The sequence below is a fragment of the Rhineura floridana genome, chromosome 7 (assembly GCF_030035675.1).
Source record: "Rhineura floridana isolate rRhiFlo1 chromosome 7, rRhiFlo1.hap2, whole genome shotgun sequence".
Lineage (NCBI taxonomy): Eukaryota > Metazoa > Chordata > Lepidosauria > Squamata > Rhineuridae > Rhineura > Rhineura floridana.
Window position 1 is genome coordinate 97,565,508 of NC_084486.1, and position 72,089 is coordinate 97,637,596.

The 72,089-nt window shown below is 41.9% G+C and overlaps 2 protein-coding genes across 2 annotated transcripts; both read right to left on the reverse strand.

Moving 5' to 3' along the window:
- Positions 1 to 1,718: 1,718 nt before the first annotated feature.
- Positions 1,719 to 13,476, reverse strand: SRPRB (SRP receptor subunit beta). The gene is made up of 7 exons (XM_061636603.1): positions 13,258 to 13,476; positions 9,656 to 9,750; positions 9,085 to 9,162; positions 8,166 to 8,248; positions 6,290 to 6,426; positions 3,678 to 3,732; positions 1,719 to 2,258 (listed from the first exon to the last, which is right to left on the reverse strand). Exons 1-7 carry the CDS (start codon positions 13,388 to 13,390, stop codon positions 2,042 to 2,044), a joined length of 798 nt encoding a protein of 265 aa, XP_061492587.1. The 5' UTR covers positions 13,391 to 13,476; the 3' UTR covers positions 1,719 to 2,041.
- Positions 13,477 to 17,563: 4,087 nt separating this feature from the next.
- LOC133389269 (ovotransferrin-like) lies at positions 17,564 to 48,146 on the reverse strand. Its single transcript, XM_061636598.1, has 17 exons — positions 48,018 to 48,146; positions 45,420 to 45,586; positions 44,651 to 44,762; positions 43,233 to 43,427; positions 41,787 to 41,922; positions 39,619 to 39,674; positions 35,153 to 35,325; positions 33,531 to 33,684; positions 31,180 to 31,331; positions 28,914 to 29,004; positions 28,456 to 28,497; positions 26,955 to 27,119; positions 25,671 to 25,827; positions 23,512 to 23,576; positions 20,897 to 21,081; positions 20,362 to 20,545; positions 17,564 to 17,803 (listed from the first exon to the last, which is right to left on the reverse strand). Exons 1-17 carry the CDS (start codon positions 48,058 to 48,060, stop codon positions 17,763 to 17,765), a joined length of 2,118 nt encoding a protein of 705 aa, XP_061492582.1. The 5' UTR covers positions 48,061 to 48,146; the 3' UTR covers positions 17,564 to 17,762.
- Positions 48,147 to 72,089: the final 23,943 nt, after the last annotated feature.

The following is a 72,089-nucleotide window of genomic DNA, read 5'->3' on the forward strand; positions in this document are numbered from 1 at the left end:
TCTGCCTCTGCACCAAAGCTTTTAGAAACTCACCAACAGAACTCCAGTTTTGGAAATCAGAAACTTCAGCCAAGATGTTTGCTTGAACAGTTTCAGTTGAAAATAAAGACAAAGCTGGCTTGATACTTTCCTTTGGCACATGGATGATATTTAACACTTTAGACAGTGAGTCTAAACAGGTGGCAGCATGCAGAACGGTGTAAATGCATTGCTTCTTCACCTTGTTTTGAAGAAAATATTGACAACAACAAGGAATATCAGAGGTGCGTTACAGAAGTGGCAGTCAAAGGTTAGTCAAATACCTTTATTTATAGGTATCAGTAAACAATAATTTAAAAGATATGGATTCATGTATCTTTGCAGCTCTTGAATCTAATACATACAAGACAGCATCTTTAGCCATGGGCATCATGACAAGCACCGTATACATGGTCTGTATCTCTCACTACTACTGTGTGGACCTGGCAAGAAGGTTGTGCAGTTTAAGGCAGAACTAACACCATTCTAGAGCAAAGCCAATGCACTACCAACCTAAAATTTTGAGCACATCATGTCTGTGCTGAGCTTAACATACACATGGATTTTGCTAAAATGTTAGGGCTCTTTTATACAATATGAACAATGTATTTTAAAGCAGTTTCACTGCAGGAATAGCCATGTGTCTAAGGGAACATAACAAACAAACATGCAGGAACGGTAAATGGATGAGATTTTTGCAAGCATGTATGTACCACATAGTTGCAGACATACATATCCCATTGAAACTAGTGTTCACTGCTGGGATAGACAATTCATATGCTGTAAACATCTTTCAAACTTTATGGAGGCTACCCAAGACTAGTCTGTGACATGTTAAAGCAATCCTAAACAACATCTTTCTTTTACAAAAGTTATGTTACATAGCCAAGTACATTGTTTAATATGCCTCTGGCTCAGCAGCCAATGCAAATATGCAGTTATGAAAATTGATCTGTCTAATCACAGGATAATTCAAATTCTTTTGACAGACGTACCTTCCAACACTTGAGGCACTGACAGGTCTTCTTCAGCTGGCACTGAGGGAAGACTTGTCCACCAATAGGTAAAATACCCAGAATGGCAAAAAGCTACACACTCAACATTTCCTTGGTGTGAAGTTTATGCAAAATGTTATTTTAGTGACTGCCAAATCTAAGAAGGGAAAGAAACCTGGCCATAGATGTATCAGCTAGATAGCCAAAGAACAGGGAAGAAAGAGTCTATCAGAAGTACATTTCAAATACCAATCAAACAAAATGTAGTACATAACACCATTTCAGTCCTCTCTGACTACAAAAAAGTGCCTGGAAGCAGAATCCCAAACTTTTTCCTCAACTACTTGAGTTCCCAGGCTCTCTGCAACAATTATTCAGAAATAGTTTGCAGAAGCAACACAAGTTACAAACCTATGACAAGAATAGCAATTCCAGGCATTGCACACAATGTCATCCCCTGCTGAGGCATCTAAATAAGTAGCAACATGTCACTTTCACAAGGGGTCACACTACTATATTTAGAAGGACAGGTTCCATTCACTTCCCAGTATTCTAATGCTTCCTAGGCAATGAAAGGGACAAGAAAATAGGGGGTGATGAATGGGCAAGTAGTTATTGACAAGCATCTCAGATGAGAATATCAATAGAAGGCAAGCAGAAATGGAAAAATTCTAGTCCTGGAATAGTAAACTCCTCTTTAGCTTGCAACTTTCATCCAAAGATAGAATCCCATTTGAAGGCTTTCTGATTAAGACATAGTAAGAAAAACTGCAGAGGGGAGTGAGAATGGAAAGAACAAAAATGACTGCACTTTGCTGGGATGACAGGAATCCTTCAACAGAGCATTCTGTAGCAAGCAGAGGCACCTCAAAACAGAACAGAATACAGAATTAACTTGCCCTTGTTGCAGTTCCAAGTGCTTCCCTCATCCCATCCAGGCTGTACCTAGGAACTCAAGCCCTTCCCTTATTAGATTTCATTCCAATTCAAATCATTTTCCCAGTAGCTGATTTTGCTACCTCCCACGCTCAGGCAATTTTTGCTAGCCATTTTTCCAGGTCTTCAATATCAGAGCTACCCTCTTCTCCCTTGCTTCCTCTGGCACTGCATTCAACAAATTCCACTTTCATGGGCAGTTGGGAGAAGTCAAACTCCTTGCCCTTCTTCCCAAGCTGAGAGGCAGATCCAGAGCTTGTGCTATCCAGTGTGCTTGGGGCAGCTGAGAGGGTCACTCGTAAGGTATTGCTGTTGGAGAAGAAGTAATACCTTTAGCAAAATAAAACAAGACTCTAAAACCAGAGACTAACATTGTGTGCAACCCACTTCATAGAGATACCCAAACTAGCAATAAAAGCATTGTGACTTCAGAGGATGCCCTACCTTATCACAGACATCTGTGGCCCAATCTATCAACAGCCAACCATAATTTAAATATGGAATAGTTTAAGATACTGGTTATTCAGCAGCCTTGGTTCATCAACAGAGCTGCTGCATTTTACACTGAGGGAAAGGGATAAGGAAAGAATGAGAAAAGTACAATACAAATGTTTTCCCACAGCATCATGTTTGTAATATGGTGGCAAGTTTGCTGATTAACGCAGGACTAAAACGAAGTGGGCTCAGCTTTATCCTCTGCCTGTTCACTATAGCAGCTAAACAAATAAGCACAGAAGTCCAAAGACAAGCAACTATTTTGTAATATTATACACAACAGTGTTGGGAAATCCAATATGTAGGCATAACACACTTTATAGCACTCCCTTCTTGTTTAGAAAATGGAGAGGAAGGTACTCCAAATGAAACACACTTGTGGGTAAGAAAACTAGAGATCTGTTCTATTGTTCACTGCTGTGTTGTTTTTTTAATAAGAGGTATACAAGTTTGTATAAATAAAATGAATATTTTATTTTCATTCAAATTGAATAATGTCATAATATAGCCATTATTTTTTCATACCATTCAAATTCTAAAATGTAAACCATTTGCAGTGAATTGGCATTCACTGGGATTGGGAAAAACTGGCCTGTGGGACCGGGAGAGCTCTCATTTCTTAACTTTTTGATGCCTCCACGTTCTTTTAAGCTTCTTTCATCATTGGTCAGATTTAGAAGCCTTCTATGTTAAAGATGAAAATGTATTTCCAGGAATGCATTTAAAACTACCAAATTGGCACTAGGCATCTAAGGTATGAGATTCACTGTAGCTATGGTTAAGAGCAGATTTCTACATGATCAATTCAAGTTATATTACTGCCACCTACTGGACACAAGAGAGAAACCGGTAGCAGCTAATCTGTTGCCCAACTATAAAATATTCTTGAAATCTCTGAAAAGACCTTACATGGTAAACTGAATTATGGCAATATTTTAAAAATATGTGATACCCATGAACTGATTTTATTAAACTGATTTCTATGTTGACATTCAGCAATCTTCTCCCCCTCAATTCATGCCTCAGAACAATTTGGAAACTCTTTAGATAGTATGAGCTTCTTTCCTCATGGCAAAATAATGGCTCAGTGTTAATTCCCCTTTTGCCACCCCTTTCCAATCAACTGTGAAACGTATGGAGGTAATAAGGAAAAGACATCAGGTGCACGCAAGAATTCTGGACAATACAACAGGCAAATTAATGGGTTTTGACAATCCAACTGTTTTGACTTACAGTTCTCTCTCCAGCTGCTGCTGTATGAGTTTGGAAGATTTTGCCATTGTAACATCTAAGAAAGGAAGGAAAGTATTTTTACACTGCAATAGATATTGTGTTTAATAGTTGAGAACACAACCTTGAATTATTTGGCACCAAATATTTCACACAGAAAAGGAGCCTGCAATTTTGGTACATACTTTTTTTTCCACTGGGCACTCCTAATTGTATTGCACAAATAGTTCATTAGCAGTTACATAAAGAGGAACTGACAAAGGTGAGAGACAACTGAAGGCTCCAAGGAAAAGAATGGAACTACTTCAAAAAGTCACTGAAAAGGAAGTGGTTAGACATGGGAACACATGACAGCAAAAACCAACTGCCATACACTCTCACAATCCATTATTTTTCCTTGATTAAATGGCCACATCCAACATTCATTGCATTACAGTTAGATACTGTAGTTCAGTGCTTCATTCCTGGAACACACAGGACTTAAGGATCACTGCACCCAGCTTTAGCACTAGAAGTCAGATCCAAGTGCTGAAAGAGCAGCTGCCACTGACACATCTGTGCTAGCACTTACATTTTATCACCCTATTTATTTAATCTATATGCAGAACATATCATACAGAAAGCAGGATTGGACCAAGATGAAGGAGGTGTGAAAATTGGAGGGAGAAATATCAATAATTTAAGATATGCAGACGATACCATACTACTAACAAAAACCAGTAATGATTTGAAATGAATGCTGATGAAAGTTAAAGAGGAAAGCACAAAAGCAGGACTACAGGTGATGTCAAAAAGACTAAAGTAATGACAACAGAAGATTTATGCAACTTTACAGTTGACAATGAGGACACTGAACTTGTCAAAGATTATCAATACCTTGGCATAGTCATTAACCAAAATGGAGACAATAGTCAAGAAATCAGAAGAAGTCTAGGACTGGAGAGGGCAGCTGTGAGAGAACTAGAAAAGGTCTTCAAATGCAAAGATGTATCACTGAACACTAAAGTCAGGATCATCCAGACCATGGTATTTCCGATCTCTATGTATGGATGTGAAACTTGGACAGTGAAAAAAGCGGATAAGAGAAAAATCAACTCATTTGAAATGTGGTGTTGGAGGAGAGCTTTGCGGATACCACAGACTGCGAAAAAGACAAATAATTGGATGTTAAGAACAAATTAAACCAGAACTATCATTAGAAGATAAAATGATGAAACTGAGGTTATCATACTTTGGGCACATAATGAGAAGACATGATTCACTAGAAAAGACCATAATGCTGGGAAAAACAGAAGGGAGTAGAAAAAGAGGAAGGCCAAACAAAAGATGGATTGATTCCATAAAGGAAGCCACAGACCTGAACTTACAAGATCTGAGCAGGGTGGTTCATGACAGATGCTCTTGGAGGTCACTGATTCATAGGGTCACCATAAGTTGTAATCGACTTGGAGGCACATAACAACAACAAAGGTTAGGCTGCCAAATTCTTCTATCCCCTGAAGCCTCCAGGCTTTTTATATATTATATTTATTTCAACTATACATATACTGCCTGTCAGACAGGTATCTCCTGGCAGTGTAGAAAAACAATATATAAAATACCATATAATACACAATAAAATTAAAATCCAAATAAATTAAAACTCATGACAACCAGCACTCCTCCGAGTGCCATCACACCGAGAAGCTCGGAGGGCGGTGACTAGATCCAGGGCCTTTTTGGTGGTGGCCCCCGAATTGTGGAATAGTCTCCCCGATGAGGTACGCCTGGCGCCGACGCTGCTATCTTTTCGGCGCAAGGTGAAAACCTTTTTATACTCCCAGGCATTTAAATTTTTTTTTTAAATATTCTATTTTTAAAAAAATTGTTTTATAGTGTATTTTACAACAGTATTTCATTACTGGTATATTCTGGTGTTGTTTGGTTTTTGTTCTTTGTTGTTTTGCTTTTTGATTTTCTTATATTTGTTCTATTCATATATTTTCTTGTTTATCCTCTATGTACACCGCCCAGAGAGCCTTTTTGGCTTAGGGCGGTATATAAATAAAATAAATAAAATAAATCAACAACCAGCAAAAGGCCAAGGAAAATAAAAAGGTATTCAACATGCCCTGCTATAGCAACACTGACCCATGACTTATTTGTGGGAGCAGGCCAGTCCAGAGTATGGGCACCACCACAAAGAAGGCTCTCTTCCTGGTTGTTGCCAGATGGACATCCGCAGAGTGTGGCACAGGCAGGTGGGCCTCCGAAGATGAGGCCGATATGATGGTAAGACTATTTCACAGATAGACAATGAAACGGTCACCTCCTGTCAGTTACAATAAACTTAACAAAGCTATGTTATTACAACGGGCTGAGAAGAGTAAGTGAAAGGATGCCTCTGCTAGATGATTATGAGCTGCAGTTTTCTGCAGCCTCCTGTGTTGTGGCAGCCTGGATATTCACTCAGTGTGATAAACCATGGGTTCATTTGGATGGTACATAATTGAAACATATGCAGATACTCCACGTGTTAGGCAAAAAAGAAGACATGGGAAAATGCCAATCTCTACAAAAATCTGAAAAATATATGCAAATATTCATCATTTTGTTTCCAAATAGATATGCAGTACCTTGCTTGTTGCATGCTATTAGCAGAGGTGGTGCATTTTTCAGCACTACATTGTCAATCAGGAGCTGGTACAGGAATTCTGCTACATCTTTCATCTCCCGCTGGAATGCTACACTATCGACAACAAACACTATCGCCCTGCAAAAAGAGAGTACACTATGCATTATCTTAAATGGCATAGTCCTTCAGCTGGTGTCTGATGACACTGTGAATACAAAGCCTCCATGGAACATTTAACTGCATTCAAGGAATGTTGAGATTTTACTTTAAGCACAAGATTTGATACTGTATGTAGCAGAGGAGTGTGACGCCCTTCCCTGGCTCTCCCTGTCAGGTTCCTACCTGCTCGTGGTTACTGCCTGTCACTAGGCACCACCAGGGACTCCACCAGTCCGGACTGTCCTTTTTTATGGTTTCTCTCCCCGCTCTAGCATAGACCTCACCAGATCCCCCTGCTAGGCAGCACCACCAGTCACGTCCTATAACCCGTATTCCCAGAGACTCTGCCTGAGTCTCTCTATCAGGTTACCTCTGTGACTGCGTGCTTAAGCTGTCCCAATCCCTTTGTATCAATGCAGATAATCCTGGTTTGCTCTGAATACTTGTGGTGTTATTCTCTTCACCGCTGCCACCATTTGTTACCCTTCAGCCTTGGTATTTACCTTACCCCCCTTCTGGTCTGTGGAACCCCAGCCAAGGATCAGGCCTTTGGTAAACCAAATATATTTATTAAATAACAGAGATAACAAGATTACTTTATAAAGGCACTTAAGCATATGGTTTCATCTATTCCTGAGGTACTGGTCTTAGTATTAATCCAAACTCCACACTCTCCTCACATCCACCAACTCTCCACCCAATCTCCTCTCAAAAACCCACCAAAACAACCCACTCACGATCACCGTCCACCCAGATTTAACTGTCATCCTTCCATTTATACCCTCAGCCATTCTAAACACTCAGCCAATCATCCAGCATTCTACTGCCCATTCACTCCCCCCTCCTCTTTCATTCCACTTACCATGTATCTCCTATACAAACAGCACTTACCATATATACACTAATACATGAACATCACAAGGAGCATAGCTCAAAAGCACTTGATAAAGATTACTTTTACATTATTGCTAACTCAGAAGGGCCACATCAGCACATTATCCACGGGAAAGCATTTGTGTTACAATTTCTATTCAGTGTATTGTTTAACATTCCCTGAAAGACCCCTTTTCTCTGCACCTTGCAGAAAGGAGTGTGTGCCTTCTGCACCGTTGCAGGTCTCCCTGAACACCTTTCTGTTAATTCTTTTCCATTCTCTCTGTTCCCATAGCATGTGCTCTTATTTATTTCCATTTGTGAACTGCTTCCTGTAAAATATCTCAAAGGAATTTCACAGTATCTCTTCATTCACTGCACCACAAGACTGTTGTCCAATTTCTTTCCTACCTCCTTATTTTACCTTCTGTGCCCCAGAACAGTCTCTACTCTCTGCACCCCTCTCAGTTCATCTCCTTTCTTCCTAAAGTTAGCTTCTATTTTTGCTGTTTGTCCCCCACCCAATCCTATTTCTACATATTCTTGCCATATTCAGCAGGAAGAAGATACAAGGATTTCACTCTCCTAGCAGTTCACACAAGTTAAGCAGCCTCCAACACATACAGGTTGTATGACTAGTGGCTAAAGGTTTGAAAAACTGACACCAACTCCACTCTGTACCACTGAATCCAGGTTGTGGAGGAGCAATGTAGATGTGATACATTCTCCCCCAACCCACAGGCGCCTATTATAGGTTTAGGTACAGAAACTGTATATAATCATCTTCAGCAGAGCTCTTTTTGGCTACAGCCTGAATGCACAAAAATCCATTCCTCCATACCTACCTAGCTGCATCCTTGAACCTGTCCAGAAACTGAAGACGTAAGCTCTCATGGCCTGGAAGGTCAATCAATGTCACATTTGTCCTCTGTAGGAGAAGCAGTAAACAGTTTGAGCAATATTTAATGATTGTTTTAGGCTGAAGGTCACAATCAGCCTGCTGTATTTTGCTTAGATCCATATGATCTTCTTACTTTTAAATCATTATCAACCTCACTTTGTTCCAAATATTGAATGTGTCATTTTCACATAAAATTTTATAGCCTTTCACATACATATTATAGCTACTATTAACTGACATATTTAATTTTGTATCCCATCTACCAAACCTCTAGAGAAGGGGTAGCTAATGCGGCATCTTCAAGTTGTTGTTGAATTAAAACTCCTATTAGCCCCGGACAGCAAAGCCAATGACTGGGGATGTTGAAACTTATAGTCCAACAACATATGGAGGGTGCCGTGTCGGTCCCCTGCTTTAGAGTGAGTGGAAAACCTCAGGCCTCAGAGCTGAATGTGGCTCTCCAAGCCTCTCTACTGCTCCTCAGGCCCCTCCCCACATTACATCCCCTCCCCACATTACATCCCCTCCCACAGGCCACACCTCTCATCAGCCCTACTCCATGCTCTCCTTCAGTGTTTCTGACTGGCTGGAATACGTCCTTCAACTGTAATAATGCCTTTTCCTTTCTTTAGTTTATAGCACCTACCACCACCACCACCGAGGCAAATGTCTGCTTTCAATTTTTTCAGAGAACATATTACATCAAGCTTATAAAAAAGCATCTTACATAAACAGAGACTAGCACCTCTGTTGAGCCAGTTACAAAGTATCCGGCAAACCTTTTAATCATTTCTTACAATTATACATACAAACATACATACAAAGTCATACATTATAGAACACAAAACATGATGTTTTCTTACCTTATCATTATTTACTCTGTACAAGGCAGAGATATCAGCTATGGAAGTCTGTGTATTTCGGAAACTGCCAGTTAACAACTATGAAAAGCAAGTGAAATATTCAAAAACTAGTTAAAACCATTTGTCAACAAACTAAAACCACAGCATAAAGTTAGAAAGAGCCATTTTTATTTCAAATAACTGTCCCTTGAATTTAGCCATTTAACAAAACTGATCTGCAACAGAATATATCAGCAGGCATCTCAATAATTAGAACACTTTTGACAAAACACTTTTACAAATATAATATTTGCATCTTGTATATATTGCCTACTTCTGAGGTACCTTAAAAACAAAATTAACTGTATAACTTAGTACTCCATGCTTCTGCTTTTAACTTGCAAAATGAGGTGCCAAAGTACTCAATTAGGAAGCATAAAGTTTTTTCATACCTTACATCCCAGGCAGCTTTAAAAACAAGAGGGGACAACATAAAGAGTTTTCTCTTCTAAAAAAGAAAAAATGGGAAAACAACAACAATGTATATTTCTGGGGAACTGACCAAAAGAAACTGAAAAAGAAATCCACATACCCTAACAAACAGAAGAGTTTTTCCCGAGTCGCAGAGACCCACCAGCAGCACTGCTCGCCGACTGCTCTTTCTGGTCCGGAAAAGTATCCAAATCACTAGAGGGAGTGATAAAACCTAGAAGTGAATTTAGGCTTACATCCAAGACAACTCATAATTCTGCCATTGATGAAAACAAGCTATCTTACGCATGCAAGTCCAAAAAGCTCCTTCAAGGTTTATTAAAAAAAGAAAGAAAAAGGTTAGGGTTTTTTGGTCATGATGATGTATGCATTTCTCCTATCTTGGACATAGGAAGTTAATTTCTCATAACATGCAGACAAATGGATTTATGCATTAACACAACCAACATTAGACTTCCTAAGTTTACATCTTTCCATCTTCTTGGTAGCTGCCATCGCTCTCTTATCAGCCTTGCCTGTCTCCTTTATAGTTAAACTGCATGCTCCAGGTTGGGGGATAAGTGCAGCCCAATTTTATACAGGCTTACTCAGAAGCAAGCCCCACCATGTTCAATGGGGCTTACTCTCTGGTAACTGTATTCAGACTACAGTCTTAATAATATGTAGCAAATATGTGTCTGATTTGTCACTATGGTAAGTCTGGGCAAATTCAGTATTATCTGATTTACAAGTAAGGTGATATCAGGGATATGACATCAAATATGAGCATGGCACATATGACCTGGTTAGGAGCAGCTGAAGCAGGGGTAGGGGAAGCAGGCTGAAGCTTTTTGCTGTACTGCAGAGCAGGATTGGGGAACTTGGTTCCATCAGAATTCTCCATTTAGTCCATGAGGCTATTTTGGGGAAGCCACACCCACCCACCCAACACATAATGTCATACCTGATGGGCAGGTATTGACAGAATTTCTAAGAAACAATGAGGAGCTTAAAGTGGGATCGCAATGCTCCCACCCACCCACCTACCGGCTGATAAGGACAGAGGGCTGTTTGAAAGCCCTTTGCACTTTCAAACAGCCCCATGTTGCACTCTGAAGTCCCAACAACTGGGGCTTTAAAGCGCATCATCCCCTGACATCACTATGACATCAAGTGACTGATATGGCTGCCCACCTCTCAAATTTAGCCTGCCAGGGATCAGGAAGATAACAATTTGGTCATTGGTAAGGTTCTCTACCCTTGGTGTAGAGCATAGTGGCTAAGGCTCTAATCTAAATCCTCTTTGCATCAGGCTGCTGGGGAGAAGTGGGTTGTTGGATGGGGGGGGCATTCCTCTGCCAAGCCCTGCTAGCCTCCATCTGGGCCAGCTGCCACCTGACATCAGTGTCACTCTGCCAGTGTGATACCCCAGTTCCACCTACAGTAAGGTGCCCAGGATCCACTGAATCCTGTACTGGCCCCACTGATGTCACTTGATTGCTGTGCCAGCTCCAGGCTGATGCAGCAGTATGCTTGGCGAGTATGAGCAATGGGGCTGCAGATGTGGCAGTGACTCTGCCACTACATCACACCCCACCACTCCCTACCAGGAGTTTGGATTGTCCTGTTAAACTTATTGTAAACATTTATAGTAATCTTTCAACAGTACACGCCCTGAGTCCACCCCACAACTATTCCTCTTTCCTCTCAATGGCAAGAGCTCCAAAAAGACCTCTCCAAACTGAGTGAATGGGCAGAAAAATGGCAAATGTAATTCAATATAAACAAGTGTAAAATTATGCATATTGGAGCAAAAAATCTGAATTTCACATATACGCTCATGGGGTCTGAACTGGCAGTGACAGACCAGGAGAGAGACCTCGGGGTTGTAGTGGACAGCACGATGAAAATGTCGACCCAGTGTGAGGCAGCTGTGAAAAAGGCAAATGCCATGCTAGGGATAATTCGGAAAAGTATTGAAAATAAAACAGCCGATATCATAATGCCGTTGTATAAATCTATGGTGCGGCCACATTTGGAATACTGTGTACAGTTCTGGTCGCCTCATCTCAAAAAGGATATTATAGAGTTGGAAAAGGTTCAGAAGAGGGCAACCAGAATGATCAAGGGGATGGAGCGACTCCCTTACGAGGAAAGGTTGCAGCATTTGGGGCTTTTTAGTTTAGAGAAAAGGCGGGTCAGAGGAGACATGATAGAAGTGTATAAAATTATGCATGGCATTGAGAAAGTGGATAGAGAAAAGTTTTTCTCCCTCTCTCATAATACTAGAACTCGTGGGCATTCAAAGAAGCTGAATGTTGGAAGATCCAAGACAGACAAAAGGAAGTACTTCTTTACTCAGCGCATAGTTAAACTATGGAATTTGCTCCCACAAGACGCAGTAATGGCCACCAGCTTGGACGGCTTTAAAAGAAGATTAGACAAATTCATGGAGGACAGGGCTATCAATGGCTACTAGCCGTGATGGCTGTGCTCTGCCACCCTAGTCAGAGGCAGCATGTTTCTGAAAACCAGTTGCCGGAAGCCTCAGGAGGGGAGAGTGTTCTTCCACTGGGGTCCTGCTTGCGGGCTTCCCCCAAGCACCTGGTTGGCCACTGTGAGAACATGATGCTGGACTAGATGGGCCACTGGCCTGATCCAGCAGGATCTTCTTATGTTCTTATGTTCTTAAGACAGGAGAGAACATGCTAACAATCCCCAGTTCGAATATTGCCTTTGCTATGAACCCACTCTATTGTCTGATGCAAGTCACTTCCCACTTATCTCACACACCCTCAGCCCCACTTTAAAAATATACAGATAATAGTATTAACCTCCTTTACGATGTTGTTGTAAGTAAACCTTAGAGGCAGGCAAACATGTAGAATTCTTTAAGCATTCTAAAGCAATATTCAAATACTAGCTAATAATAACAATAACGTTGAATGTTAAAAATCTAGAGCTATACGTTTTGGCTCTGTAACAGGCAAATGAGCTGCAGCTGTTAGAAATAAGAACTGACATAATGAGAAGACATGATACACTAGAAATGACAATAATGCTGGGGAAAACATAAGGGAGTAGAAAAAGAGGAGGGCCAACCAAGAGATAGATTGAGTCCATAAAGGAAGCCACAGACCTGAACTCACAAGATCTGAACAGGGTGGTTCATGACATATGTTACTGGAGGACGCTGATTCATAGGGTCACCCTAAATCGAAATCGACTTGAAGGCACATAACAACAACATGGAACAGCCATGCCATAGAGCAGGTGTGGGGGACCCTCCACATGTTGCTCAACTAAAATTCCCATCATTCTTGGCCATCGGCCACACTTGGTGATGGGAGTTTTGTTCAGCAACATCTGGCAGGCAAAAGGTTCCCCACACCTGCTATAGAGCAAGTGCAAGTCCTACAAAGTAATAGCAATTACCACCTCGAAGGGCTAACAGCCCCCTGCGTTCAATAAGAACTGCACGGCAGGCACCTCCTGAACAGCTGCGCCTCTTCCCAGCAGCAATGCGAAAAGCTACACCTGCTAAACATCTGCCTGCCTGCCTGCCATGCAGCTCTTAAAGGCATGGAGTCTACTGAGGGCTCAGCGACCAGAAAGTGTCTGCCCCCCGCCCTCAGGAAGCTGCAGTCGCGTTTCCTGCCCCACTGCCCACCCGAGGGAGACCGCCTTGCGGGGCTTGGTGTGAGGAGGAGAGCCGAAACTCACCCAGAACCACGCAGAGCACGGCCACGGCCACCGAGAGGAGGAGCTGGACCCGCGCCACGTCCTGGGCCGGCTGCGGAGCATCCTGAGGAAAAGACGAGTATTTGCGCGCGGCTGTCATTTCCACAGCGTTCATCTCAAGCCGCGGGCTTTGCAATGGACTATGGGTGACGCGACGACGTGTCCTTCCCGGAACGCGTCACCTTCCGGTCTCCACGTGCAGTGGCTGCTGGGACGCACACGCGTGTCGCAGGTGCTTTATGGGAGTTGTAGTTCGCTTCCATGATAGCTCTATAACGAAGGAAGAGGGAGAGACGTTGGATAGATTGTTCTTTTGAGCGGTTCAAATTCGAGAGGAGCAGTTAAACCAAAAAGAACCTTGCAGTACTGTCCTTATTGTAACAAGCTTTCGAGGACTAGAGCCCATTTCATGAGACACATGACCTGTTGTCCTTCGCTGGTAGATGTAAGCGTGAAATGGGAGAATAATTTAGGAGGTCTTTGCTGTTGACCTGAAACTAAGTGAAGTTTATTCAACTTAAAACCAAAGGAGCGTAAACTTTCCAGCGTGAAATTGCTGGGCTTCAGTTTGTTAGTAAGTTCTGGATAATTGCTCATAATACTAGAACTCGTGGACATTCAAAGTAGCTGAATGTTGGAAGATTCGGGACAGACAAAAGGAAGTACTTCTTTACTCAGCGCATAGTTAAACTATGGAATTTGCTCCCACAAGACGCAGTAATGACCACCAGCTTGGATGGCTTTAAAAGAAGATTAGACGAATTCATGGAGGACAGGGCTATCAGTGGCTACTAGCCATGATGGCTGTGCTCTGCCACCCTAGTCAGCGGCAGTATGTTTCTGAAAACTAGTCGCCGGAAGCCTCAGGAGGGGAGAGTGTTCTTGCACTCAGGTCCTGCTTGCGGGCTTCCTCCAGGCACCTGGTTGGCCACTGTGAGAACAGGATGCTAGATGGGCCACTGGCCTGATCCAGCAGGCTCTTCTTATGTTCTTATGCTTTAGGGCTCAATCGAAGCAATGCTTATCTCTTTCCTGCTGCAGGTATCAAAATTAGCTTAGCAAATCCAAGGTAACTGTGTTATTGCCATTTACTGAAGTTATGAACGGTCACCGTGCTTTTCTTGTATACTTGTGAACTTTGCCAGAGACGGAGCCTGGAGTTTAATGAATGGCAGAGACTGCAGTAGATGGACAGTAACTATTGTTCAAAAGTGACAATGCAATAGTCCTAACAAACTCACCTATGTGCAGACCTTCCTTGTGCTTCAGTTATGGTTCCACTTTCCACACCATACTATATAAGGCATTGTCTGTGCACTCAGGATCTCATTTCACCGCCCCTGGGGACCTTCTGGGTGCTAAGCTTCTTGTCGTTGATACTGCAGTGGCGGTGGCACATAACTCCTGCACAACCTGGAAAGAAGGCTGCATAAGTCACCCCAGGGCAGTCAGAGTCAGGGATAGGGTTCAGGGGCACATGTGTCGATGTATGAATGAATGACAGAGTGAGTAAGGGAAAGTGGGGTGTACATGAGTCTGGATGAGACAAGGTGGGAAGCTGGGGGATATGTATCATGTAGAAGAGAGCTGGCACACTTCCAAGTAATTGGGTTTTGTGTTCTCTGCTATGGATTCATGGGTGGGCTTATAAACTTAGTGCTTCCCATCTGTAAAACGGACAGTGTTTTCTAGAACGTCTTCTGAATGCTCAATTCCTTAATAACAATAATTATTCATTTGGAATGTTTACATCCTACCAACCTACTAATCAAAGTTCTTGAGAAAACGCACATCTTTAAAATACAATAAAATAGACAACCAGGACGTAAGAGTCCCTCAAGCAGAGCTTCCTCCACAGAGGTGCTGCTGTCCCTCAAAACCTCTGTCTCCTGGCAGCAGATGTAAGAAGCACTAACAGGGCAAAGGTGGGGTACAAAAGGGGTGGAGAGCCACTCCCAGTCAGAGTTGGCAATACTGGGCTAGATTGAATAGTCTGGTTTGGATAAGGCAGCTTCCTATGTTCGTACAAGACTTCTCCACCACTCTTCTTCAGATGTTTAATCTCTGATAACATGCGTTTCAATGCTTAGGAGATTTTAAAAATATTGTTGCATGCAGTAACTGAGTAGTGTGAGACTTCCAGGGATTTCTGCGCTTGCCCAGGGTTTGGTTTCTTTGAAGTGAAGGTCCATGGAGACTGCAGTGTATTTTAGAATATATGGTTTATTTACAGATGTATATACAACCTGAGTGTCAATTAGAGGGGTTCATAGCATTAACAGTCCCACAGATCTTGGTTCTCCATCTGATTTCCAGGGAGGCAAGCAAGCCTCTCTGTCTCTTTTCCAGCTTCCAGTTTTTCCTCAGACTCAAAAAACACACAGGTTACTTCGTAGCTCTAACCAGGGGAGAGGGGCCATCATTACTATGGCAACAGATCTTCTCTTAGCCACCTCTGTGCACGTTATTGGAGCCATTTGACTGACTCATTAGCAAACTAACTTGGCCAGTACTATTCGGTTAGGAAACTCTTCTGACCAGCAGAGCATGTTTCTTCCACTGCAGATCCCAACTCCCAAATACAGGATTCCAAATCAGAGACTGGAAAGGGGACTCAAAGACACCATCCATACTAACCCCACAATTCTATATTCTATAGCACTAATTATGTGGCACTATTAAGCAGTTTATAAATGTTTTTAAATAAAAATTAAATGTACGTGACTTAGCTTGCTGTGCAGGATGGGATCACCTCCCTGAGCCACACGCTTTTCGTTCTTGCTTAGTGCTTATGACACATTGTGCATTGTGTAAGGATGATCTACTGTCCTGTATGGGTATATTGCTTCGTAGCAGGGGATTTGTAAACTCATGGAACAAGAACATAAGCGCCTGCTGGATCAGGCTAATGGCCCATCTAGTCCAGCATCCTGTTCTCACATAGTGGGCAACAAGTTACCCATGGGAAGTCCGCGAGCAGGACCTGAGTGCAAAAGCATTCTCCCTTCCTGCGGTTTTTAGCAACTGGTATTCATAAGCGTACCAGTATTCATAAGCCTCTAACTATGGAGGCAGAACACAGCCATCCAAGTTAGTGGCCGTCACTCCTACAGGAGTAAATTCCATAGTTTAACTATGTGCTGTGTGAAGACATACTTTCGTTTGTCCTGAATCTTACAACATTCAGGTTCATTGGATGGCCACAGGTTCTAGTGTTATGAGAGGAGAAAACCTTTTCTCTATCCAGTTGCTCCGTGTCTTGCATAATTGTATACACTTCTATCATATCATCTCTTACTCGCCTTTTCTCTAAACTAAAAAGCTCCAAATACTGCAACCTTTCCTCACAGCGGAGTTACGCCATCTCTTTTACCATTTTGGTTGCCATTTTCTAATCTTTTCCAACTCTACAATATCTTTTTTGAAGTGAGGCAACCAGAACTGTACACAATATTCCAAATTCAGAATACCTGTATTCTGTGGGCTCTACTCTAGAAGCATGTACCTCCACCCGTGGACATACAGGCATCACCCTCTTGGCTCTGTAAGGCCCAGCTTCCACGATCTCACTCGTGTACATGAATTGTTTTCTTTCAGAAGTTGGCAGACTTAGTTCTGAAATAGGTAGGTACCTGAAGACGCCATGGGTTGAACCTGGGACCTTCTGCATGCAGCGCAGATGCTCTACCACTAAGCTATGGCCCCTCCCCATCATCATCTGATTTTTGCAGACCTACAAGGTCTATACATGTGATAGTACTGTATGTGTGTTTGATGCTTTCAAATGAACTCTATGAGGCACATTAAATGTGGGAATAAAGTGATGCTAAGGGATTGTTACATTACCTTGAATTCAAACAACCATGCAGCTAATGTCACACACCCAAGGAAGTTTCAGGCATGTATTTCTTGAATGATAGCCATCTCTCCCAAGAATACATGACAAATCTGCTTGTAAACTGAGAGGAATTTCAAAAGCAGGTTGTGTTATGAAGAAAGGGGTCCAAAGCTATACAAGACACATCTAAGCAATCCCTGCAATAGGTCTTTGGATCCTAGCAATTATTGTCATTTTTGGTAGAATGTGAAAGTGCTCATCTGAAAAATGCTGTCAGGGATGGGGAACGTATGACACTCCATATGCAGTAGGCCTCCGACTCCCATCAGCCCCAGCCAGCATGGGCAGTAGATAGGGTGGATGGAAGATGTAGTCCAGCAATGACTTGCAGGCAATAGGTTCCCTACCCCTGCACTAAAGAATGCAGTAATCATAGCAAACAGGATGAAATAGCTTGTGAGTATTAATTTTATTTATTTATTTGCACAAGTGACACCAAGGAGTTATAAAGCCATACAAGGAGAAGCTTGAACACTTTGTTGTGATGTTAAGGAGAAAAGAGAAAGTCAGACAGATCCCCAGGTTCAGACAAGAAAGAATGATGTTTCCAGGTCATCTGTTTTATTGCAAGGAGCTGCCGCTCATCAGATTAGTCATCATGATGGTGGAAGGTGCAGGCCTTAAGGAGTTCTGTAACAGAAAGAAAGAAAATTAAGGATCAGCAGACCACAACAAATAAACTATCAATGTTTTGTAAAAGGAGAAAATGCCCTAGAATTCATTTTACCCTCATCAAAATTTGCATAAAACCCTTGGCATTATGGGCTAGCTTCAGGTAATATCACTTGAAGTTGAATACAGGTATGGAGTCTCTCTAAGGGCTGTTTGTGCAAAGCAATGAAGGAAAGTGAGCCTGAACAGTTAAGTGACTAGCTGTGATACCATTTTATTTAATTCAGATTTCCTCTCCAAAATATTGGGAAAATGAGGATTACATAGCTCCAAGAGTTATAGGGCTGAAAAAATGGCCACAATCCCTTATCTATGCTAGGTCAGAAAAGCCACTATTGCCATTAGGCGGCTCTATAGGAGTCAGTGCAAAATAGGCCTGTGGTTTCTGTGTAGCTCCCAGTAGCATATCCCAGTGACAAATTTGGAAGTTCAGGATCCCTTCATGACAGTCACTATACACCCCCTCACAGCCACGCCCATTTCCCACTTTCTCTCATCTCCCTTGCTCTCCGTGTAGTCTCTGAGTCCACACTCCACTACAATAGATGTTCCACTACAATAGATGTCCCTAGGAGCCCATTAGCATGGAATGGGAGGCTGTGCATTAACTACTGAGAAAAGTCTTCTCAACAGCTGACTCACTTTCTTTCACTCTGATTGGTTCATACATAGGGACCTGGCTGGCACCTACTCCCAAAAAAGCAAAGGGTCTATGACCTCCCCCATGTGACCCTAGACAGCTACACGCCTGGTAGCTCCTTACGGGAATAATTCCATTCCTACAAACCACTGTCCCAATTGACTTTCTTATTTTTTAGATAACAGGAAGAAAGAAGGCACTAGTCATCTCTGAACTTGAAAGGGTAGGTGTTATGTTGGTGCCGTGAGAAAGATAGCATGTCTACACCTTTAGTGGTATTTCTCTGTGGTAGGAATTGAGAGCCTCTGGTTGTCTAGATGTTGCTGAACTAGGGATGAAGGCATCTGTCAATTTTGGTTCTCTCATTTTCTCATTTTTCAAATCTTAAATTAAGTTCTCCACATGTCTGCAGCAATTTGTGATTTTTAAAAAAAAATTCTCATTAAAATTGTTCAGCATTTTAGTGTGAATTTCTCCTAGTAAGCACATCTTTGAATGTAGTTCTGACTAATGTACACATTTTTGCAAGCAATTTTTCCTGATATAATGCAGTTTTGTGTGTTATTTTCACGAATATATTCATTTTTATGCACACTTTTCCCTAATATATGCATATGTAAACATTCTTTGGTTAGAGAACTACATCACAAAATTTGGGTACGTGCAAATTTTGAGGATGCCTATGTTTCAGTTCTCATATTGTTTAGGAAACTGCAAATTAGATAGTTTTGGCTTTAAAGGTGAACTAAATCAAATTTCTCTTACATCCTTATGCGGAACTACTGCTCCCATCATCCCTGACCATTGGGGCTGATGGAAGTTGTAGTTGAACAGCATCTAGAAAGCCACAGGTTCCCCACCTTTCCTCTATGGAACCATCCTAAAGTATGTCACACTTTGAAAGGCTTTTTCACTCTCCTTTACATACTTTCTCCATTTTAGCCAATACCCAGTTCCTCCTTAATCCTTTGTCCTACACTTTATGTATGATGTGCTTTATAGATTATCCTATCAGGAAAATTCAGACTACTTTGTTTTAAGTCAGGTAAGGAACCTGTAGCCCTCTAGGTGTTGGATCCTTCTCGTCTACTGACCAAGTTGGCTGGGACGGATGGGAGTTGGAGGCCAACAACATCTGGAGGGCCATAAATTCCCCAGGTCTGTCTTAGGTCCTATTTACCTAGCTATGTTTTCCTTAAAGGGTGAAGACACTTAAATTTAAATTGTCTTCAGAATGAACTAAAAATGTAGCAGGATTGAAACTCATCATCATCTCTTTACTCAATCTCTTTTGAAAAATTGTTCTAGGATGTGGTGGAGCATGTTTAAAAATTCACAGGATGAGTTGTCAATCCAAAATTGAAGCAACAACAAAACAACCTAATTTATACAGGTGATGAACCTGCCATGGTAAAAAAAAAAGTCATGGTGCATTGGTTCTTACCTTGTGCCCTTCACTTAAAATGCCCTTTAAATCATACTTCCCCAACCTGGTACTCTCCAGATATTTTGGGCTGCAACTCCCTTTAGTGCAGCAAGCATGGTTAATGGTTAAGGATGATGGGAGTTGTAGTACAAAACTCCTGGAGGGCACCAGTTTGGGGGAAGCTGCTTTAAAAAAAAAGGTGTAGAAACTTACGGCCCTCCAGATGTTGCTGAATTACAGCTCCCATCATCCCTGACTATTGACTATGCTGCCTAAGGATGATGGGAGTTGTAGTCCAACAACATCTGGAAGGCCACAGGCTCCCCACCCTTTATTTGGAAGACCACAATTCTTCATATTTCACTATATTAATGTCTACACCCCAACTTCAAATCCAGTATATATCTATGAAGCTGACTGATGTCATTCATCTCAGTATTTGATGAGTACCTGAAGGTGAGCACGTCTTGAGTCCAGCAAGAGAATCCAGGTACTGCTTGGTAAGATAATCCTCAAAGGTCTTGTATTTTATGTTAACTAAGCACTTGGTGCCATCTTTGAACAAACTATCTTTGGTTTCAGATTGGAACAATTGGAAATCATCTTTTTTTGTTGCAGTATTGCCATAGAGAGCCTGTAATAAATCAAGAAAAGCAGGATTCAGTTAGCAATTATGGCAACATTCTGTTAATCCATTTCTTTGTAAAAGATTGCAGTGACTACATTCCATCCAAATCCCATGTCACCCATTTCACTACTGTCCTCTTCCTACTGAGCTTTTCTTAATGATTTAACTATTCCTACCCTTCCATTGTTTGCTTTTGTGTGCCATTTTTACAAAGAATGTTGTCATTGTTGGAAGTACAGTGGATACTTCTGCTTGAATTGGTGTAATTTCTTTATTTACCTACTATTATTAAAGTTATCACAAGCAGGTTGATTTAGCACAAACTGTGATCTGGGACATCCCCAGTTCAAATCTCACCTGTTGGCCAAGCAGCACACGAAGGACGATCTCTCTTCGTTCAGGTCTTGTTACTACTCCATGAGTGGGAACTGTGGCCAGACCACATGTTGCATATTGGTCAATCTCACAACGCTGGCCATCCACACTCAGAAGTTGAAAATCTGTCGCCCTGTAGTTGCCTACCCAAGCAGGTCTGTTCTCTCCTGGAAAAAAATTGCACTTACAATATTATAAGGCTTTTGACGAGAATAAGGATTCATTCTAGCCCTATTTAGGTTTCTGCCAAATAGGGATGTGCTCAAATTTCACAAAATTCAAATTTGACACCAGATTTCCTATTTAATATTGATATTTCATTTCAAATACTGTTTTTATTAAAAAAACAATGCAAATGATTTTTTAAAAAAAACAACAATATTAATATCTGTATTTTTGTGTGGGGGCTAGAAATGAAGCAGTATTTGTAACAAATAGCTAACAAAGAGGTACTGGAAGGAAGTTCGATATAGCAAAAATTGAACCAGCACTGAAATGCAGATCCCATCCCTACTTCCAAGTGAGCATTCATACATGGAAAAAGGAGCAAGACTCCACCTGCTGTCCCTGAGGTCACATACACCACAGATCACGCTGCCCTCCCATACATCTGCAGGTTGATGCAAATGGCTGCAAAGGGAAAGCCTTTGTCCATGTTGCTGTACACGTGTAGGCTTCCTTGTAATCGGGAACTCTGATCATGCAGGGTTTCCAATTGCATTTGCTTGCATTGCTGCTGCCTGCACTTACTTTTAAGCCACTTTAAAAAAAAAGTTGGCAAGGGAAGGAAGGAGTAGTAGGGGTATCCTGAATGCTCAGGCTACTGCCGTCTGCCAGCAAGCAGTGAGTGCCCTCCTGGGACTAGCTGGAAGGGGAAAAGTAGGTGGAGAGAGTGGCAGGGACATCCCTGCAAGGTCAAGCCACTGCCACTCACCAGCCAGTGGCATTGTCCTCTTTTGCCTCATGCTGGGTTTTTTGTTTTTTTTAAAGTTGGGGAGGGAGGGAAGAAGCAGTGGATGTATCCCTGCATGCTTGGGCTACTGTTGCCATCAGCCAGGTGGAGCTGGTGGCAGGTACTTTTTTTGCCATGTGTTTTCTGAAGAGGGGATCTGCATGCATGTGTGTACAGGAGAGAGAGAGAGAGGGATGTACTTGGGGGAGAGGGAGAGCTCTATATGCTGTCTGTGTGCATGTGAGAGAAAGGGATGTGTATGTATATTTGGTCTACAGGGGAAGGGATGCACTTAGGCAGAGCAGTGTGTGTGTGTAAGGGGCAGGGAGGTATGCATGCATGTGTTATGTGTGTAAGAGGAAGAGATGCACCTGGGCAGAGAGAGAGGGAGACATATATGTGAGGTTCTGTATATGTGAAGTATATTGGGGGGATGCATGTAAATGAGAAAGAGACAGAGAGATGCATGTGTCTGTGGTCTGTATGTGTATGGTGAGTGCATGTTCTATGTGCATGCGAGAGTGGTGTGGCCACCTTGTATATTTTTCCTGGAATAAGGGAATGTTTCCTGTTGTTGTTAGGCAACAACAGCATCATATTGTGTTTGTATGTGTGTGTGTGTAAAATCAATATTGTTTGATCTTCACAATTGGGACCAGCAGGACATATAGCTGATTACTCACAGTAAGCATGAGGTGGGGGTGGGGGTAGAGAAGCAGCAGTGGTTGTCCTATGCCATGCCCCCATGGTTTTAATTCTTTAAAACTCAAAGTAATAAATGGCCTCTATTTAATGTTCAATGTTCTGATTTTTATTATGTATTTTGAATTTTTATTCCCTTTTTAAATTAAAAGGTCATCACAGATTCAATAGAGAATGAGGGAGGGGTGGGAGAGGCATTTAAAAATTGATCAAGGTCTGAGTTCTGGCACCTCCAGAAGTCCGAAGGTACAACTTACATGTGGCAATAAATCGATGGGTTATCAGACCAAGTAAATTTGGACTTGTGGGGCACCATGCCAAAAAGGTTGGGAAGCAGTGCTATACATAAAACAGCAGTATGTGCAAAGGCTTCCTGTTGCACAGTGTCAAGGAGGCAAAACCAGCAGACTATGTGTTGCCAGAGGCAGAGCCAGCATGAACAGCCCCACTCTCTTCCATTGTGTGCTCAGATGTAGGAGAATGATTGACTCGGGCGGGCCAGCCCAGGAGTCGAGTATGGCCCTCCAAGCCTCTCTATCTGGACCCCAGGACTCTCCCCAGGCCACACCTTGCTCTGTACCAGCAAGTACTTTTGCCTGACTAGAATATTGCATACTGTCCACTTTTGCTCTGCCTGCATTTGGCTCTGGCCTTACCACCGGCATGCGGCCCCTAGAAGATAGTCCACAAGGCAATGTGGCCCTCAAACTGAAATAAAATCCCTAATCTCTGAAGCAGGGCTTGTGCGTGTACACAAATATGAATAAGTGGGATTCATTATCTAGACCAGGTCTTTATTATTCTCAGAGGCCACTCTGGAAGTAGTTGACTATCTAATAATAGTGTTGGTACCATTTCTTTCTCTCTAAAACTTGGAACCACTATGAAATTTGTGCTACCCTATTCCGCAGTGATAGGGCTTCTGGTGTATACTTTCACGTACCTTCTGTGTTGTCAGTGACTGTGGTATGTTTAACAAAGGCTACATCTCCTGCCTCAATCAAACACCTAGAAAGTATAATAAAAAGAGTTATGTGGCATTTGTCAGTTCCTGTCCTCTATCAGAGTATCAATTCCTTCTTAATAAGCTATGTTGAAATGGATCCAAATATTTTCAACTATGTTGAAATGGATTCAAAATTTGCAAAGAGAGGTAAAAGATACGATTAATCAAAACTGATAATTTAATGAGAGAAACATCTGTGAGCTGAAGAGGGTTCTGGCTAGTTCTGTGTTGTTGATATCACTGCAATATGCTGGCAATCAGTTATTTCTTTGCTTTCCTATACATGAATGTATATTTTAATAGCCGTGTGGAAAGTACAAACAGACTACTATGCTTTAGGTGAAGTGGAGAGAATATTATTTGTACCACTCACTTTGGGCTGATTCTCACAGAGGTTTAATGTGAGTCTGGTGCTACTTGCATCCCCATTTAATTTGCATGGTTCACATGACATTGCAGGTAATCAGCAGCTAGAATGCAGTTTTCCCCTTTAAATCCATAGTAACCCAATCCTCTTTTAATCCAAAAAGAGAAGGAAAAAACATCCCCACTTTGTATCTCTAGTGCTTGCAGATGCTGTGCTCCGATGCTTTTAGGTGGGTGTGTCAATCATCCCACTCTCCACGCCCACTCCCTCCTCCTCCTGCTGGCTCCCGTTCTGCAAGTCTGCTGCAAACGGTGCTTTATTTTTCTTTCCCCCCTAACTTGTGCAAAAAAGCATAACACTCTTCAAACAAATAATTGTATTTCAGCTGGACTGTAGCAGTGAAAATACAAATAATTGCACTTCAGGAGTTTTTTTAATGAAACTTACTCTGGAACAAACTGAGCATGGGTGGTTGCCAAAGTAACCAGAGGAAGGACCTTAAGAGGGTGTGGTCATTAGGAAGCTGCATGATTGATCATTTCCCTTCAGTGTGAATGGAAAACAGCTATTGGAAGGTAGGAAGTGTGAACCTTGCAAATCTAACGCGAGGTCAAAAGCTTCGTCTTTACTACGAAGTTCAGTTCCCGTGTGAATCAGCCCTAGGTGGAATAGTGACTTCATTTAAGACAGGAATCAAAAGAGTTTAGCTTGAAACCTGTTTTCAATATCCAGGCTTTGCCATAGCACATGTGATGATGTTTTATTTAAATTTAGGCTGCATTCAGACATGGGATTTATTGTGTTAGTTTTACTGATTATAATGGTAGTACTTCTGTCCCAATTTCTAACATTCCTTTCACACTGCAGCACCTGTTGCATTATGGACCTGTGGCATTTTGACAGATGGACTGCCATGTCATATTAAATGTCATTCACACCAGTGTGACACAACAGTTAATGTCATTGGACATGAAGCTACTGTCCCATCCTTTCCACACATGCACACTTCTGTTTCCCCCATGAAAACAGTACGAAAGAACTGTATGCTAATATACCACCCCAAATTTCATCACTTTGCTCCCACGATTTTCTGGGTTAATGGGGTTGCAAATTGATTTTTTCTGGAAGCAATTAACACAGAAATGAGCACCAAACTTCCATGATATTCCACTAGATTTCCGGATGTGGCTTTTATGTTGTGTGAAAGATCAAATAAAATGCAGAAATTATTGGGTAAGAAAACATTGGGAAAACAGAATAAACTGCTTTCTGAATGCAGCCTCACATTTATTGTGAATTTCTATTAATATACACATTCTATGCAATTTTGCCTAATATACACATTTTTGCAAGCCAATTTTCTCTAATAGAATGCATTTTATGTTTTTTTCACTAATGTATGCATTTTTATGCAAGTTGTACCCTATTATATGTATTTTGTACACATACATGGCTGGAGAACTGCATTGTAAAATCTGAAGAAGTGAAAATTTCTAAGAATGGCTGTGTTTTGGTTCACATATTATTTTAGAAAATGCGAATTAGGTAGAATTTCCTTTAAATGTGAACTGAATCAAAAGTTTTCCCCATCACTAATTATAGGCTACCATAGATACCTGTACCAGGTGACTATCATCCATAGGGTTGGTGACAGCTATAAACAGTTTGGCTTCCTATTCCTCTATCACCTCACAAATAACAGTTTAGTTTAAAAACCAAAACTACTTACCGGAAAGCACCGCTGTAGCCATAGTACAGCTCATTGCTGTTAGGTTTGCACTTGTATCTGTCAGAGAGGGCTCCTTCGCCCCCACTGCCCTTGCACAGCTTGCAGAGTGGAGATTCAGGTGGTGATCCTGGTGCACAGCCTTCAATGAAGAATTTATCTGACATGGGAATGTAAATAGTCATGATGTTAAATTCCTTTGTGTCTGTTCTTGTAAGCCAGCCTCCTATTATATTTACAATGGAATGAAATATTTGCACAAAAAAAGATATTTGGAATGCCCTGTGAATTCTTTTTTTAAGTAAATTCTTTCATTCCCTCTTGTTGACTGATGGGTAACCAAGCTTAGATGAAAAGTATTGCCCCTAAAAATATTTGGATTGGATCCAACCTTAGTCCCACTTAGAGAAAACCCACTGAAATAAATGTAGGACTTAAGTCTTGATTTCAGTAGGTCAACTCTAAGCATGACTACATCTGGATCCATCCCTTTCTGTTTTCAAGGTGGTTTATTAACCAACTAAGGAAACATCACGAGGGTGGCAAAGAACACCCCAATGCTGGCAAAGAGCACCCTGATGTGCCCGCTTAAATGGTGGGCAGACATTACCAAAAGCAACATCCCCACTGGTGTTAGCCAACAGAAATCCCTGAAATGGATTTCAGGGGAGGGGATGGGCTGACACAGGATCCTGGCCGATACAAGCGGTGTGGATTTAGATGTAGTGCTGGCTGTGAGGTTCCATCAAGCTCTGCCTTTGCCAGCTGGGGGTTAGGACTGCAGCCTTAGCAAGAGTTAGAAGACTGATTTAAAAAAAACAAAAATGGGGTAATATAATAATTCACTTTCCTGAGACATCACTGCCCATCTAAAATGCTGCCCTTTTAAAAAGACAGAAGGGTAGAGCTAAAAATATTTACACCTGTGGAGTCTGTGCTACTTTCCAATCTTCTGGAAAAAAAGTTGGACTTCCTGCAGTCTGAGAAAAGACAGAAGCAGCACAGGGCCAATACAGGATGACAATGATTGGATGACAACATTGGGTTGTATTCAACTAAGTGAATGAGGAGCTGCAATTTCACACTAAATGCCTTGGGTGGGAGCACTCATGTTTTCAGAATCCCTGCTTCCCAGGCAACTCCGGACAATCACAAACTCTTACCTTAATCAACCTCACAGAGTTGCTGTGAACATAAGAGAGGGAGCATGTATTGCACCCTGAACTCCCTGGAGGAAGGGTGAGACAGTTATATATAAAGTAAATAAACTAACATAAGGTCACTCACCAAAATCACAGCTCCTATTGTTCTCCTTGTAAATCAAGCCCATGGGGATGTTCCAGCCAGCTGTCCTGTCAACCCCAGTGTGGCAAGACTTCTTTCCTTTCAAGGTCTTCCATGTGAATCCCTTATTAGCTTTCTTGACAACAGCTACAGCAGTGTAGCCTGTTGCTGGAGACAGAAAAGAAGGAGCGGGAAACAAAATGAAAATCCAAATCAAATGCAAATCCAGTGCAAGGGTATAGAAGGCAATGGTGGCCAACAGAAGCCTATGATTCTTTCACATGTTGAATGAATGTATAAGAGGAGGTGTGTCTTGAGTACCCGTCCAGTCAGTGTTGTCCGTATTTGAAAAATTGACATAAGAATGCTTTGTTCATGGTTTTACCATCTTTGCCAATAGATACGGATTTGAGAGAGTTTTACTCTTAAAGGTGGCATGCACATATGCAAAATAAATACATTTATATACTGTACATGCAAATGAACCCAACATTCTTTGTATTTATATAAATACATCTTGAGAGCCAGTGTGGTGTAGTGGTTAAGGTGTTGGCCTACGACCTGGGAGACCAGGGTTTAAATCCCCACACAGCCATGAAGCTCACTGGGTGACCTTGGGCCAGTTACTGCCTCTCAGCCTCAGAAGAAGGCAATGGTAAACCCCCTCTGAATACGCTTACCATGAAAACCCTATTCGTAGGGTCTCCGTAAGTCGGAAATGACTTGAAGGCAGTCCATTTCCATTTTTCAAATACATCTTGAAATGGGAAGATAGTATTTGACCAACTGCATGTGTGCATTTCTAACAGATGTTGCACACAAAGGTTTAATCATGTTTTGCATTCCCATGTTTTTAGATGTTTTAATTGTTTTATCACTTATGTATTTTCTGTCCTGGGATCCTTTGGGAGGAAGGGCAGGATATAAATTTAATTATAAATAAATAAATGCTACTGGGCCAGGTACCAGATTCTTGTAGTAGTTTAAAAAGCCCTGAATAAGTTAGGCCCAGGGTACCTTAAGGACCGCCTTACTCTATATGTCCCACATTGACCACCAATATCATCTGGGGGAGCACTGTTAGTGGTCCCCCATGGGCCAGAAGCACAACTCATGTCAATGAGGAGTCGTGCCTTCAGGGTTGTAGACTAAATTCTGTGAAACTCCCTCCCATTACAAGGTTAGACAGGTACCATCCCTGCTGAGTTTCAGACACTTGGTTAAAACTGTTTTATTTCAGAAGTCTTTTGCATCCTGAATGCTTCTCCAGTATTTTAAATTTTCTGATGCTTTTGTTTAATTTTTTGAGATTTTAAATTTCTGAGGTTTTAAATTTTGAGGTATAATTTCTATTTTAAATTTTGTATATTTTTATTGTTGCAAGGCATTTTAATACTAGATGGTGAAAAGCAGGATATAATTTTTTAAAAAATAAATAAATGAATAAGAACTTTAAATACTTGACAGTGTATCTTCAGCGCCTGTATGTCCCAAAGTTACCCACCTGTTGTCTCCCTTTCTGGATTGCTGCATGGCGCAGGGTCAGCTACAAAGAGAATGAGAAAGAGGTTTTGGACAAAATATTTGAAGACCAAGCCTGTCCAGTTTTCACCACACTGCACAAGCAACATGAGTAACACCACTTGAGGTCACAGATGCGAGGGACAAAAGCCAGCTGCTTTCTGACAACTTACAATAAAGTGAGACATGGGCAGAAAATGCCCAGCACACCGGCAGGAAAGCACTCTAATTTGGGGTGACAAGGTGGTCATACTTAAGACATAATAACCATGATGCAGGATTGGTGGAAAACCTCAATCCTGCAGGTCAAAAGAACGATGCCTTTCATTTCTGTCAGGCCCATTGCAGAATTGCAATGAAGGTCTATCAGAAGTTGTTTCCAGCCATGGGCATATGACAGAGAGTGCTATATTGAGGCAAACTGCCATTTTCCATACTCACAGTAGACTTCAGCTGCCACTGGCACCAAACCACACAGTCCTGCAGTGTAGATGTGTCCTCCATCCAAGCTTATGGCATCGGCCTCCTCTTTCTGCAAAGAACATTAGATATACTAATAGCAAACTTAATTCTCCAAGGGTGGATCTTTATAAAGCCAAAACAGCACCATCCATGAACAAAAGGGAGGCATCAGAAGAGGGGCATTTTCTGCTTTTGTTCCTGTACTATGGAGTGCTCATCCTTCTGCTACACTTGAAGCAGCAACCATCCGTTGCTTCAGATGTCTTGCAAACACTTATCTTTTTGCTCAGGCTTTCCCTGACCCATAACATTAGACCCTGCTTTATGTGTTTAAATCCCCTGAATTCCTATTTTATGTGCTTTTATACTGCTGTTTTGTTGGTTTCAGGTTGTATTTTTGTTTTAATGAAATTGTTTGCTTTTATATTGTACACCATTTAGAGATTTTTAAAATATTCAGTAGCTTATAAATGCTTTTAAATAAATAAGCAAGCAGATTTTTGTGCAAGACTATTATTTAACCATTGCTATTTACCACAATGTACCTGCTTTCTTTATGGGTGAGTTATGAAGGTGCATTCTTATTGAGTAAAGGGCATTTGCTGGGATCTATCCAAATGTGTGAGTGATCAGCGTAAAAGTACAACAGTCTGGAAACACACAATAGTAGAGAAAAACCTCTTTGTTTGTTATGGTTACTCCTTGCCAGCCAAATTGTTAAGCCTGAAAAACCTAAGAAATAATCAGCAATTACCAGCAAGTAGCAGTCTTGCATGAAATTATGCTTCTGATGACAGCCTTCCCCAGCCTAGTCCCCTCCAAAATGCTGACTGGAGCTGCTGGTAGTTGTAGTCCAAAACATCTGGAGAGCATTGGGTTGAGGAAGGCTGTGCCATGACCTGAAAAAACTTTAATCTCCATGCTGCATAATAGGAATCACCATTAAAATCTTGTCAGTTAAAGTCTTGCAGCTTAACATTCATCTCTCAGTATTTCAGACATTGAGTCTGGAAGCTAGAAAAAAATATACACTGTAATATCAACACTACATACACCTTTTTGGCTGCAGTCCTGTTCACAGGTTCATGAGAGATGAACAGAAAGAATGTGGAAGACCCAGCAAAAGGATGGAAAATGAACAATGCTATAAGCAGCCAGTTTCCTCCAAAGATTCCAATGTGTACCAATACAGAACACACATGGATGTTATCAGAAATCACATTTGTGGACAGTCAATACCACTTCTGCAACTATTTCTTATCAAAGGTTCTGTGCAAATTGTACACAAACAATGTTTTAGGTAGTCACTGCCAATGGGACACAGCATAACGCAGGGATGCTTGAAGCAATGGGAGGGGGAAGACAATGAATGATATTTGAGCTCCTTGGAAGAAGAGTGTGTATGGAGAGGAGAGGAATAGGATAGGTCAGGGGTACCCAATACAATGACCTCAAGATGCTAGACTACAACCCCCATTAGTCCCAGTCAGCATGGCCAATGGACAGAGATTGTGGGACTTGTAGTGAGACCAGTATGGTATAGTGGTTAGAGTGCTGGACTAGGACCTGGGAGACCAGGATTCAAATTCCCACTCAGCCATGAAGCTCACTGGGTGACCTTGGCCCAGTCACTGCCTCTCAGCCTAACTTATCTTGCAGGGTTGTTGTGGGGATTAAATGAGGAGAGGAGAGAATAATGTACACCACCTTGAGCTGCTTGGACAAGAGGTGGGATATAAATGCAATAAATAAACAAACATCTGCAGGGTACATATTAGCTAACCCTGGGATAGATAGGTGACTGATAGATGCAAAAAAGCTATAATATGAGCCAAAGCCACATCCTAAGAACATAAGAAGAGCCTGCTGGATCAGGCCGGTGGCCCATCTAGTCCAGCATCCTGTTCTCACAGATACCCATGGGAAGCTTGCATGCAGGACCTGAGTACAAGAGCACTCTCCCCTCCTGCAGTTTCCAGCAACTGGAAGCATACTGCCTCTGACTATAGAGGCAGAACATAGCCATCAGATGGAAACAAGGAAACCTAAGTATGGACATGGAGTTGTATTCAGCTACGTCCTACACAGAATAGTCCTACTGAAATTAATGAACCTAAGCTAATCATGTCTGAATTTCAATGAGTCTAGTTTGGAAAAGGCTAGTACTGAATACTGCCTATGGCTTTAGTCACTACTCTCAATAGAAAAGTCCAAGGGGAAGCTGCATGCAACTTGAAGTCCTTACTAGGATCTTGATAATGCAGTCTTGTGTAGTTTCTGCCACAGCACACTCAATGCGACCGTTGCTCAGTCCACTCCACAAGTCACACTTTGTCTGTTCAGCCTTGCCCACTGCACACCATGTGACCTTCTCTGCTTCATCGCGAGAAACTCTAGCTAAGGTACCAGAAAGGAGAAACTCAATTAATCAGGAACTCTGATGCCTCATCATGCTGCAAATTAAGTGCTGGCAGAGGGAGACAGTGACGTCATAACCACTTTAGGGCTCTAGACATCTGCCCCAAAGTCCAGCCCTAATTGCACCAATTCCATAATATTCAAGTCGAATTGGGAACATATACAGCCAGGAAACCATGGAGTTAATTGGGAAAGCAAACAAATTGATGAGCAGTCCTTTAATCTTTAAACAATTGCACCACTTTCCTTTTGCAAACAATTAAAAATTAGGATTGAAATGTCACAAGGCCATCTTGCAGTTGGATATACCACTGAACCTGAATAAGAGATTGCAAACTTATGTGATAAAATGTTTGCTCTGATTAAAAGATATTTACAAGTACACCAAGAAGAGCTATTTATATAAATCTGAACAATATGCTCAGATTGGGGCCAGAGACAGCATCCTAAATTCAGGAAAGATCATTTTACTATAGCTATATCAAAAGTCTTTCCAGAAAAACAAGTAACTATCTCCAGCAAGGGAGTCAAATGTTTTCCCCAATGATAATGCTTCAAAATGCAATCCTAACTATGTCTACTCCAAAGTAAGTCCTATTGAATTCAATGGGGCTTACTCCCAGCTGAGTGGAGTTAGGATTACAGTTTCACTTGCAGGGATATTACATTTTCCAACCATTCCAACCACATTATTTTTTCTGCTGGGGAGATGTTGTATTTTCCCCTATAGTATGTTATTAGGCTACTATTGCTATTCCAAATACCTTATGGAATGTGATTGTGTTGATATCAGAGGCATCTATTGGCTAGTAACTGGGGTACCACTAACAACCAGTGGCATGTTTTTTCCTTGTTTATGCCTGTAGTGCTTTGTGATCTTTAAGTATTTGTTTGTTTTCCTCATTAATAGATGAGTGTGTCCTCCATTGTACTACTCAAATACTGAATCACTTATCTGGCTCTTTAAAAAAAAAGTATAGAAAATAACAAGAGTATCTCCTTCCTCTGTAGTAGTGCCCTGCCATTTGCTGACCTTTTTGCTTTTAAACTAATAATAAATAAATAATATCATATTTTTCCACTGAAGTTATGCAGAGCAGTGTACAAAATAATAATGAAACCATAAAATATGATCAGTGCAAGTCCAGGACAAAATAGTTTCTGAAAGCAATAACAGGAAGATTAAAAAAAAAAACCCACAGCAGGAGGATATTAAAAACAGGCAGCAATACATTGGGTGTTCCACACTAAAAACCCATTGAAATTAAAGTGTCTTACATTTCTGGTGAAAGAGTCACAAAGAGAGAGACTGATGGATTTTGACTGGCATAGCACGTCAGAGTCATGGCACCACTACAGAAAAGGCCTTGTATTTTGTGCTCACCCACCAATTATCACAAGATGACAACAAGAACAAAACCTCTGTCATGATTTGATATCTGGGTGCTCCTTCTCACCTATGCTGGATGTTGTATCATTTTTAACTGGCTAATAGACATGTGGTTATATCCCTGCAGGTGGGCTGGGGATGCATCTGAATGTTTTGCCTTATGCACCAGAAAGTGATGGTAGGCTACTCCTGGCCAGATGGGGCATGAAGAAAGGGGAAATTTCAATGGTAGTAAGGCCCCACAGTAAAACCACTGTCCAGTCATTTATAGAAAAAATGTCCCCAGTTACATCTACATAGCCCAGACCAGTGGTAGGGAACCTTTTTCAGCCTGAGGGCTTCATTACCTCTGAGGAAAGCTGTCAAGGGCATTCCAGCAGTGGGCAGGGCCAGACCCAGTAGTAGATAGAGCTGGACAAACACACACTTAACACATAAATACAAGGCTCTAGATAGAAAAAGGCCATCGGACTCTGCCACTTCCCCAATTATATAAATTTCAGAAAAGGGTAGTAATATAGCAGGAGTAGTCACTGTGGTGCCCTCCAGGTATTGTTGGACTCCAATTCCCATCAGCCCCAGCCAACAGCCAGTGTTGAGGGATGATGGGGAGATGTAGTCAAATAGTATCTGAAGAGCACTACATCTGCCCCTGCAATAGAATGTGTTGCACTTAAATTAGTTTTGTTGACAGTAGGCTCAGTATCATGGTGTCTAATGTTCTACATTCCACATGCTGATGTTCATCACCTGGCTCAGTTATCCATGGCAGCTGATTCCCTACTTACCTTTTCTGATACTCTGGTAAGCAGTACAGTACTTGGAGCCCAGGTAGAGTTGAAAATCCATTATCTCAGGGACACGGATAAGATCTTTAGCAGAATCCTTGAATAGGAGGTCTTTGGGGGAACCTTGAGGGGAACCAAAAAGTTGGCAGTGTTCCTAGGACAAGAAAAAAATGTTCATTGAAGCATGAGAAAAGGTAAGAAGAAAATGTGAAGACAGATGGAACAAAGGGTATAGTGTACATAGGAGAGTTTTTAAACCTCATGGTATGCATCACCTCCAACCCTAATGCTCATCTCCAGGGTCTCAAGCAGGTCAATTCCTTCTTTCCCCATCCATTTTCCTTTTCCAGTTGACATCTTCAAGATACCATTGGCTCAACTGTCCTCAACTAGATTCACATAGTCTACCTGACTTCCATTTCCTCTAGACTAGATCCCTTTTTTTGGGGGGGGGGGACTAATGAAGAAACCATGAAGAAGTCCAGGATTGTAGTCTAGCAGTATATCTACTCAGCCTCCAACGGAAGATAGCAAAAGAGACTCAAGTTTATGATGTTAGTATGTATGCAGAAGTTCCTTCTCTAGATAATGAGGTGTTACTCCATATTTTTCTGATTTCTAGGACCTCAACATTCCATAGGTCCTGAAAGCTCACTGGGTGTTCATGTGTGTGTTTTATTATGATTTTTATATAAATAAATTTGCAAAGTTACATACTAGGGAGTCCCCCATGTATGTCCAAATCTTATTTTAAGGTGGACCTGTTTCAGTTCCAAACTGATGCGCAATCATGCAGCTGGATTTTGGAAGTTTATCCTTTTGCATTTTTCATGCATTTTCATATAAGTTCAATAATATATTGCCTTTGGTAATATATACAAGAGTATGCTCAAGATTTTTCACTGTTTCATCATTTTGTGGTTCCCCTTTCTTCATGGTCCCTGCCCAGTTGGATATGGCTTCCTAGCATGTGGTCACCACATGTACATGAAACATGTAGGGTCACCATAAATTTTGGTAGGCATGAATTGGTAGGCGGGAGAGAGCCTTTTCAATTGTGGCTCCCAGACTTTGGCATTCCCTGCCCCAAGAAGCCTGCTTTGCTCAGTCCTGATGCATTTTAATTTACTGTAATGTTTGTGTTTTTATTGTGTATTTTACTATACATCTGTGCTATTTTATTGTAGCCGCCCTGAGTGCCTTATTGTAGGGTAGAAGGGCTGGATAGAAATATTTTAAATAAATAAATTGTACCTCATTACAATTTCCCTGAACTCTGACCATTTTGTTAGAGGATAATGCTGGTATTTAGAGTTTAATCATTATTAATTACTACCAACTAAGACATAGCACTGCAAATGAAAGCCTTCTTCAACATGTCCTCTACCTTGATATAGAAAAACTGACATGCAAAACTGAACCAGAGTTGTTTTCTTAAAAATGGCTTCGTTTTAACAGCTTGTTTTTATCAGTGCAATATTTTTCTTGTTATTTTCCTATTGGGAACATCTTATATTATTCTGTTTTTCATCCTTCATGCATTTTGGATTGGAATTATTTATCTCTGGTCCTTGTTATATATACACACACAGTTTTTATACACATACACACACACGAAATACCTTTGCTCTAGAGAGGACTGCCCAGATGTCATCTGCCCGATTGTCAACACTTCGTGCTACCACTGCATGAGCAGGAACTCTAGCCAGGGAACACTTTTTATACTGTTCAATTGGCTTCTTAGTGCCATCATCACAAAGCAGCTCATATTTCTTCCTTTCTTCCTCATTGAGATCTATGGGGAAGGACAGTGAGATATAAAACCAGATAAGTAAGATAGGCTCCACCCTGAGCTGCTACAAATTCAGAGCTGAGAAATGAGAAGCCATGATATGAAAAACAATGAAGGTGAAAATCCACAATCCCATAATACTGATTCTAACTGTTTGTATTGAGAATGTCTCTCTGAAGACAACTGTTGCAATCCCTCGCAGGGAATCACCATAGCTCAGTGGTGGAGCATATGTTTTACATGTAAAAGGTTGCAGGCAGTGATAGCTGGTGGCACCATGTCAGTGGGGCGGTGGAAGCAGCTGTCCAAGGTGCTGTAGCAGCTCCTTGAAAGTTCAGACTAAAATCTGGAGTGGATTCCACTGCTTCATTGGCATGGAGCCACCAGCCACCACAGGTCGCAGGTTCAATCTCCAGCATTTCTAGGTAAGGCTGGGAAAGAGTCCTTTCTGAAATCCTGGAGAGCTGCCGGCAGTCAGTGTACTCAATACTGGACCAGTAGTTTGACTCAGCATAAGGCAGCTCTTCCTATGTTATTTCATAGGAGCACTCAAGTGGGTTACTGCATTGTATTTCGGTAAGATATGGTGTTTGATGTTAGGATATAATAAATGAATTCAACCACGTGCTGGAAAGGGAAGCTCATTGTCTCTGATTAATTGTTGTAAATTTGTGGCCCAGAGAAGCTATGAATATGATTCTTCACAAGTTGTATAGTAGGTGTGTGGCAGAATCAGGATTCAGATCTTAAACCCTGATATATAAAAAAATAATAGGACCACATAATGGCCTTAAAATAGCCTCTACCTTATGTAATGAGATGGGAGGATGGTCTACATAACTTTCAGGATTCCGCCCTCCCAACTCATGCTTCTATGCATGTAAGGTTAGGGTTGCACTAAATGACTCTCATTACAGCTGGAAGACTGAATTCTGCAGAAGTGGACTGCTGGTGACATCCAGACCATACAATTAAAGCATTCTTGTACTACTTTAACAGTCATAGCTTCTCCCAAAGAATCCTGGGAATTGTAGCTTGTAAAGGGTGCAGACCTCGCAGAACTACAGTTCCCACACTCTTAAACTACTGTTTAGACTAAGAAGGAGAAAATGGACAACCAGGGCCACCCCATGGACTAGATATGGGTTAGAAGGCAGGCAGATGGGGGCTAGCTAAGGGCAGGCCTGTAGCCAGGAGAAATAAATGGGGGCACTGCCCCTGAGCTGCTCTTCACCCACCCTAGGATTTTTGGGGGGTAATTGTCTTCTTTTTAATTTATGTCAAACAATGACAACCTCCATTTAAAGAATGACAGCTTGTTTTAAGAACAGGAGCAATTTAAGAAAAGGACCCTCTGAAAAATTCAGTGAATAAGACAGGGCAACTGCACAACAAAAGCTTCATCTGGAAGAGCCCCCAAAGCTTCTCACTCTAAATTTTCCCTGAGAGTGGATTTTTCATGATCGTAATCTTGCTATAATTACGTAAGTGATCCTGAAAAAGCCAGCCTGCATAGTGACATGACCCTTGAAGACTTAAATACTAGAACTTTATATTATGGGCTACAGTTAGACTCCACTCCTTGGACTTTCCTTTGCTCTGCTTTTCATTTTCATTTATGTTCTCTACCCAGCCAGTGATAAAAGAGCCTGTTTGTTGCCTGCAATAAGTATGTTTATTCTGCAGTTATAATGAACAGACCAGGATTGGGTACTTATTGCTAAAGGGTGAAATAAAGAGATAACAGAAAATAATCTGAAAAAATGGCTACTCTTTTAAAGCACTCACTATGAACACAATCATAATGGCTATTTTTTCTTCTTGTTTTGAGTACTTGATGGCAAAGGATGAAAACAGCCCTAGAGAAATAGAAATATTGGTATGTACACTATAGTTAGCTAACTAGCTGGCTGGCTGGCAACCTAGGCTGTAACTCAGGTCTAATTCTGATTTTCCCAATATGTGCAGCTCAGCGTGAAGTCTTTTCAGGGTTTGTGGACAGAAAAATCAACCTAGCAACCAGTAAAAATAATCCAACTGCTTTCCACAATTAGTTTCCAATTGCTTAGTTAGTCCTTTATATAGCAGTCAGTTAAAAAGCTTTCCCTTGATTGCCCAACAGGAAAGAAAAATATAAAGGTCAGGATCAAGACTAGAAGGAGGGACTCTCAATGAGGATTTAACACACACACCCTAAAGTATTTATTTTCTCTCTGCCTTTCCCTAAACTTGTAGTATGGACAAGTTTGTTTTTCACATGGAATTTAAACTGAGATTCCTAATGCAGCATCGAAGCCCATCTCAGGAGCTCACTGTCATGGTCAAAGTAGCTCAGTTCATGAAGAATCAGAACACAAGGACAGACCTCAGGTAAAAGGGGACTGTAGCTATAGGCAAAGGCAAGCTTTTGAGTCTGGTATTCCTGGGGATCTCTCAAAAAAGGGTGAGACAGTTCAACCCATTAAACTTCATTTATGTACATTAACATACTCTCTGGATGGAGGAGAAGTGAGGGGGAAGGTCACTGCCTTTCCCATCCCCTGCCCAGCCCTCACACCCCCTCCACCAGTGAGGGGGGGACTGGCTGGTGCTATGTGCCTCTCCCCCCCCCCATGCCCCACTTAGAAATGTGGCTGCCCCACCTAACAAGGAAGGCTGGTAACAGGGCTGGCAACTGAGGCTGGTGGGACAGTGCCCCATTATTTATTTATTTATTTTATTAGATTTATAAACTGCCCTTCCTCCCAGTAGGAACCCTAATAGATCTATTGCTCTAATAAATGGGCCTCCACAGTTTAAATGTATGGTGTGGATGTGAAACCAGCTTCTTTTGTTGAGTAAATAGGTCTAGCCAGGTCTAAGTAATCCCTTTGTTATGTAAGCATGGGCCAAGCGATGTCACAGCAACAAAATAACTGGAGACAATTGCAGAAGGTTATCAGAAGGGGGCACATCTTTTTCATGCCCCCTCCCCCCCAGCTGGAGGTGGTGTCATCAAGGTGTCTGTATGTTTGAAAGAGAACTGGCAGTCCTGGAATGGTGAGTGAAAGAGGTGCAAAGGTCTGACTTGCTGTCTTTGAGAATCCAAACCTATGGCACTGGGGATTTCCTAGAAGCCTCATGAGCGAGCAGGATCTGTTGGAGTGTGAGTGTTGTGAACCTTCCATCCTACACTTAGTCTTTATGTATGTGTAAATAAAACATATCACAGAAACAGCGTGTCTAGTGACCTTCATTCCAAGGAAGTTAACTCGGGTTGTGTGCAGCAACCCTTCTAACCTTTCACTGTTTGGAGATAATGGTACATAAAACATTTACATCCCCCCTTACATTTTTTCAAAAAGGTTGCTACTACCAGTTAAAGCAACAAAAATATAAGCAGTGGTGCCTGCCATTGGGGTCACTGTTAACAGTGAGGGCAACAGTGCATTCCACCTCTGATACGGAGTGGCCTAGCCTTCACTGAGAGGATTCCTGCTCAGGATGTGGGGAGAGATTATTTTTCTGCACACACCTCATCCATCATTATAACTGGTATGTAATGAAGTATGATAGGTCGTCAGAAGTTTATGGAACAGCTGCAGTAGCTTGGCTTTAAAAAGAAGTAGAAGTTAATCTTGCTGGTGATTTGGAATCAAAACACTGTCAGGTGCCTTAAAGATCATCTTGTATGGCAGCAGAATGCACTACTGGTATAATAAACAGTGGAAAGAAAAACTAAAATAATGGTTGTGGTTAACTAACGGGTTGGACAGGATCTTTATACATAAGCCGCTTTGATTACACTGCTGATTGGAATCTAATTGGAATATACCTTAAATGTAAGCTTGATCTCATTACCTTTTCACATACGGCTGTTGCATTTTTTAGTCAGCTGGTGTTGACTCTAGCCTTGGGTACCATATGCCAAGATAGTTGGGTGAGTGCCAATCTCAAGCATAGAATCCCTCACTGTGTGGCTTTTTGCACTTGGTTGTAAGAGTAGTTTGTCACTACAATGTGGACAAAAAATTGTCCACATACATTTCTGCACATATTGTGAGCATTATAGAACTGATTTAGCACATGGAATGCAACACAGACTGATTCAAAAATGTGAATTCTGTCTGCACAGAGAGTAGCCAACATGGTGCCTTCCAGATGTTGTGGACTACAACTCCCAACATTCCTGAACCATTAGCTAGTGATGGCTAAGGTTAATGGGAGGTCTAATGTCATCATGAGGTCTAATGATATAATAAATATTGAGGGCACCATGTTGACTAACCCTGAGCTAGACTTACCCTCAGTCCTTACCTAGTACAGTTGCATCTTTGACAAAGGCCACATCTCCTCCTCCAGATTTCAGACACCTGGAAGAACAAGCAGAGGAGGAAGTATTAGAACAATGATACATTTCTGTCCTTTACTACGCTTGCACCAACCTTCTGCATGTCCAAAGAAACTGAAAGAGAGGACAGCATACAAGCTACTATTGTTGAATTTTGTTCAGTGCCAAGAGAACACAGAAGTGATATGGTCCTGGAGAACTTAAAACTTGTATTACACAGATAGCCAGTGTGGCAAAGTGGTTAGTGTGTTGGACTATGACCTAGAAAACCAGGGTTCAGATCCCCAGTCGGCCATGAAGCTCACTGGGTGACCTTGGGTCAGTCACTGCCTCTCAGTCTAACCAACCCTATGAGAATAAAATGGAGAGGGGGAGAACCATGTATGCCATCTTGAGCTCCCTGGTGGAAAGGCAGGATATAAATGCAAGAATAAAATAAATAAAAATAAAACATGGAGGGTCTCAGGAATAAGCAAGCATTGGAAACAGATAGTAAGAATGTGGAAGAATATGTAAGGTGATGCACAGATGGTTCCTGAAAGGCTTTCCTGAAGAAGGGGGTTTCCAAGGATAGACTTAAAGAAGGTGGGAATCAAACACTGCAAGTTCTGCAATTTGTTACTGGCATCTGTTGGATATAATTTCCTTTCCATTCTGTGAAACTCTGTTTTCTTTTCTTTTATTGAATGCATTTGCTTCTTTGAAAAATGGAAGCAAGCGAGCCTACCCATAGTAATGTCTAGCTGTTTTGGAAACATTTCATTTTGTTTTTTCATTCTTAGGAGAACTGATTGTTTTTATTTCTTTAGAAAGCTCCCTCTCTCCTGGACTAGAATGCACAGCTGGCCAGATAAATATATATATACATATACATGGAGGGAGATTTTTGTCAGGATCAGGACTGGAAAGGGAAGAGATAAAATTCTGCTGCCACACACTGCATTCCTGATGAAAATACACACACACACACACACACTTTCACCCTAGTGTTAAGTAAAAACAAATTCCCCAGCATAGTTGCTAACTACACAATAAAATTGTGAGAGTTGCTGAAAGATGACGTACTTGGGTACAGATAGCCTCTCTCTCTGGAGATCATGTATGAAGGTATCTGTTGCATGATAAGGAGCATATATGCAGCTTGCCTCCACTTAAGCTGTACCTGTATATTTCTATCACAAAAACACCATATATTTCCAATGGTTCTCCTCCAAAGGAATTCAAGCCCAGGTTAGGATGCCCCCAGGATATCTTACTGTTCAAGGAAGTGGAGAGTATAACATCATTCCTTCAATTGTCCAGAAAGGCTTTCAGGTTGCATTTTTATATTGTTACATCAGAGCATTATTCATTTTATAAAGGAACTAGTTCTAGTTCAAGTTCATGTCCAAAAAGGAATGAATTCCAGTTCACATTCCTCCCTTTACAAAGTTATGTTATGTTAAGGTTTATTTCTAGGCTGCCTTTTGACCAAAAAGGCCCCCAAGGCAGCTTACACACAAATAGAAAAGCACAAATACAAAATACAAATAAAAACAACACAATTTACAAAAATTCAAGCCAACAAAATCCTAGCATTTCTAAAAAGCAACCATATGCTAGTTCAGTTCTCATTCAGCTCACAACTAAATTGAAGTTCATCCAAACGAGCCTTGGCCAAAAAAAAAAAAAGTCAGCATTCAGAATATTACAAGCTGCTGTGCTGAAGGATAGAATATTGTTAAGAAGACTAAGAAAACATCAGAAAGCACACACAGCAGAGTGTGAAGTGTTTAATTTTTCCCAACAATAATAAGCTCAAAGGCCGATGAGTGTAAAGAATTTAAAAAAGGACATGTAAGTGAATGAACTTGAAAATGAACTAGAAATTGTTCACATTTCTACCCCAAGATGAACTTAATTCACATTCTGCAATTATGCGAACTACAATCAGGTGTAGTTCAGAGTTTTTTGAACAAATTTAGTGAACTGTGTTAAACCGGACAAGTTCATTCCAAGCAGTGTTATTTTCAGAAATTATATTCCACCGTTCAGGGCAAAACCATATTTCTCATATTATAGTTATGAAGCACCTGAATGTACAAGGACTACCCCCCTCCCAAACAAACCCTATGGGAAAATGCATGCTACTTACTCTAAAGCTCCAGTATATCCAGCATAGGGATCATTCCGGGAACATTTTTCAGCACCTTTTCCAGCACATAAGCGGCACAGATTTGGCTCATCTTTGGCACCTGGGACACAGCTGCCTGAGAAAAACCTGGCTACAGCTGTAAAAGAAAAACACATACAGGTAAGTCATTGGCAGGCCCCTTCTTAAATTGCGTTCTTTTAGTTTGTATCAGGGATGGCTCAACCACACAAATCTCTCAAATGTTGCCTTGGAATGCCAATTGTTTTCAAGGGTAGCACTCACCCTTTGGTAAATAGCAGATGTAACACAAAGGATCCCCATGACGTCACAGAATGTGCGGGGACACAAACCTTGGCTCATATGCAGATGCAATAGTTGCATGCAAGATGAGACAGGCACCCAGGAAGCCTCTGCAATGTTGGAAGGCAGGGTGAAGAACCTTTTTCAGCCCAAGGTCCACATTCTGCCTTGGCTCACCTTTTGGGGGTCACATGCCAGAAGCCAATACAAAAAGTGGATGGGATCCAAGTTACCCTATCCTCTCTCATACACAAAGACACACACACACTCATTTATGTACACACATACATTCATGGACATCCACACACAAACATACACATGGAACACAAGGGATTGCACAGCACACTTCTCAAATCATGCTCTGCAGCCACTTGGGAAAATAAAATGTATTTGGCTAGCCCTGGCTTTTATACTTGGTACATGTGAACAGTGGTTATGTGGGAGGGATGTACACGGAGCAATCTACTTCAATAAGGGGCTGGATGCAGACATTTCTAGAGAGCATGCATTAGGGGTGGGGAACTTCAGGTCCAGGGCTGAATGTGGCCCACCAAGACTCTCTACCCGGCCCTTGGGACACTCCCCCCAAGCAACACCCCCTCTCCTGGGGCCACATCCCTCACCTGCCCTGCTCTGCATCCTCTGAATGCTCTTGTCTGGCTAAAATGTGTCTCTTTAGCCTTGTTTGCTTGCCTAGATGATAGATGTATGTGATGTGCGTGTATGTGTAAATCTTTTGGCTGGCTGGAATGTATCCTACTGTACAAGATAAAAGTCACATGTGTGGCTCCGCCCAGTTTTGCCTGTGTCCCCCAGAAAGCTGCCCTCAATGAAATGTGGCCCTTGAGCTTAAAAAGGTTCCCCACCTCTAGGGTATATGAACCCATCTGTACATATCTCCCACCACTTTCATGCAACTGATGGAGTAGGCTGTGGCCTACAAAACTCACCACACACTCACACATATAGAGAGCTCACCAAATTGTTTCCCAGGTGTCACAGCATGTTTTGCCTTTATGTTGCTGCTGCAGATTAACCCAGCAACCAGAATTTGTCAGAAGGTCAGATGACCAATGGCCTTTTTCCTGCCGATTCTTGCTCATTTCATATCAGTATCATTGCTCTTTTCCCCCTGCTGCCTCTTACCTTTCTCTATAGGTTCCGTTTCTGCTCCAGCCCATTCTATAAAGCCATGAGCCACCAGCCTCCCCATTGGAATATTCCAGCCTGCAGATCTGCCCAAGCCAGTATGGCAAGATTTCTTCCCTTTGAGATCACTAAGGGAAGAGACTGTGCCTTTCTTCACAACAGCCACAGCATAGTAACTGGTAACAGAGTCTCCTGACAGGGAGAAAGGGAGACAGAGAGATGGCAAATTTATATCTGCGTAGCAACAAAGAGCTTTCCAGCTTCTCCCTCCCTCTGGAGATTATCCTCTCCTAGTGACTCTTGTCTACTCAGACGACAAACACCTCACTAGGGTGCTCCTGGTTAGATTATGTCATTTATTTATTTAAACACTTGCAGACCGCACTTTCATTAAAAAGACACAACATAAAAACCCACCTTTACAATAAAATCAATAAAAGTGTCAATAAATCCTGGTTGGTAGAAAGAAATGCACGCTTCACAGGTCTGTCTGAATAATACAGTATTTGGAAGGTGTCTAAAAGAAGGCACGGATGATTCCTGCCGGACCTTTACTGGCAAGGAGTTCCACAGGACATGGCCTGCTACCAGTGGAAGCTGATGGCTCCATGCCAGTGGAGCAGTGGAATCCACTCCAGAGGAATTCACTCCAAACTTTCAAGGAACTGTTCAAGGTGTTCAGGAGGAGGGAGATTTGGCTTGCATTTTAATGCAAACCTACTTAACTCACACTTCCCAAAGCAATGCCCAAAGTGAAATGCAACTTTCCTTCAAAATTTGCACTTGTCCAAATTTTGCAATTCAGTTCTCCAACCAAACAAATGTATACAAAAATGTGTATATTGAGGAAAGGTGTATATAAAATGCATATATTACTAAAAATAACATACAAAAATGAATTATATGGGGGGGATGGCTTGCAAAGTGTGTATATTAAGCAAAACTGCATACAAAAAGATGTGCATTAGGAGAAATGCACACAAGATGCTGATGAACTTTCATGAGAACTTTAAAAAAAAGCAATCTGATGGAGAAATATGGAGAACTGAATTGAAGACTAAAAAACTGAAACTGGGGAAAAAACAAAATTGGCAGATTTATCCATCCCTAGCATTCGACCACATGCTTTGCATGCATGAGTTCAATCCCTAACAGCCCCAGGTAAACATATCAGAGAAAACTGCTGCTCTAGGCCTTGGAGAGCCACTGCCAGCCATAGCAGACCAAGCTAGGCTAGAATGACCTGTGGTCTGACTCAGTATGAAACAGCTTATGTTACTGCCCCTCCCCTGTTGTTTTTCCTGCTTTTGTCAGTTCAGTTCATGTTATCACTTGCTGCATATACACAACTAGCATCCCTTTATGCCACTGGCCAATCTTTATGAATTCTCAGAATCAGCTCTGTCCAAATTTACCTCCTGTACTTGTGCCATAAACTTCAGCTACAATTGGCTTCAGGTTATGAGGGCTGAGGCCTGCTTCAAAAACAAGACCACCGTCAAGGGTGATGGCATCTGCCTCGGAGTGCTGAAATCACACAAGAGTAGACAAATGAGAAGTAGAGTACACTGAAACTCCTCCTCCCCCTCTTGGACATAAAAATGGCATGAATGAAAGGAGCTAGAAACACAATTGCACCGTCAGTCACTTGTAGAACCAGAAAGTGACAAAACTCCCTTCTATTTTTCACAGTGCCAGAGTCAGAAAGGAGCAACAGAGCTATCTTAAACGGAGATTCTGGCCCAGGAGATAAATAGGGACTTTCTTCAGTGGTCTAGTTGCCTTTAGATTGTCACTGGACCAATATTTTATTGTTTTAACCACTAAAACCATTTTCTGCCAAGTAAACAAATATTGAGGTCTGAAAAGCCAGTATACAGATAAAAGACTATTTTACTATTAATTTCACTCAAGTTCTATCAGTTTTTTCCCATAATCTCATGGATTCTGTCAGCTACGTCTATGATTTGCCAGAACGTTCCAAATTCTCTCCCTGATCTCCCAAATTCTATCCCATGCCCCCTCCTAGCTCTCTCTTCTGGCCCTACACAGGGCAACAGTAACTTTGAAATAAACCTTCTTCTGCATGGTTGACAGATGCACCAGTGAAAGTTTAGCTTGTTTTGCACACCAAACTCAGGGAAGTCCTTCAGCATTCAGGTCTGGTTTCCACCAGTTACTTACTGCAATGGCCTCTATGCACTCATGGGGAGCAGTCTTCTTCACACAGTTTAACTGTGGCACACCCACAGATGGATTGGCACTTAAGCATTCCTGCACCCTTTGACACTTGGCCTGCTCAGGGGGCGATATTGTGCACCATTTTACAGGAGAAGCTGCAAAACACAATGCTGTGGAGAAAATGAAGAAGCGGAAGTGATGTGAAATCATGGGCCTCACAAACAACATTGCCTTGTCTGAATTTGAAGCCCTCCTTGATATATTTACAGGCAATGGGCTTTTTTCCCATTTGCATCGTTGCCCAATACCATGATCAACACAGGAAGATTTGCTCACTAGTTTTGTGTTATTCCACCCTTTCCCAACCTGGTACCCTCCAAATGTTTTGGACTACAACTCTCATCAGCCCCAATCAGCATGGCCAGTGGTCAAGGAGTTGTAGTCCAAAATATCTGTGGGGCACCAGGTTGTGGAAGGCTGTATTAGACCAGCATTTAGACTTCGCCTTTACACTATCAAGGCAGGATCTTAAAGTTTCTGAGCTGCTACTAGATGCCTGTATCAGATACACATCCTTGAATTGCTGGTGCTTTGGTGTCTATGTAGATGAGATTTTTCTCTAGCCACTGCACCTTTAAGTTACCTTCTATAGTGTCCATCAGAACTCTGTGACTTAACAAATAGACAAGAGTCTGTTTACTGGTACCAGGTCTTGCACTGCATAATGCTTAGTGAGCAGTATCATACTGGCCCCAAGACAAAGAAAAGCTAAGCTGTTTACAGGAATGTATCAATATTTGTTTAGTATAATGTTGTGACATTTAAGGGCAGTTCATCCTTTCAGTCAGTTGTAGTAATTGTGTGTTTTGTTGTTCATCCTCTGATGAATTCCAGCTGTGCGGTCACAAGCAAAACCAGAGATATCATATTCTGGAATCTGGACAGGTTGTTTTCGCACCCTCAGTCACAAATGTTCAAAGGCCTGCAATCATGGTCCAGCAGAGTCGTCACATGGACATATATTAAATGCCAATTGAAGCTTCCCTTTTGGATTGAAAGCAATTTCCGTGGGGGGGGGGGTTCATTGGGACCACAAAATGGGGGCAAATATGTGTGCATGTCGGAAACATCCCCACAGTACCAATCCTAATTGTCCCTCCTTCCAACACTAGGCAAATTTATTGCAATCATGCAATTAGCATCAGTTTGAGTTTAGCCCTAACTGGAGGAGGGACTGCAGCTCACTTGTAGGGCACATGCTTTGCACACAGGAGACCCCCAGATTCAATCTCTGGCACCTCTAGGTAGGGCTGAAAAATACCCTGGAGAGCTGCTGTCGGTATAAACAATACTAAGCTAGATGGACCCAAAGGTCTGATAGGTAGAAAGCCTAATTAGCATCCGTCAGGAAGTTCTAGAGCACAAGTCCTATTGAACTGACTGGGATCTGCACATATCTTCATACAGATTTCATTCATTTCATTAGGACCTGAGAATTACAGCACTGTAGAGGCCCATTAACTTAGAATGAAACTATAGTTTACATGCAAACATGGGGCTCCCAACCGGTTTGCTTTGTAACGCTATGCAGCAGTTGAGGGGATTTGCCAGGGAGAATCAGCTGTCAGGAGGAGGGTGTTAAACCCTTTTCCTGACCTGCCAATTTCCCCCTGCAACAACCCTCCCTCAAGCTATTTTACCCCATTTTTCCTTAGCTGAAAGACAGTTGGGAGGTATGTGCAAGGAAAAATGGGTAGGCACAGGAGGACCTAGCCAGTCTATCTCCCACAACCACCACTTCTTCTTTTACCTTCAAAAGTCGCATTACCTTGTCAAGTGTGGGTTTGGATGGAATCAGGCATTTCACAGAGGAACGTGCAATTTCCACCCTAATTTCCCCTCGTCAAAACCCTGCATCACTTTGGAGTTAATCATGGTACTGTTGCCCGTTCTGGAGGAGAGAGTTGCTTACCCAAAATATTATCCATCAATCCCTATCTTGTTCGCCGTACCTAACACAAGCTTAAATAACCATATATTTATAGCTAAACACTGTTTCAATAGCTAAGAAAGAGACTTTGGCTTAAAGTTTAGCATATGTTTAAATTTAAGCTTGTTCATCAGTTACAAGGACACATCCACACCATACACTTAAAGCACATGGCTTCCCCAAAGAATTCTGGGAAGCTTTGTTTATCCCTCACAGAGCTATAATTCCCAACAAACTGCAGTTCCCAGGATTCTTTGGGGGAAGCCATGTACTTTAAATGTATGGTGTGTCTGTGACACAAACGAGAGCAGATGTTTGAAGGTCAGCGGGGATTTTGGACCCAGCCCTCAACAAAAAGGGGAAACTGCTGTGAACTTTCCAGGGTTTTTTGCCATCTCAGATGAGGATGTTGTTTGCCACAAGGCACTATTTGAAAGGCTTGTAGCTCAATGACTCTGTTTTATAAAAGAAAAGGAGTGCCACAAATAATGGTGGCACTATTTTAAAAGGTTTGTCTTTCTCCAAGAGGTGGAAAGACTGGCTCTAATGCCACCTGGCAGCCCCTGAAGTTCCTTTGACTTGTGAATATCTGCAAGCCTGCATTCACTTACCCAGCAGCCCAATGGACAGCGTGGCTTGGAGGACAAGCTTCATTTTTTGTTCCCTTGGAGGCTTTCAGAGAGTTGTTGCAGAGGTGTCTGTCACAGATGGCTCCCACAGCATCTGTGAAGGCTTTTGACTCAGCAGCCTTGCCTTTTTATAGAGAGAGTGGACTCTGCAGTGTTAGCAGAAGCAGTGACCCAACTGTGTTTGTCCTTCCTTGTTTCCCAATAGCTCCTGCCCCCGCCTCCATCCAGTTCATTTGCAAGAAAAAAAATCACTTTGGCACTGAATTCACAGAGTTTTGCATGGATGGCAAGAGGCAAAAGGGATTGAGAGGCTTCAAATGGGAAATCCCCCTGTCATTTTAATTCCTCCTGTACTTGAAATACAGACTACAATCCAATACATGTCTACTCAGAAATAAGCTCCATTGGGTTCAATGGGACTTACTCCAAGGTACGTATGTGTTGGATTGCAGCCACAGTTAAATTGGCAGGAATACCTTGTCTATTCCTCCACCACCATTGTTGCAAAGGCAAACTACAGAGGGGAAGAAGAGCCAGTTGGAGCTGGCTCTGGATTTGGGCTATTTGTGCAACAATCCTACTCCATTGAAATGAATGTGTGTTTTGCCACTGATTTCTATAAGAACAGGATTGTAACCTAAACCCTATACTCACTACTAACTGCTTTTGTTTTCTCTCTGTTTCTCTCTCTCTTTGCATTAATGCTCAGCATTACTTTTTCTACCATTATGCTAGACAAGTTTGGGCAGGCACATAGCAACACAACAGAGATGAAGGGTAGAAACACCCTCATGGTTCTTCCTGTTCCAGTGCATCTCCACTTCTCTCTTCTAAAAATGGGGGCACATGATGCCAATCAAACCCCGCCCCTTTTTACTGTAAAACCTGGTGGGAGCAGCCTGTGTGAATTTTATTTGTTTGTTTTTTTAAAGTTCAGCTTCAAAAAGATTTTCCAACTCATCAGCAGATCAACCCATTCCACCTCCAAGTGTGGCTAATGGAAATACTTTGATCTGGCAACTAGTGTGTTCACAGCCGAAATGTGGAGAAAGTGATGGAATTTGATGCTCCTTAAGCAGTTTCCCAAATTCAGGATAATGTGTAGGGCTTGAAGAAATGTGCACAAGGTTCTGAAGGAAACAATAAATCAGTGGATACTGGAATGAAAAATTCATCATGCCTCTGTACGTGAATCCAGTATGAAAGCAATGCACAAACACAGATGAGACTACCTTGCTGATGAATAATATATGCTTTTCCTCTGAGTTACAATTTCCAGAGAAGTAGCCATGTTAATCTGCTATAGCAAAACCAACAAGGAGTTTTGTAACATCTTAAAGACTAAATTATGTATAATGGCATGAGCTTTCATGGACTAGAGGCTTCTTAATCTCTGCTTCCTATTTTCCTTATAATGGTCTTTCAAGCAACCTGGTCCTGAGTTGTACAGGGCTTTATATATTAGTATTAACACCTTGAACTTGGCCCAGTAGCAGATTGGCAGCCAGTGCAGATCCCACGAGCGAGGTGTTGTTTGCTGGTGGTAGTTTGCCTCCACAAGCAACCTAGTCACTATGTTCTGCACCAGCTACAGCCTCTGGACCAACCTCAAGAGTAGCCCCATGATCTGATGAACTGGACTCTAGACCACAAGCTTATGCCAGGTGTGGAGAACCTTTGTCCCTTCAGATGTTGCTCAACCACAACCCCTATCAGCTCCAGTCAGCATGGCCAGTGATTAGTGATGGTAGTAGTTCAGTAACACCTCGAGGGTCAAAGGTTCCCTACTCCTGGACTATGCCACAATGAGGGGTGTCATCATCAAGGGTCCCGGAGGGCTTAGACCCCTTACTTTCTTGGGAGCAGGGTCTCCAGCATCCTATATTATTGACTGGAGACAATCAGAGTGAAAGGAGACAAGTCAGCCACTGAGAAGACTCTTCTCGATAACGAATACACTCCCCTTTCAAGCTGATTGGCTCTTAGGGACAGAAGAACCACATGAGAGATGACGACGGAGAGCAAGCAGCGAAGGAAAGTGGAAAAGGAGGTAGGGGAAGGGACAACTTGGGCTGAAGGGGGTCTCTCTGCTGTACGGCCTCCAGTTTGTTTGTTTGTTTACAAGGATCTTATTTTCAACCCAGCAGCAAAAAGGGGGGAGGGGGAAGATATGTGGTTCCAGCCCAAAGCCAGTAGCAGGATGGAAGGAGGAAGGAAAGAAAAAATACTTTGGGGGGGGGAGAGAAAGTGTGTGTGTGTGTGTGTGTGTGTGTGTGTGTGTGTGATGGTGTTTCAGCTTTTAGTGATGTTCTATATTATATGTGCTGTGCATGGCAAAGTGGAATGCAAATGAATATGCCTAAGAGTGTGTGGGTGTGGGTGCAGCCAAATATCAGAGGTAAGGATCAAGAGCAAAGTAAGGGGGGGAAAGGGGGGGAGAAGGAAGCATGGCTGTGAGGGGGCATGGTGTGACTATCATGAAGGGACCCTGCACTCCTGAATTTGCCACTACGCTACTGGCCATAATAAATTTGCTATAGTCTTGGAGGTGTCACAAGATTCTTTGTTGTATCTGATTCTGTGCAGAGTGAGAATCAGTCTCGAAAAATCAATAAAAGGTTAAATTCTCCATCTAGTGGCCTGAATCAGATCATCCTATCTGAGTGTGCTGCTGATGTGAAAATCAAATGTGAGCAAGGCAAACAGGAATGAGAGTGTTATGCTCTGCACACACACACACACACTACATCCCACTATCCCCATCATCCTCCATGAGTTGGAGGACAAAGTGTGAAGCGTGGAACCTCCTTTACTTGTGTAGGCTCCCCACGTCATTTAGAACCCCAGTTTTGCACTGATGGTGTTAATGGTGGAGGAACCTGTGAAAAAAGTCTGTATTTTCAATAGAATCCATTTTACTAGATCTGATGTGTGTGGGTACGACATGAGCACACACGTGCCTTCTCTCTCTCTCTCTCTCTCTCTCCTGACTCTTGCCCACCCCCGGCCACTCCATTTTCCTCTCCCTCCCAGTCTTCCAGACCACTCCCTCTGCCCTCCTGCCCTGCCCTGCCCTCTCTTTCTGTTCAGGCGCTCTAATGCCAATTTGAGTCTTGAAAAGCACATAGAGTTGAAAGAGGAAGAAGGGAAGAGCATCAATTTCCTAACTTCATCCTTCAGCTCTATAGGCTTATCCGGAGCATTTCTTTGTAGCAAATACACTGCTTTTACAGTAATAATAGATTTGCAGGGTCCACACTTCGTGCCCAATGGTAGCTTCAAATCCGTTGTTTTCCATTCACACAAGTATGCGCCCCTCTGGGAAATAATAGTGTTGCCTTTTCTTTGTGGCCCTGCCCTCTAATTTTACATTTTTACTCCCTCCAATTGCTCATTTACTGGGCATGTGCAAATAATTTTGACCTGCACAGTATTTCCACTCCTTCCTGCCCCCACTGCTTCCTGAAGTTTGGTGGTTGAAAAGAAGTGGGGTCTTCTGCTCCCCCTTTCTCTGCTGCCCCTTGCTCTTTCTGAGTTAATTTTTCCCCAGTGGAAAAACAAATCAATATAATATCAATACTTTAAATAAAATATCAATATAAATATTTTGAGAAAATACAAATATCAAAATTTTTGAGGTGACTTTTTTTTAAAAAAAATCCACTTTAGATTTTTTTTGGGGGGGAGGGATCAGAAACCAAGCATGGAGAGATGTTACTTCAAAATTCTCTCTGCAAAGATAGAGAATATGAGAAAGAATGATAAAATCCAACGGCAATTCCCGTTACTAGTTACAAGGAGTGAAGGAAGTTTACTAGGGGAGAAAGACAGGAAAGAAGGGAGGGCTGCAGCAAACTGTGAAGGGGGGAGGACAGAGCAGTCAGAAGTTAGATAAATCACCAGAAACAAAATGGAATTCATGGGAGAGTTAGTGGGCAGAGAAAAGGGATACTTGAAAGTGATGATTCACTCGCCCACTAAAAACCGTTGAAGTAAACCTTCTTCAAAGAGGTACGGAGTGGAGTGCAACCATAGTGTTCTATTTTTTTCATGTTATGAGAGGATTGGGTTAGTATGGATTTACAGGGGGGAAACTGCGTGATAGCTTCTGTTTGCCAGTAATGTCATGTCAACCATGCAAATTAAAAGGTGATGTGAGTAGTACCAATCACACACTAAACCACTGTGTAGATGAGCCCTGTGTTTCTTTCGCGGGGAAGTAACCACCCTCACCATCTCATGATGAAAGGGGCAGTGAGTGAGGGAGCAGACTCAGAGGCTTCTTGCGTTCCAGGGAAAATCCTCAAAGGCACTATTGCACCCTTGGGTGCTATGTTGATGACCCCAAGCCTATGGTGCCCTTCTGGGTTCTGTCTTGTCCCCATGATATTTAACATCTACATGAAACCACTAGGTAAGATCATCTGGGGTTCTGAGGTTCAATGCCCCTAATATATTGATGCCATCCAATTCTATTTCTCCTTTCCATCTCAATCCAAGCGATTTGTTCAAGTACTGAATTAGGGTCTTATGTCGGTAATGGACAGGATGATGGCAAACAAACTGAAACTCCATACAGACAAGTCAGAGGTGTTTCTAGTCAATAGAGGGGCTGTTGAGGGAATAAGGCTTTAACCTGCCTTGGATGGGGTTGCATTCCCCTTGAAAACTCAGGATCATAGTTTAGGTGTACTCCTGGACTGAGCCCTGAACAAGGATGCCCAGGTTTTGGTGGTGCTCAGGAGTCCTTTTGGAAAGTCAATGCTAGTGTGCCAACTGTGCCCTTTCTTGGAAATGTCAGATATGACCAGTTACACATGTCATAGGGTAAAACACACTCACTGTTCTGCTGGTTCCAGTGCGTTTCCACCTCTCTCTTCTGAAAATGGGGGAACACAACGCTAGTCAAACCCTACCCCTTTTTACAGTAAAACCTAGTGGGAGCAGGTTGAGTGTGCTTTAAAAAAAAAATCTGTTTCATGGAGATTGTGAAACTGATGGGCAGATCAACCAGTTCCCCCTCCAGGTGTGGCTAATGGAAACACTCTGCTCTGGCGACTAGTGTGCTCACACCCTTAGTTTCATCACGTTTGAACTACTATGCCATGATCTACATGGGGCTGCCTTTGAAGAGGGTTTGAAAACTTCAGAATGCTGCAGCCAGACTATTGACCAGGGTGTATGGGACTTCCATGTTATAACAGCTTCACTGGCTACTGGTCCATTTCCAGGCACAATTCAAATTGCTGGTTATGACCTACAACCCCCTACATGCTGTGGGACCTAGTTATCTGAAAGGCCATATTCTCCTATGTAAACCTGCATGGCTTTCAAGATGTTTGAGATGGGCCCTTCTTTCTGTCCCACCTACATCTAAAACATGCTTACTGGGGACTCAAAACAGCCTTGGCTGCTTCCAAGCCCTGGAACTCCTTGCCAAGGGAGGCCCATCTAGCTCCATCTCTGATGCCTTTCCACTCTCAGGCCAAGACTTTTTTTTTTTAATCTTGGTAAGCCTCTGGCTTTTAAGCTGACTCATTATGACCACTGTAAATATTTCACAGTTGGTTTAACTGGTTGATTTTATTGCTGTGTTACCTGCCTTGTTTTTATGTTTATTACTTTGGTGTTTTAATTGCTTTTTAATTGTCTTGTATTGAATTTGTACTTTGGCATTAGGGACCTTGAGCACCATTTGGTTAAAAGTTAGGATACAAATTTAACAAATAAAATTAATAAACAGCCTTCAGACTGCCTCATGATCAGGCTGTCCTCCGAAGTAATATGTAGTCCAAGGAGAGGGTGGTCTCATCCTCTACACGTTTGTGAAGAGCACATGGCTATTTCTCATCAGTATCAGGTGATAAGATAGTAGGGCAAAAGGGAAGTTACATTATTTACTCTGGGACTTTCCATGACGAACCATGGGTACAGAAAACTGTTGTGTGTAATATGAAAGCCGCTCAAACTAATTTGATCATGTTATCTGGTGCAAGTGTGAAATGCATCATGCCAATGTTAGCTGCACTAGTTTCACAAGTGGGAGGGCGACTTCTCCAGGGGTGTAGTCATCCAGAGTCCCAGGGGGTCTTAGACCCCTTACTTGTTTGGGAGCAGGGTCCCAATGTCTCCTGCATCCTATGAGCCAATCAGCATGAAAAGGGAGTATGTTCACCACTGAGAAGAGTGTCCTAACATGCTTTCTTGTCCTTTCCTGCTGATTGGAGCTGATCAGAGTGAAAGGAGTTAGCAGCTGAGTAGACTCTTTGCAGTAGCTAACACTCTCCCCTTTCATGCTTATTGGCTCCTAGGGACATCTGTTGTTGTGGGAGAAGGCATTAACAAGGATCTAATTCTCAACCCAGCAGGGGGGGGAAAGGAGGGGCCTTGGCTGTGACGATCATGAAGGGACCCTGCACTTCTGAATTTGCCACTACACTACTGGACTTCTCTTTCTCAGTCAGGATAAGGGTGTTGTTGTATGTGCATTTCTTTAGCAATTCCTTTTATTTTGGTCAGCCAAGTGATTCTCATGATTCATGAAGTTATTATTAAAAGATACAGATAGAGGCCTGGATCAACCAAAAGCGAGAAATATGTGGAATAGTTACATTCTGTGCTATTCAAGATAGTTATCATACACTGGATGAATCAGAGAGTTGTAGGAAGACATTCCTTTTCAGGAACAATGATAGACTTGGTTTCATCAAAGAAGGAAGGACCTTAATCAACCCAAACAGATAATAAAGCCATCACTCATGTGAAAAAGGACACAGGAAAGAACAGGTGATTATGTGATCTTTACACCTCACCCCTAAATACACGCATTTGAAATACAGATTTCAAGGGCGCTTCCTTCAGTGTGAGGATACTAAGGAGCACTATACACTTGGGTTGTTGTAAGTAACCCTAAGCATGTTCATTTGGTCGCTTCAAATCAGTTAAGTTAGTGATTCTTAAACTTTGTTGTATTGTGGGCCACCCATTAGTTTCTTAAAACTGACTTGTCATTAGAAAGCTGCAACATGAGAGGCTATTTGAATGGCTTCCCAGTTAAAATTCAGCGTCTTCTACTCTCCGGTGCAGCTGTTCACCAGCCATGAAGAATGAAAGGCAAAGGAAAGTGAGGACTTGCTCTATTTGTGACTGCTCCATGCCTTGATTGCTAAGTGTCTCAAGGATACAGATCTTGTATAAAGCTAGTGACTATCAACTATTCCCCTTTTACTTCACCCCATGTGTGCATTATAGCAGCAGTAAGATCTTGTATGTATCATCACTGGCCCTGGGAAACATCTTCAGCAGTGTTGGTGGAAATCAGTCAACAATCTTCCTCCATGGGCAGAAAGGCACGTCGTCCCTCAGAGAAGGAAGTCTGCTTTTGGAAGCCCTGTCCCTGCCACTGCAGAAAAGATCACCATCATGGCCTTTCCACCATCAATTCTCCAGTGGTAGACAGAGCAAAAAGGTTATTCCAAGGGCATGTTTGTGGTGGTTTTAGGGCAGCCATTACACATTGAAAAAAGAGGAAATGTATCACCAAGAAAGAGGACAAAAGAAGATACAGATCCACGGGATTCAAAGCACTCCCATTCTCCTATGCACTCCCAAGACTGGGGGTAGGGGTGAGTAGGGATGGAGAAGAATATCGGACTTAGTACTGGATTCCGACTTAATTTGACACTCCACTAACTTTTCGGACTGGCACTGATTTCTTGCAGTGGGCTGCGGTTGTAATCGGCATGGATTTTTTCTCCCACTTTCCCCCTGATTTTAAGTAATTATCTCCTTAATTTCCTCTAATAACAGTATGTAGGTGTGATAAATAGGAAAAAATAAACCACATGGAATACCATGATCATTACATAGGTATTTATGTTAAAAATTACACAACTTTTTTCACAACCAAAAAACCCCAATGGATCGAATTGGCAAGTGCCAAAGCAAGCGGGAACAAAAAATGGGTAGATCAGGATCAAACGACAGACTATCAGAATACAAGCAGATTGGAACTAGGCAGCAAACCCCATCCCTAGGGGTGAGGAGGGATGGGGGAGAATTTTGATTCAGTTCGCAGTTCAAGCAGGATTTATGAAATTCGCACTTTCCGAAACAATATGAGAACCGAAACACAGCCATCCTTTGAAACTCACATTTATTAGAATTTTGGGATGCAGTTCACCAACTAAACAATATTTATAAAATATTTAAAATATGTATAAAATATGTATAAAAATTAGGGGAAAGTGTGCTTAAAAAGGAATATATGAGTGAAAACATGCAACAAGGCATGATATGATGAGAAATGGCTTGCAAAAATGTGTACCTTTGCCAAAACTGTCAAAAATGTGTTTATTTTGAGAAATTCACACTAAAATGATGGAGAATTTTCATGAGGATTTTTTTAAAAAAAACCTGAAGATTGCTGCAGAAATGTAGAGAACTGAATTTAACATTAGAAAAGTGAGAAACTGAGAGAACTGAAATTGACAGATCTTTCCATTCCTAGGCGTGAGTATAGCAACCTTACAGCTGAGGTGTACTACCTTTCCTTCTAGCCATCCCCCTCACCCCTGGTTAATATGAAACAGGCGAAGCTCCATATTTGGCAATTCTACTTCCACAGGTTCTCCCTTCCCCACCCTCCTTCCATTGTTCTGCCCAAAACATAAAATGGAATGGGTATAGAAACAAGTCACTAATGATGTCATGGGGACTAACCAATGAGCACATGTCCAGAGCTTGGAAAAGTTACTTTTTAAAACTACAGCTCCCATCAGCCCCAGCCAGAATGGCCACAGGATTGGGCTGATGGGAGTTGTAGTTCAAAAAAGTAACTTTCCCAAGCTCTGCATGTGACAATCATGCAGCCATGTTCCTGCTGCTCACCTGGCACTCATAAAGCAATGGCTGTGCCCAGCCATTTGCCCAGAAATCACATTTACCCAGACACTCATCACTGCCATATGGTTTATTGAGAAAGTATTGTCATTCCCCACCCCACCCCGGCCCAGCAATGGAAGCATTCCCTAAAGCAGAGATAACTATCCTTTGACCTTCCAGCTATTGTTGGAATCCAACACATCAGCCCTAGCCAGCAAGGCCAATACTCAGGGATGATGGGATTTGTAGTCCAGCAAATCTGGATAACCAAAGTTTAGTAGCCACCACCCCTTACCTAAAGACTAAAGAAACCTCACTTAGAATGACTGGATGTGTGCTGAGCAGTAATACAACTGCTTCACTATGGATCAAACTGCAAGGAAATGCATACTTCACCACGCTAAAGGGGGCATATAAACCTGCTCTTATGTAGTGATTTTTAAAGAAAACAGGCATAATTTGTAAACATGTGTATTCAGTGAATCACAGTCTGCATTAATAAGATGAACTATGACTACATACCATGTGTTTGTTATGCAACAGAAATTGTAAAGAGCTGGAAATTCACTTCTTCTCTTACCAGGCTACCAGTAATGTATAAACATGTCTCACCTCAAAGAGGATCACCCCCATGTCAAAATAAGAGGAGAAGTTAAAAGAACAACAACATATTTCTCCACCTCTAAGTGTAATAGTTTACCAAGATAGACCATAGGTTATGTACATGCTGGAGCAAGCATGAATAATAGTAATACAAAAAATGACTAAGCACTAGCAAGAGTTTTGTGAATCAAGTTCTCATTGTTGATGTGAACAACACTGAAATGATGAAATGAATTGATAAAGTACCAAGTAGAGGGATTGACTGAGACATCAAAGATCAGTAAAGTCCTCAATTGAAAAAGACAGAACACAAGAAGAACCCTGCTGGACAGTCTAGTCAAGCATTATGGTTCCAACAGTGACCAGTCAGATGCTTCCAAAAAGCCCATCAGCAAGCTATTACCCTAATGTCCCAGATGTATAGGCTTCTGGTTGACAAGTGTGCAGAACAGGATACTGGATTAGAGGATTCTTTTATGTTCTTAAAGTATGAAGGCAACAGATGCCCCTCAGCAGTTGATATTCAGAAACTTATTAACTCCAAATATGGAGGTTCCTTCCAAATTTGCATGGGGAATTCTATCTTTGTGAATTGTGATATGACCTGACCTGATCCGAGTCATCCAGACAAAAGTGTGGATCAGAATTCAGTTTCAGGCTTTCATACTTCCCAAATATTCTAATGTAATTCTCAGCTCAAAAATCAAATCAAGATCTATTTAAAGCTGCATATTTTGAGAGAAAAATATTTAGAAATGTAGAAATTAGAAATAAGGTTTTATACTTTTACAAACATATATTTAAAATAGGTAAGTAAATGTAATTTTTGTGCACTTTTTAAATTACACATTAATGGACTAATGCGGCCTTCACCAACCTGGTGCCCTGCAGATGTTTTGGACCATAACTGGCTGGAGTTGATAGGAACTGTAGTCCACAATATCTGGAGGACACCAGATTGGTGGAGGGTAGACGAATGAGTGAATGAATGCAATAATGTCTTAGACTGGAAATAGTCTGACTCGCCCAACCCTAGTTACAACATGCAATCACGGCTTTCAGCTATTGAGACACCTATCCTGGATTCATTTAAACAGGAGATGTGGTGGGGCTGCACTACTCACCTGTCTCCCTCCAGATGAGCCGCTTCTGTGTAGTGGGATGGAGAAAGGGAAGGGTGAAGTGGCAGCAAGTTTGGCACAATGCAAAAGTGCTGGTGGAGCCAATCCAGTGCTCCCGCTGGCAGGTTTGCACTGCAGGACCTCGCTGCTGCCTCGTCGCCCCATTCTCCATCTCAGTAGGCAGCAGTGACTCAGGCACAGAGAATTCAGGTGAGCCATGCAGCCTCACCGCTCCATCTGCTACTGCCACCTGGGGAAGCAGGCAGCATGTAACAAGAGGAAAAGAGTAAAGCTTAATCTCACAAATGGCTGAACATTTAATGTTATGATAACACCCTTATTCAGGCATCTGTTCTATACATGCACCTGTAGAACAGCTGTTGATAAGGGTAAGTATTCTGCATTCTTTGCATAATACTTCTCTCTTCTTTTTGGAAAGAAATAGCTCCGGGTTGAAATTGCATCATTCCCCCCTTAAAATGAGGAAGAACAATGGGTGGTTCACAGAGAAAAGACCAGGCAAGAGGGCCTTCACCCAAAGAACAGGTGGCAAAATGATGCTGTGGTACCTTTTGAATCAACAGGATGGGCGTCTGCTTAAATTTGAATCTGTATTCTAATGTGTCTTGCATGTGTGGGCTTTGTGCACAAAGAATTATCAGTGCGGAGAGTTTGAAGGAGGGCCAGCAGTCACCAGCCTGAATCTTGCTCCACACTTTGATTGTACCCAGTTTTAGAACACTTGAACAGAACTTCTATCAGGCTTCAAACTAGTTTTGATCAGGAGGGCTGGCGCTGAAGACCTGGCCTCCCAGCGTTGACTTTACTGCCACTTACTGGGGTGGGGCAGTGACAAGGTCAGGACAGGGTCGGTGCACCAGCAGGAATGCCAGCTTGGCACTGCTGGTGTGCCCCCACTAACCTGATCTCGCTGCCACCCTACCCCACTCCACACTGTCCCAGTAAACAGCTGTGATGCCAGTGCTGGAAGGCCAGGTCTGTAGTGCCAGCCCTGCACACCAGCCACTCCTGGTTTTGATACAAGCAGCAAAAAGCCAAACCCATCATCTCTTGGCAAACAGGTGTTTTGAGACAGGTGTTTATTGCGAGTTTGGTGCTACTCATGCATGCAAGTTTTATGCAGCATCCATATGATGTTGTCGGTATTAAAATTACCAGTTCACATTTCCCCCTACTTAATCCAGATACACTCTTTCTGGAAAAAAATCTGATAAGTTTAAAAAACCAAACTGTTCCAATATCTAAAAATGATCTATTTGTGATATTTGGGCCCTGTTGGGAAGCATCCACTGTAAAGTTAATAAAATTCAGTATGCTGTTTGTTCCCTGAGGTGATGAGGATGAGCTGAAGCAACTAGAGCAGGGGAAGTGCTGGTGCCCACTGAATCAATATTTGCATGTAAACATTTCCCAATTTACAAACCACAAAAGCAAACAAAGAGCACTGAATCTGCTTGAGATATCTGCTCATTTCCCAGCATCCCCAGCTACATACTGGGGCTCATTTACCCAAAGTTGCTTAACCTGCTGAGAGTCAGACTGCCATCCTCTTCATCTGGCAGACCTCCTGGGCTATTGACAGTCACCTGGTTTTCAGAAATCCAACAGGTGAAAATTTCCCTACTGCTCCTGCATCACCATTCCAGAGAAATTTGCATCTGCTAAATTTGTCCATCATATAGCTGTATAAAAAGATATAGGAGTCCTGTCACCAGTCACCCATGGGGTGGTTTTTACCATAACTGGCATTGTCACATCATTAAGACTTTAGTTAAGTCTTTTGAATGTCAGGAGTACCCAGCTTGGTTTTCAATTGGTAGTGACATTTTCTAGCACTACAATTTAACCCTGGGCATCTTTTGCACTCAGTCAGTCTCAAGTAGGGATAAGGGAAGAAATTAGAATCAATTCATATTTAAAGCCAATTTTATCAAATTTGCACTTTCCAAAACAATCTGAGAACTGAAACAGAAGCCATCCTTCGAAATTCACACTTATCCGTATTTGGCAATGCAGTTCTCCAACCAAGCAATGTTTACAAACATGCATATATTAGGGGAAGTGTGCACAAAATGAACTTGCTGGTGAAAATAGCATACAAACATGCATTATATGAGGATAAACGGCTTGCAGAAATGTCTACATTAGTCAAAACTGATACAAAAATGTATTTATTAGGAAAATTCACACTAAAATGCTGAAGAAAAAAAATGCAAATTGCTGCAGAAATGTGAGAAAGAATTAAGGTTAGAAAAATGAGACACAGAGAACTGAAACTGACAGACCATGCCATCCCTAGTCTCAAGCCATCTTTGGATATATTGTTGCATCTTCAGCATTGACCTTTCCCAAATCACCTAGTTACCTGTATAGTCAAACATTCTTTTCCACTGGCATCAAATTTCTCTTCATATCTTTTGACCTCTCTCTGTGAGCTCTGTGACTTAGCAACTAAGGGGAAATTGCTTTTGCAATATGAAGAAAGAAAAGAAAAATATCAGACAAGTTTGCACAAATATGGGGATCCTTTCTCCAATGCTTTGTAAAGTAAGTCCTAGAACTACCTTGCTTGCTCTACTGGTTTGAAGTAGTCCCTGAAAAGTTCTTTATTTCAAAAGGTTTTTAAGAAAATAAGATATGGTGCTCTGTGTTGTTTTAACTGCTGTAGTTTTAATCTTTGTAACCTGCCCTGGGACCATTCAGTGAAGGACAGCTATAAGCCCAAACAATGAATGAATGAAATGTCATTTCAGGCTGCAGTCCTACACACACACACACCCCTAGGAGTAAATCCCTTTAAACTTAATAGTACTTCTGAGTACATATGCATTGTGCTGTTCATTTTATATTATGTTTATGTGGAATACTGTTAATTATGGTTCTGATGTGAACCGCCTTAGAAAGGTGGCCCTGAAAGGTGAGGTGGCACATACATTTTTTATATAAATTAAAGTATATGTTCTTCCTTGCTTCCTCTGCCTGCTGCTGCAGTATACAATGCCACCTGGACTTCAGACACTCCTACTGCTTTCTGGAGGGCAGGAAGGGAAGAAGAGAGGGGTAGAGTTTGATGGGGATCCATGGCCTGAGACTGATCCTGTATCTTTAGGAGAAGAGAAAGGCAGCCAAGTGCAGGTGTTCATGCAACACTGTAATGAGAAAAACCACAAGGTGGAATTCTCCCTTCCCCCTGCACAACTTTTAAAGATACAGAAGACCTCTTGGTTGCCAGGCCCAGCCTCCAAAAGGTCTTCTGTATCTTTAAAAGTTGTGCAGGGAGAAGGGAGATTTTCACCTTCCTGTTTTTCTCATTACAGAGTTGCAAGAACACCTGCACTTGGCTGACTTTCTCTTCTCCTAAAGATACAGGATCAGTCTCAGGCCCTGAGCCTGGCAACCCTAAAAGATGTTTATAACAAATAATTATAATTCATCTGGTATGAGATTCCATTATAGTATTGAGAAGCAGTTACACACACATAAATATGAATAGTTTAATTTTAAAAAAATCAGTAGAAGTTCTTGTAAAAAACTTTCCTTATTTATGTATTTATTTTGACAGTGTATATCCTACTTAATTACTATCATCTCAAAGATAGTACAAAGAATGCAATACAATGAAAATAAAAATCAGAATTCATTAAAATGCCTGCTGGAATTAAAAAAGGTCTTCAGTAGGTGTCAGAAATTCAACAGGAAGGGGACCTGTCTGACCTCAACTGGAAGGGAGTTCCATAAAATTGGGACCATGACTGCCCTAAAGACCTCAGTGATCCAGCTGAGATACAAGGAACTAGACAGTCCTTGAGGTATCTTAGCCTCAAGTTGTTAAGGGCCTTGCAAATTAATACAAGAACCTTGAACCTGGCCCAGTAGCATATGGGCAGCCAGGGCAAACATTTGAGGAGCTGAGTTATGCGCTAGCAGCAATAGTCTGTCCCCATCAACAATCTAGCACAGCACTTAGCACCAGCAGGAGCCTCCATTCTATCTTCTCCCCCTTGATTTAACAATCTCACTCACTTTAATTATTTGGGAATGTCGGGTGTCCATGAGAGGAAAACACCAAAAGGCCCAGTGTCCATGATTATGGTCCTCTTCTCCTAGCCCACAAAGTGCCACAACCATAGGACTAGTTTACTTCTTTTTTATCAGAAATAGGGAGTTACATTACCCCCACACTTTCCCTTGTGAATACCCCTCCACAGTTCTGGGGGTGGGGTTTTAGTCTGAGGCCTCACACCCCACCCTGTAGCCTGTCAGCCCCTCATGCTCCCTTTTGGTCCCTTTTCCCTGTGAGGCTTTAATACACACCTCTGAGTTCCACTCAGGCCCTCTGTTATATGGGCCTCTGAAGGCTCACTATGAACAGCTGGGTCTTTCCCCAGCTGACTCTTATTTGGCTTGTCTCCCAGCCATTTTTCACCAGCAAGTTCTGTTGATCAGGGGCCTGATCCTGCTGGAGGGCAACCTAGAGGCAATGGGCCAGTCCCTGGTCCTTCACAGGGCAACATACTGGATTTTTGTGAACCATTCTTTTATTGATAGTGTTACACAGCAGAGGTGACAAAGCCTTTGTGGGACAAAAGACCAGTTGGACTACAACCTGGAAGACCAGGGATTGAATCCCCACACAGCCATGAAACTCACTGGGTGACCTTGGGCCAGTCACTGCCTCTCAGCCTCATGAAAACCCTAGGGTCACCGTAAGTCAGAATCAACTTGAAGGCAGTACATTTACATTTTTATAGTCAATCTAAACCTGACTTTTTTCATGCTTTATACCTCACAATGGACAATATACATGCATAAGTATCTTGTAAAAATATTCCCAGAACAACAGCAAAAGAAAAGATGACTAGATGTGGCAGCTGTAGAATGTGTCACATATCTGAATGCATAGCTGAAGGGCATTGTCTTTAAAGTGTAAGCTAGCTGCAGGAAAAATCCAGGATTTCAAAATAAGCAGACCTTGGATAATAAAACTCACAAACCACATCTAGAAAAGTATCTACAAACAGAACATGACCTACAGAAATCGGTTTGATCTGTAGAAGAATCATTCATAAATGCAACAATCAAAAAGCAGAGCAGGAGAGAGTGTCCCATCCTTAGAATGAACAGATGTCCAATTGGATGTTCTAGAACTAGGACTGGCCGTGAAGGATTGTCCCTATATCACATTGACTAGCTGTAGAGTCAATGTGTCTTGCAATTGCCTAGGGTTAGGACCACTAGGTCTCCTGAAGCTCAGATTCTCAGTGATGGGGGTGGAGCCTGGTGGAACAAGAGATGGGCCTGGTAGTGCCTCATGGGGGTGGATGCTGCTGCCTGGCTGGTTAGGTGTAGGAAGAACCTGGCTGTTCTTGATCCTCAGGGTAGAGCCTAATGGACATGATGGGGAAGAGTAAAAAGCAAAATCTTTCAAGCCAAGCAGAAAAGAGCTCATCATCATCATCACCAGCCATTTTGGCCAACTCACTCCTTCTCTGAGAGACCCTGGGGAAAATGCTAGAAACCTAAAATGTCTGATCAGCCCCTGAGATCAGTCAACCCTAATTAGGAAACAGGGAAGTGGTGAGTGGCTAAGCTGCAGAGTGTGAGAGTGTCATGGGCATCACTACCTGTGATGTGTGATTTGGTGGTGGTGGTGGTAAAATCCCATGGGGAAAAAATTATGCAATTTGAAGAGAATCTGTTTTACTAAATTCAGCTTGTGTGTGCATGCATGCCTTCTCTCTCTGGCATATCTGATTCCTGTGGCACCCCACTTTCTCCCCCTGGTTGCTCTATTTTCCTCCCTCCAGTCTCCCAGAGTATTATTTATTTATTTATTTATTTTATATATTAGATTTATATCCCACCCTTTCTCCCAATAGCAGCCCAGGGTGGCAAGTAGGATCCCAGGGCAGCATTATTTGTCTTTCCCTCTTACCCTTTCCCCTTTCCGTTCTATCCTTTCAGTCCCTCTTCAGCTGCTCTGATATGAATCTGAGCCTTGAAAAGCACATAGAGAAGCAAACAAGAGGAAGTGGCAAAAAGTGTGACGCTTCCTACTTCCTCTTTCACCTCTACGTGCTTTTCAAGAGGGGAAGATAGCCACCCACACCACTCAGTGATAAACGGGGCAGTGAGGGAGGGCTCACAGGCTCCATGGGCAGCAGGGAAAGTCCTCAAGTCCATTACTCCCACCCACAGGCACCACGTTGGCAACCCTAGGATTAGGTGGTCTCAAATAAGATTCACACCAGTTCCCCTGACACACGCTCTACGCTTGTAACTTCATAACAGGTAGAAATTCAACACATACTTTTTCCCAGCACAGAGATGCTGAGGGGAACATTACATCTGATTAGAATTTCTGGGCACAGGCCCAATGAGGAAAAAAAAAGATGGTAATGCTGAGTCATTTTCCCATAACAGATACTGGGTGGAAGGAAAGGGGTTACTGGAAGAGAAAGGCTTGAACAAGAATTTACACTGGCAGAGAAGAGAGCTTGTTAGTTCCGCTTCATAGATCTGGAGCAGTTTTTCAAGTGAGCAGGAGCGGTTTTACATCTATAAAGGGATAAACTATTTTACCAACTGAGTACACTTCCGATCTACAAAAGTTCCTTTCATCATGATTGCAGAGTCCTTGAGAGCTAAACTTCGTGAGGCTAGGGAGAATTTAGGAGGAGGAAGCCAGGCCATTTATAGATGAATAACAGAACCACAGGGGATGCTCATAATGAGGAAGTTCAAAGACGAGGAATGAGGAAGGGCAGCCCCTTTGCCTGGCATCATCACTGTGTTGATTAAAAGTTCTATTCACAAGGCTGAGCCTAGACTGGACTCTGCGCAAGTCATAGAATCATAGAATAGTAGAGTTGGAAGGGGCCTACAAGGCCATCAAATCCAACCCCCTGCACAATGCAGGGATCCAAATCAAAGCATTCCCGACAGATGACTGTCCAGCTGCCTCTTGAATATCTCCAGTGTTGGAGAGCCCACTACCTCTCCAGGTAATTGATCCAAAATCTTCATGGGAAGAGCAAAGTGGAAGGCAGAACCCAAGAGATATAAACAGTCCTTGGACTTCTGGATTTAAACGAATGCTTAGCTGAAATTGAACACCTTCCAACTCAGTAATTTCATTCCAGTTGTTCGTTTTGTTACATTTTTATTCCACCCTCTCTCCAATGAGCTCAGTGTGAAATATCTGGTCCTCCACAACTCCTTTATCCTGGCAACAATCCTGTGAAGTAGGGACGGTGTCCGGCCCATGGTTATCCAAAGAGGTTAATGGCCAGTGGGGAGCTGAACCCACATCTCTCTGGTCTTAGTCCAGTACTCTAGCCCTCTTCTCATCTTTCATGCTTAGACTGAACATGTGGAGGGGGACGGGAATTCCTTCACTCAGCTTTTAACAGAGAATTCAGATCAATACCAAACTGAAGTTACATTCGTGTTTTCTGTGCTGTTCTCACATCTTTTTTCAGGCCTGATTTCTGGCTATTTAAAAATAAATTAATTAAAATGCAATTGCAGCACCAGCTGGTCCAGTGTTGCTTGGCAAATAGCTACTGAGATTTTTCAGAACTACTGAACCTGTAATTAGTAGCTTCCTTTTTGCCCCTGTCTTTTAAAGCAATTTTTCAGAAATCTTGTTCTGTAATTAGTTGTTTTCTGTTCACTCAAACAGCTGTGGATTGATCCTTGATTAGTCAGTTCCTGTTTGCTACAAAAGGGGGATGCTTTAATTACTGTTTTCCTTTTTACAGCTAGAGTAATAATATCCATGTTAGTATTTCAGTTTACTTTTAATTAGTGCAATTGGAAAATCCACCAACTAATTGAATCAGAATACTTAGGTGTAAATATTCACTTGGCTTATATTAAACAACTCTGCTTTATGTATTGTTTTTAAATTTGAAACACAGTGGAAATATGCCTAGAGAATCTTTTTGCATAAGATTGGGGAACCTGTGGCCCTCAAGATGTTGTTGGATTACTCTGACCAATGGTCATGGTGGCTGAGGCTGAACGGAGGTAGAGTCCAACAACATTTGAAGGGCCATTTGTTAGACAACCCTGTTCAAGCATGTGAACACTATGACTACAACAAAGCTTTTCGTTGTGGTTAACATTTTCTAATTTGTGGGAAGGCACTAGGACTGCCAGTTCCTGACTGTGAAGGGGGCTCCTGTATATCTAAGGACTGCACAGAAAAGAAAATGCCAGTGTTACTTTTCCCTCATAATATCAATGACAGAAGAGTTGTCTTCTGTGCATGTAACATAAGTCTTCTGTAGGGCATGGACCTGAAGTGGCAGAATGTTGAGGCGGTAGGATGGAGATCTGACTGCAAGTTGGAGGTACCGCTTAGAATGCTGCTGTATGTAAATGCTCCCTGCAGGTAGGAACCTAGCATATCAAGGAGAAAGGTTCTAGTCCCTCTCTCTCTCTCTCTCTCTCTCTCTCTCTCTTTCTCTGAAAATATATATATATGGGAGCATTCACAAACATGTTCCCCTATCTGCAGCCTGAACTGATACTGTTCCTTATGGCTCCTCACCACTCTTCCACCTTACTCTGTTGCATGAGTAGACCTACCTTAAATGGCAGGCAAAGTGAAGACATAATATGTTTAACTGCTGCCTAGCATATGGTATAGCCATCTCCAAGAATGTCCACAATCTATATTTCACTTAAGTAAAACCCAGATGATTTATAACTATATGCCTCTTAAGGAGACAATTTTTGCTGCTCACTACACTTTTCAGAGAAAGATGGTTCTACTTCCACATGTATAGAATGGTATAAAGAAGCTAGTTTCATGCATTGAGCTCATTTTGCTGAGTATACACTGTAACCTGCTAATTTAAAAGAAGTGTGTAGTTATCTGAGATTGCTTCCACTCTAGCTGTTTTCTTCAAAGTCAGCATCATTTATTCACTCTGCTTTTGCTGAGAACCAAGCAATGTCACTGTTATTACCATGCTGCCATGTCATTTGCCATGTTGACCAGCACCTTTTTTTCAAACCTGAATCGTGGTGGTTTGGGCGTTAATTGTTTTAAAATGCAGTTTTAGCACCAACTTGCCTAGTGTAGATGAAGTGCTAATGAAATATTTCAGCCCTACTATTACTTGAATTAGTAGCTTCCTCCTTTCCTCTTTCTTTCAAAGCAGTCTCTGCCCCTACAATTGATTTCTTCTTGTTTGCTCATGCAGCTTTCATTCATGATTTTAGTCTTAATTATTCAGTTCCTGTTCCCTTCAGTGGGGGTAGTCTTTAATTACTGGTTTCCTTTGTGGCCTGGGTAATTGATCATTACTGGAGTTTATATTTTAGTATTACATTTGTAAAATTGAACTGAGTGGCTGGTGGAAATTTATAGTTATTGAATCTCAAAGAGGTAAAACCTTGTTAATATATTTTTGTTTGAGTCTTTCAGTCCGCATCTCATATCCCCATTTCACTGAACCCATGGCTTCATGAGTAACAGTGATTAACAATTATTTTGGGAATGCCACAGATGTGGGCATCTCCAGTTTTAAGAAAAGGATCATGTAACAGGTCATATGAAAGACCTCTTCCTGGAACACTGGAAAACCATTGCCAGCCAGAGTAGACATAACTGAGTATTGGAAGAGTGGCAGCTGCAAAAGTGAACAGGGCTCCTGCACTTTTTACTAGTTGTGTAGAGGGAATTTCAATAGATGTCACTGCCTGCATGCAAGCCACACCTGCTGAAATTCCTGCTTCTGCATTTTTATTAAAGGTGCTAGAGCCTCGTTCTCTTTTGCATCTGGCCTCTTTACCAGATGGACAGATAGCCTTTCTTGATATAAAAAAACAGCTTCTAATGAAAGCGAACAAGAAGGAACTTATTACTGCACAGAAGCATCTTTCAATGAAAGAGACAAGGAGGAAGCTGCTAACTAAAGGTTCACTGGCAAGGAGAAGCTGGACCATAGTTGCAATGTCACTTACTTCTGAGGAAATACATAGCAGAATTTTGTACACAGGAACAGGCCTTGTCTAATCTGAACACAGAATACAGTGCCATATTAACCACCATTTTAATTCCAGCTGATTGCAGAAAAACAATACCCCAGCAGCACTAAAAGGCCCAAATCTAGGAACAACCTAAGTCATGAGAGCCACACCCCAGTTTGCCATCTATGCCTGGCTGACTTCCTGTGCCACTAAAAACAATTCAATGTGCAGTTTCTCTGTACGGGAAGATGCAGTGATGAGAGAGGTTTCATCTACCAAACTGCTATCTTCATGCAGCAGTTAAAGTAAAGTAGCTTTGCTCCTCCTGCAAAAATAATGGAGGGGGGATCTGCAGTGCACCCCAGTAAGAGTTTCCTTGGAATCTCTAGTGTGAATTTGTGCTCTTAGATTCTGATATTACTTGTGTAAGTCTGCAAACCATTTTCAGACATAAGAAAAAATAATGTACTCAGCTCACAAAGTGTAGCACAGCCTTGGCCACACTTGGCTCACTCACCATTCTGCACAGCACTTGACACTCTCTTCCTTGTACCTACCAGTAAGACCTATTGTGCAATATTGGAAATAAAAGCTTCAGATATTTATATAACGTTAATGATCCCAGGATGGAATTAGCAAAAAAACACAAACACAATAATTACATGTCAGACTCCTGCAGGAAGGTTTTTGTTGTGCCTTCACCTTGCTATTCCACTTGGTGTTTTAAACAGCAAGGCTGATTAAGCAGAAACAATGGAACGCATTCTGCCCTGTGCAGGGCAAAAGGCCAGCAAACAAAGACTAAGTAACAGGATCAACAGATCTTAAGTAGCTCCGGAAAAGTCAGGATATATGTTTGTTTGTTTTAAATATGGATATGCATATGTATCTTAATGATAACAAAACATAAATACATGCATGCCTAACAAAATAATAAAGTAAATACATAATACATTAATATAAGGACTGGAGTTATGATTACAATAGGACTATTGTTGTTATGTGCCTTCAAGTTGATTATGACTTATAGAGACCCTATGAATCAGTGACCTCCAAGAGCATCTATCAGATCCTGTAAGTTCAGGTCTATGGCTTCCTTTATGGAATCAATCCCTCTTTTTCGACTCCCTTCTGTTTTTCCCAGCATTATTGGCTTTTCTAGTGAATCATGTCTTCTCATTATGTGTCCAAAGTATGATAACCTCAGTTTCATCATTTGACCTTCTAATGATAGTTCCGGTTTAAAAGAAATAAAATAAAAGAACCATCACTAGCCAAAGTGGAGGTGCCCTGACATTGGAATAACTTTCCTAAAGAGACATTGTGCTGACATTACAATCCTTTTGACACTAGGGTTAGGCTTGCCTATTTGCCCAAGCATTCTAGATGATATGAAACTGCTCTTTACGTTTTAATTTTCCTCTTCCCTTATTCCAAATCCTTATTAGGGCAAGACCCTGATTAGCCCAATCTTCCTCCCCTTCCTACTGGGAGGAAGGGCGGGATATAAATCTAATAAATAAATCTAATAATAATAAATAAATATCACAAAATAGCATGCAAGCACTATTACTGGGTTTAATTTGTTCTAACACCCAATTATTTGTCTTAGGATAAAATCTATCAGCCTTCAAAGCAAACATAGTTTGCCTGAAACATATTCCAGAAAGAATGAGAAAATATTAAGAACCTCATCATAACACAAAGTAAAACTGTATATAGCATTAACTGCACAAAACATAACAAATATTGACCACAGCTGTTCCAGATTTCCCCCCTCGCATCTTTATGTAATTAGTCAGTTTAGCAGCATTATGCCACAATTTTGTAATCCATTTTTTACATCAAATATATCTTTTTTTACATTAGATATATGAGCATTGCTATGAAAGTAGGGGTTGGTCTGACTGACCCCTTGGGATTCCCTTGAACTCAGATGATTCTTAAAGAAAAGGTTAATAACTGAAACCTGTCAGGAAGGTTTGGGGCCTGGCACATCATCTGGGTAAGTACCTTCTATTCTTAAGTAAAGGAAAGGATAAAGTAAAGTAATAAATGCCCCAGGATACTCCGGTTGTTAAGGAGATTAGCTTTAAAAAAGGCGAAGGAAGGAGCCAGAGTCTCCTTCTAGAAGACCCAGGTCTTCCCCCTCTCTTCTCTGGTGATGATGTCACCCAGATATGTCATGCAGAAGCAAGCAGACTGTAGGTCTGAGATGCAGGCTGAGATTAGTTGTAACTCTGGAAGACTTTAAGGTGTCTGTCAGGGTATTAAGCTGTAAGACTCCACCTGTACACAACCTGTATATTTATAAATAAATGCAAATATTACAAAACATCTTAAATATCCTGTGATCTCTTTCAAAGGAGATCAAACCAATGTAGAGCTACCCACTGAAACTTCACTGGAGAACTGGGATAAATGTAACAATATACAATGGATGAGATTCATGTTCAGCCATAATTTATCCATATAGAGAAAACATCTCACACAACCTACTGTAATCCTATTTACACTTAGGGCCCAATGAACTCAATGGTGCTTACTTACAAATAAACATGCATACAGTTATGCTGTATGGTGGCAGTCCTGTGCTCAGGTCCATGGAACTCTGTTGGACTTCTTGCAAGTAGAAAGGCTTTGGGTATTCATGTGACACAAGTGCTGACTAACAGAGAAAGTATAGGAAAACAGACTGGAAAACTGGAGAAAACTTCTTAAAACATACTCCAGGGGTTTGGCATAATCGTCAGGATTCAATGAGCCCCATAAGCACACAAAAATGTTTCTGTAAGTCCTTGGGAAGCTTGCCTATTCTCCATCCAATTTACACCCATGGTGGCATCTCAGATGCCTCTCTGCTGGGTCCCCTGATATTTATTTATTTATTATTTATTTATTAAATTTATATCCTACCCTTCCTCCCAGTAGGAGCCCAGGGCGGCAAACAAAAACACTAAAAACACTCAAAATACCTTAAAAAACAGGAGGACCACCCACTGCAGGAGGCCCTCACCTGCAGAGTGTAGTGATCGACTGGGTATATAATAGGGTTCCCAGGTCAGAAGTATCCCAAAGCCTGAGATTTCAGGAGCAGGCCCTAGTGATGTCATGGAGGCAGGTCATAGTGATGTCACAGGGGCGGGCCCAAGTGACATCACAGGTCGGACCCAAGTGATGTCATTAAGCATGATACATTAAGCATCAACCACTGTTGCTTAACAATTCAAACAAAAACATTTGTCTGACTGGAAATTAATACAGAAATCTTAGCTGAAAGATAGAGTCAGGGTAGGGAACATTTAATCTAGCCTATTTGATCCTGGCAAGCAGGGTTTAAGTGCCCTCAGGCCAGGCCAGTCACCAGAAGGCCATTGTAGGAAGAAAGGAGCCTAGTGTTGTGGAAATGTTAGATAGGTGCACACGGGAGTAAAGATGGATG

Excerpts from the sequence above, each read along its gene's own strand:
- SRPRB (XM_061636603.1), bottom strand. The coding sequence starts at position 13,390 with ATGAACGCTGTGGAAATGACAGCCGCGCGCAAATACTCGTCTTTTCCT. Across the intron at positions 9,751-13,257 it reads CGTGCTCTGCGTGGTTCTGG|TGATTTGGATACTTTTCCGG; the intron begins GTGAGTTTCGGC and ends CACTCCCTCTAG. Across the intron at positions 2,259-3,677 it reads CAGCAGCTGGAGAGAGAACT|CAATACCTTACGAGTGACCC; the intron begins GTAAGTCAAAAC and ends CTTCTCCAACAG.
- LOC133389269 (XM_061636598.1), bottom strand. The coding sequence starts at position 48,060 with ATGAAGCTTGTCCTCCAAGCCACGCTGTCCATTGGGCTGCTGG. Across the intron at positions 27,120-28,455 it reads TCCAGAAAGGGAGACAACAG|CAACAGGCTACACTGCTGTA; the intron begins GTGGGTAACTTT and ends TTCTGTCTCCAG. Across the intron at positions 23,577-25,670 it reads GGCTACAGCGGTGCTTTCCG|GTGTTTGATTGAGGCAGGAG; the intron begins GTAAGTAGTTTT and ends TATACTTTCTAG.